Source organism: Phodopus roborovskii, unplaced genomic scaffold (assembly GCF_943737965.1).
Source record: "Phodopus roborovskii unplaced genomic scaffold, PHOROB, whole genome shotgun sequence".
Taxonomy (NCBI): Eukaryota; Metazoa; Chordata; class Mammalia; order Rodentia; family Cricetidae; genus Phodopus; species Phodopus roborovskii.
Window position 1 is genome coordinate 17,962,254 of NW_026126407.1, and position 60,948 is coordinate 18,023,201.

The 60,948-nt window shown below is 44.2% G+C and overlaps 1 protein-coding gene across 1 annotated transcript; it reads right to left on the bottom strand.

The window, feature by feature from the left end:
- Positions 1-22,556: 22,556 nt before the first annotated feature.
- Positions 22,557-59,172, bottom strand: Cdrt4 (CMT1A duplicated region transcript 4). Its single transcript, XM_051180397.1, has 2 exons — positions 58,966-59,172; positions 22,557-23,141 (listed from the first exon to the last, which is right to left on the bottom strand). Exons 1-2 carry the CDS (start codon positions 58,988-58,990, stop codon positions 22,690-22,692), a joined length of 477 nt encoding a protein of 158 aa, XP_051036354.1. The 5' UTR covers positions 58,991-59,172; the 3' UTR covers positions 22,557-22,689.
- Between the last annotated feature and the right edge of the window lie 1,776 nt (positions 59,173-60,948).

Below are 60,948 nucleotides of genomic sequence, written 5' to 3' on the forward strand. Positions count from 1 at the left end.
AGCAACCTAATATTTGGCAAGGGTGTCAAAAATACACTGGGAGGAAAGCCATTTCATCAATAAATGGAGCTGGGAAAACAATATCTACAGAAAGAAAGATGAAACTGGATCCATAGCCCTCATTTCACACAAAATCAATTCAAAATAAACTGCATATCTTAATGTAAGCTCTGAAACTTTGAAGTTGCATGCAGAAAACACAGAGAAAGCACATCAAGACAGAGGCATGGACAAGAAATTACTGACAAGAACTCCAAAGCACAAGATGTAATTCTGATGATTGACAACACTTGTGCACAGCAAAACAATCACCAAAATGACACAGCAGCTTCCAGAATGCAAGAGAATGTTTTCCAAATATACCACAGAGGATTTAGTGTTTAGAATATATAAAGATCTATAGAAATTATATACCCAAACTAAATTATCCAGTCAGTAAATGGACTCATGAACCCAACAAACAGTCCCCAAAAGAAGAAACACAAATGGCCAGTAAATATTTTAATAGGTGTACAACATCCCTAGTCATTAGAGAAATGCAAATCAAAAGAATTTTGAGATTCTCATCACAATCAGAATGGATGACATCAAGATAAGATATCAAATGACAGACAACAGATGCTGGCAAGGATGAGGAAAATGAAACTTGTACCCTGCTGATACAAATGTAAACTCTCTGCTCATCCAGAGGACTCAAGTTTGATTCTCAGCACCAACACCAGGCAGCTCACAGCCACCTTAAACTCCAGCTTCCGGGGACCTCTAACTCCTCTGGCCTCAGTGGGCACACACCTTCATGTCCACATAACACCACACACAGTTTAAAATGTTTTAATGAAATCAAGCTAAAAATAAACCTAATGTATGATCTAGCTATACTACTACAGGGTATATACCAGGGCTCTGGGTCAACATACCAAGAAGGTATCTATAGATCTATGTTAAGTGAGGTGCTATTCACAACAGCTAAGAAATGGAATGTCTGTCAACAGATGCTTGAACAAAAAAAAATGTGATGTAAGTACCCAATGGGCTTTTATTCTCTTGTAAAGAAAAATGAAATTATGAGATTTTTTTTTCAGGAGAGTGGATAAACCTGGAAATCATTATAGTAAGTGAAATAAGCTAGGCTCAGAAAACAAACCTCACACGTGGCCCCTAGATTTATATGTTTATAATTATGTATATATAATCCTGTATCATGGAACTTCAAAGGGGAGCATGGGTGTGGCCAAGAAGAGAACTTACAGAAGTGAGGAAGGAGGGAAAGAACAAAACAGAAAGTGATGGAATGAACACATGTGACATGAAAGGAGGAAAAGGACCAAGAGGGGAACACAGGGGACCAGCAAGAGGTAGCAGGAGACAGGGGGCAATGGAGAAGGGGAACAAAGAACAAAATGTAACTCTGATGGCTGTGGTGCACGCCTTTAATCCCAGCACCTAGGAGGCAGAAGAAGGTGGATCTCAGAATTTGAGGCTAGGCTGGTCTACAGAGTGAGTTCCAGGAGAGCTAGGACTATGCAGAGAAACCCTGTCTAGGAAAAAATAAATAAATAAACAAACAAACAAACAAACCAGAAAGTATTTCTGAAATGCCATTATGAGACCTATTATTTGGCACTTTAACTTAATAATATTTTAATGATACATGTATTCTATCACAGATTTTAAAGTATTTTGAAATGTAAAGCTAACCAAGCTGAAAATTAGACAGCTTGCTTGTACAGTTCACTCTGTCCAAGGGAAATGAACCACCAATTTACTGAACATGCTTACTGCAGCTAAACAGACCTCCAGCTCCTGGGTCAGCCATCTGAAGGGGCTGAGGCTGGATATACCACAGGTGCATGATCCTGGGTGCTGGGTAGGTGTGGTCATGTTGATCTACAGTGCCCAGACTTCACCTTGAGAAAGTCAAGTACCCAGATGGCTTTTTCTCTTGTACTGTTCAAAGACAGAAGTGTACCTTCTATCACAGAGTTAGCGTGCATCAAAAACATTAAAGTAAGAGTCAGAAAACCAAAAGTCTGGGTGAAGGTGCCCAGGCCTAGAGTGACTGGGGTAGGCAAAAAATGTCGTACTGTAACACACAGACTGGAGCACCATTGACCATCATTCTCAACACTATTGAGAAAAGGGCTTTACTGCACAGATGAGCTCCCCAACTCAACAATGAAGTAACCCTAACTTTTCTAATTGGTAGGAATCTTGTAAAAGAAGCCCTTAAGTAGGATGGGAAAGTTATCTGCACCTCAAGAGGTTGCTTACCCAAAGAAGGTGAATTCAGCATGCTCTACTAAGTGACTCCAAGAGCAAGGAGACAAGAGCAACATCAACATACAATGCAGGGGTCCATTTGGGTAAGGACATTATTTCTGTTCCCTTAAAGTCACATAACCTGGCCAGCAGCCTCCAGACTACATGAAATGTGTGTTTGAAAGACCAGCTACCTCAGAAAAAAATTTCTGGCCATCAGGGCATTTATACAGACAGGTCATGGTTCTACACTTTTCACATTTGCTCTACACCCTCTAACATGGATCTACACCCTTCATCATGGATGTACAGCCTCCATCATGGATCTACACCCTCCCTTTAAACACTGCAGCCATCACCTACCAGCAGCTTGAGGCTGTCCCTCTGGCCCTCACACAAAACATGCAGACCTTTCTGTAGGATTCTGCTCACTGGGTAATGTTCCCGCCACCACTGTCTCCAGAGCCAAGGGATTCAACTGTTTATGAAAAACAGTGTTGTTTCCCTCTTGGCTGCATAATGCCATTGGAAATTTTTGTGTGGTGATGTATAAATCCCATAAAGTTTGGCTTTTGTTTTTTGTTGTTTTCTCTCTCTCTCTCTCTCTCTCTCTCTCTCTCTCTCTCTCTCTCTCTCTCTCTCTCTCTCTCTCTTTTTCCAAGAGTTCCCTAAATTGTGGGTGGTTCCTCAATTTTGTTAGTATTTGCTAAATAGTCCTTGTCCATAAAATCAAACTAAATTCTCCACTGAAGTATCCCCCCTCCCAGAGATACCCTGGGGATGCATGGATGCTTTCATTAGTCAGTGAAGGTGGTTGAATCTCCTCTGTGAAAGATTTTAGGATTAGGCATTAGCACTGACTACAAGCCCAAGATGACAAAGTCGATGAGACAGTGTTCTGCTGAGCTGAAACCCCTGCATGAAATAAATCACTTGTCCTTGAGAAACCTTTCTTCAGTGTTTCACTCTGTCCACCAAGAATCATTTCATGAACACCTCACTTATGGATGTGGTGATGCACAGATTTTAACGCCTTGAAAACACACAATGTATGTTTAAATCTGCTCTGGTAAACGTGTTTTTAGTTGTGTGTGTATCGCACTAAAGCAAAACTTGTAAGTGTGCATGCCGAGATGTTAACGGTGATTTCCAAGTAATAAATTAGTTTCCTTTTCTTTTAGCTACTCTATGCATGCTTTTTGGAAGTAAATATGCATTGAATCTGAAACTGAAAGATAAAAATGTCTTAAGGAAAAGCCATGTAAGTGGGAGGAGCTCGTGGCAGATTTGGAGCTCCTGGAAAAGGTCCACATGTGTCTATAGTTTGGAGAAAGCAGAGTTCTGGTTCAAATTATGGGCTGATCTGCATGAACATCTCAGGCCTATGCAGGGAAAAGATCACCAGAGAAGGACAGGCTTTACATTATCCTGTATGACTGGAATAAAATACATGTATGTGTACAAGTCTCTATTTGTATCAATTTTAATCTGTATTTTTTTAATTTTTATTTTTGTATGTTAGTATTTTGTCTGCATATGTGTCTGTGAACCACATGGGTGTCAAGTGCCTGGTAGGTGAGAAGGACATATAAGCTCCTCTGGGGCAGAGGTTATAGATGTGGGAACCAAACCCTGTTTCTCTGCAAGAGCAGCAAGTGTTCTTAACTGTTGAGCCATCTTTAGCCCCTTAATATATAAAGTTTTAGATCTTATTTTTTTTCACCAACATGTAATAATTGCATGTTTTTTTGTGTGGAAGAAATTGTGCTATTTCAAAACATGCATACAATGCGTACTGATGAAATCAGGGTGGTTAACATGTCCATCTCTCCATTACTTTGTATGGACCTTAAAGGTTCATTCTCTCTTCTCCTTCATATATATATATATGTGTGTGTGTGTGTGTGTGTGTGTGTGTGTGTGTGTGTGTGTGGTTATTATGGCCTGTAGAACCCACCATGCAGTAGAACACTAGCACTTTAAAGAGAAGCGCAACAGATGGATGGTATGTAATAAAAATAGATAACCAGATGCCATTGCAAGCTCTGAAAATGAGCAAGGAGTCCTCTGTCTGGTCATTGACTCCAGACCCTCCCTGCCTTTATTGTTCCTACCAAGATAAACAGCCCAGAGAAAGGAAAATGCTAAGGCAAGCTAAATCCATGTACACATGAAAGAACGTGATGGTAATGAAAGGAGGAAATCAGACACTAGGAAGGAAGTGGTAGAGGTGGGGAAAGCCAGTGCAGCTGGTTTTTTTTTTTTTTTTTTTTTTTTTTTGGCAAAAGGAGGAAGAATATAGAGTAAAACTGCTTAAACAGCTGCTGTATCCCTGGACAGGCAGTCACGGAAAAGTGGGGAGAAGAGCGGACCATGTTAATCAGGAACTTGAACATCCCACAGGCTTGACTCCTGGAAAATGTTAAGTAAAAAAGTTCCATTCCTCTCCAAGGCTTAGAACACAGGCTTGCACCTCATTGGGATGGATTAGCTGAGAAATGAGACCTACCTCTGAAGTTAGAAGGCCCCAATTTAGCCAGCCCAGGAATTATGCTATTGGGCTAGATTGGAAATCCAGTTGGCTTAGAAGATAAAGTGGTACCCTTGGGCAGTACTTGGCAGCACCGAGCAGCACCAGGCAACAATCTCCTCTTGGCTGAGCACTGTGCGGCAGCCAGTAACAGGTTTTTTTCCCAGTGGCCCCAAGGGCCCCACCATCTTCCCTGAGAAGGTCTGGATCAGAGCTTCAAGTTGGCTGCTGCCCTGATTGCAGGCTTCCCTACAGCTGTGTACAAAGTTCCACAAAGAATGAGATGCTCTCAAGCAGGAGTTTGCTGTATCCTTCCATGGTTCTGGAGGTTGGAAGTCTAGATCAAGATGCAGGACTGTTGTTCTAGGGACTTTGAAGAGTGTTTTCTTTGGTACTGTCCTTTACATGCACACAGCTTTCTCCACATCCACATGGTGCTTTCCCTGAACACCTGCCTCAGCACCCAAGCTCCCCCTTTTTATGTTAGTCACACTGGTTTAGCATCCACCCTAATGGTCACATTCGATGTGGTTATCTCTGTAAAGACCCTATCTCCAAATAAGTTCGCACTCTGACAAACCAGGGGGTAGGGCATTGGCATATAAATTTGAGGAAGCAACAGACAGACCCTCCTGTAGCCTATCTTCAACTTCATTTCTGCAGCTGCCACATTGGAGGTCGCTTCTGGGGACTCTGCCCACTTTCTCTTCACACATAACTGGCTTCTAGCAGTCACTTGTAGCTATCGCCAAGGAAAGGGAAGAAGGAAATGGGACAGAGGCAAGTGGCCCCTTGGCACACACCAGCATGCCATTCCCATCCTCAGACCCAAGCATAGGTGCCCATCTTTCACCTATTCACTGTGACACATGTCCACATTTTGCTTAATTTGGACAGAAAGTTTCCATAATTACAAATGGTAAACACATATACATGTATACACATGCAAGTATACATAGTATTTGCATTACCTAATGAGCTCCCCATGCATATGAAGCCATTCAACATACAATATTCTCTTGGTATCCACTTGGAGTTAGTTCAGGGATATACCAAGGACACTAAAATCTATGTCTTGTTATGCAAGACGGCGTGACATTTGCATATAATTTGTATACATTATCTGTGCACATTTGCCATTTCTAGGTAACCCGCTTCACTTTCTGATGCTGTGATAAAGACCACAACCAAAAAGCAACTTGAAGAAAAGGTTTCTTTCATTTTAAACAATGCATTGTGGAAGGCAGAACTGAAGCAGAATCCATGGACAAACTGCATGTTCCCCATGGCTTACTCAGCCTACTTTCTTATAAAACCCAGGACAACCTGCCCAGGGGTGCCACTGGTTCCAACTGTCTGGGCACTGACCTGATGCTATTAAAGCCCCTCTGAGACTCTCTCACTGAATGGCTTCTTTGATTGACCTCGAGACAGGACACTATTACCCCACAGGACAACAACGAGGTTCCCATGAGAGGTGTCTGCAGTTCTGAACCTGCTGCCATTTCTGAGGAGTGTGATGACCGAGGGGTGATATTCTATGTGTCCAGCTTGTTCAGCATGCCTAAGGCCCCAAGCATGGGCATTCCAAGGCCTCAGGTTGCATAGCAGTAGTGTACCCAAGCAGCCAACTGCTAGCAGTCACTCTGAACACACTCTTGGGGGACAGCATGTACCTTCTGTGGCAGAGAGCCCACAGATCAGACAGAATAAAGCATGTGGTATCCTTAGTACTCCACTTCTCTCTTCCACCAATGGGCCTGTGATCATCTAATCTTAGACAGGGGCTCTGGGCTGCCTTGTTCCTGTCAGCTCAGCCTGGAGAGAATCCCATAAGTCTCGAACGATTCTAAGTCCAGTTGCATTTGTTTTTATTTCTCCCATGATCCAGGAGCATCCCCTCTCACTAACTGTGCATTGAAAGTTACAGTTCATAAGGATCGGGAGCTGTGTGTCTACTGATCTCCCTGTAAAGTCACTGCCTCCTTCAGCCCCAACTCTTATTCCCTACAGACCACTCCTTTTATCAACTTCTTCGGCATTTGGTCTGCTTCTTATCAGTATTTCAAACATAACACCCTAACCTGCCTTTGGCTCCTCTCTGGTGCATTCTCCTGGCAGGCCCCAGCAGTGAGAAATTTGGTTTTATCATGCAGTTTTCCTTTGAAGAGAATTGTAGTTTTCAGTGCATGCTTGGCGAGTAAGGAAACTAATGCAATTTGAACCTTGTCCTAAAATGTCTTATTCACTACAAGAGACTGGAAGGCTACAACCTGTAGAGGGTGAGTAGTGATGCCAGTTGTACTTGCTGTCAGGAATGCTTCCAATTTTAGATCTCTTAGAAGTTTGGAATAGTTTCATGTAGGATAAAATATCTAAAAGATGGGACCCAGTATATTTGAATGAGAACAGCAACCATAGGCTCCTGTATTTGAATGCTTAGGCCCCAGATGGTAGGACTGTTTGGAAAGGATTAGGAGGTGTGGCTTTGCTGAAGGAGGTATGTCACTGGGAGAGGGTTTTGAGATTTCAAAAGCCCATGCTTCATGCTTGTGGATCAAGATCTTGGCTACTGCTCAAAAGCCATGTCTGCATGCCTGCTGTTATACCTTCCTTCATGATGGCCATATAGTCTCACCTTCTGGAATTGTAAGCATACAATAAACTCTTCTATAAGCTGCCTTGGTAATGGTATCTTATAACAGCAATAGAAAAGTAACTAAGACAGACCCAAATGTAAATATGAAATTCATACATATATGTTTCTTTCTTTTTCTTTCCTGTCTTTTTCTGCACTGCCCAATAATTTTTAGAGCACTTATATTTTGATGATAGCCTATCATGTAAGGTCAGGTATGGAACTGTCTGCTTGTGGAGTCATGCTAGCATGCAAAATATTTCCCATTGGGTGTATTTGGGATTTGGGATTTGGTAATTTTAGATTAAAGATAACCAACTTGGAACTGTAACCAAGCCTGGGAAATATGGGCAAGATACAACAGGGGCACATAAGTGGTCCAGGCTTATTGTTCATCTAAGAGAATTTTGCTATTATGTGTGAGTTCTGAGATCAGTACCACAGGATAACTAGTAGATAATAAATGGATAGGGTTTTATTGCTGTGAAGTGACCCCATGGTCATAGCAACTCTTATAAAGTAAAGCATTCAATTGAAGTGGCTTACAGTTTCAGAGATTCAGTCCATTATCACCATGACAGGGAGCATAGTAGTGTGCAGACAGGTATGGAGCTGGAGCTCAGATTGCTACAACTTGCAAGCAACATGAAGTCAACTGAAAGTCACACTGAGGGAAGCTTGAGCAAAAGAGACTTCAAAGCCCACTCCCATAGTGACCCACTTCCTCCAACAAGGCCACACCTCCTACTAGTGCCACACCTTTCAGGGGCCATTTTCTTTCAAACCACCATAGATAGGTAAATGGATGAATGATAAACAGATGTGTAATTGGTAGAAAGAGTACATATAAGCAGATACATAGATGAATGGATGAATAGATAGATGGATGGATGAATAGATAGATAGATGATAGATAGATATTCACCATAAACATTTAGTTGCTTGACAAACAACATGCAGGGAACACCTTTTCTTTCTCTGTTTTTGATCTATTTCATCCAAACAGCAAGTCAGCAAGTCTACTTTCAGTTCATATAGTACACATCTTGGTTCTAAGCTGTGATAAGGGAAAACATTGTTGTGAAAGTCATGGCAAGTGCACTGGTGAAGCATATGACAGTCTAAGAGCATCCTCTGCACAGTGCTCTCGTGTGGGCCAGTGATCTCCTAAGTGGGATTCTTTGTACACTACACCACCTTTTCTCACCAACAATAACAGAGCTTCCTGGTGCCTACCCTGAGTTCCTGCAGGGAAGTCCACACAGGCTGGAACCAGACGCTCCTCTCAGCTCACGCTAAGGCCCTTCATTCCAGCAATTCTCCTGCCTCAGCAGGTCCTGGAGTTGCAATGAACTTCTCCTTTCATAGCTCCATTCAAGTGATCTAATTATCGGGCAGCAGTGTTGTATCTGAGGACTTGGAAAAGTGCCTACTTCCAAGTGATGTGAAGCCAGACTGGCTTGTCGAGCAGTGCCCCAGTGTCATCCAGACCACTAATTCATCATCTTAATTCCCACCTTCCTGCCAAGGTTCATGCAGGCAAAACCCACTGGTGTCAAACTCTTTTCTGGTTGGATTTTATGATCCACATTGTGACAGAAAGCTACAGCGCTACATCCTCTATAAAAGATTTGGGGAGGGCCTCTTTTAGGATACTGATTTTAATAGAGGCCAAATTTTAGGTTATTTCTATAAAAATGGGTGGGGGTGGCAAGACACATACAAATGCATGCACACCTGAATTGCCATGATAGCCTGTTATGAGCAGTTTCCCGCCAGCCTGGTCCCAGAGCTGCATCAGCCCCAAATAACATGCAGAGACACTGTATTAATTATGAAATTATTGGCTACTTACTAGCGTTTCTTATTGGCTAGCTCTGTCTTAAATATTAATCCATTTCTATCAATCTAAGTGTTTCCACATGGTCTTTATCTTACCAGAGAAAGGGTCCAGACAACTTAAAATTCATGTCCTACATCTTGACTCCTCTCTACTACATCTCCCAGAATCCTCCTTGCCTCCTAGCCCTGCCTATCTTGCTTTCCTATAAGCCAACAGGGCTTTATTCATTAACCAATAAAAGAAACATAATTACATAATAGCATCTCCCATCAATGGCCAGTTTCTGGAGTGTGACTACTCCAATGGTGGGCAATTTTAAGCTACTAACATAATGTCTCTGATTGACATGTACAATTGCCACCACTTTTAATGAGATTTTATAATGAATTAGAGACCATTTTAGACTCACTGAATCCTTGAATGTCACTGTAATCAAAACGGAGATAATATGAACAGCTGTCTCACAGTGTTTGTGGGGCTTCAATTAAGTAAGCCACATGTCATGGTCTACAGCAGTGTCTGCCACTCAATAAATAAACACAGCCATAATTATCATTTCCCCTGGCCTGTGGAACAAGTCTCCTCTTCACAGACAACAGGAGCCCTGCCCTAGTAGGCAGGACTGTGGATGGAGCCTCCAGCTGCCCTACCAAAGAGGGCAATGCTACCCTTTATCTTTTCATCCTAGCCTGATTTCCAAGCCTTCCCTGGGCCTGATGCAGTGGTGAACTCTAGTATGACAGAAATGCTCCTAAAGAGAGAGGGCCTTCTGTAATGGGAAGAGCATGAAACTAAAAAGAAGAGTACAGAGTCAGTAAGCACAGGGCACCCCTGATTGCCATAACTCTAGTCCTGGATCACTTCTATAGCACCAACATCCCTGATGACAATCCATAGGTCAGGAGGCTCACCCCTGGTTCAGACCCGGCAGGACACTTGGGAGATGTGATTGACACTGAATTCCCAGGGAAGATGCTCTGGGCTAAAGGCAGGTGACTTTCTTCTCCCCTGACCAAGTCTCATAGCTCATTTTCAAATCAAAGTGCTACCAACCTCATGACTACCCCTCTCTGCATGTCAGCCTGGTCTTTGAAAACAAGAGGCAAGGGCCTCCGTGTCTGTACATTGCCTCTGGTATGTGTGTGTGAAGTTAACTGAGCTCATACTGGACAAGAAACAAAGTGTAAGCACCCATGGTGCCAAGAATTCAACCACAATAGACGCTTGGAAGAGGGGAACAGGCATCCAACAAATGGTTCCCAGGTAAGGGTCCCGGTGAGTCAGACCCTCTTGTAGCTGCTTCTCCACAGAGTGGAATTTCACTTCCCAGACCTCTCAAAGAGGCTGCAGAAGGCCCGGGATTGGATGCACAATGGGAGCCTGTTTCCGTGGAGGCTTTAAGACTCTATAAGAAGGGAGCAGAGAAGGAAAAATGTCTAAAGATCTGCTATTTTTTCTACACTCACCCACTCCAAACATTAACTTCATACCAACCTCCCACTGCATCTGAGGACCTTAGGAAGCCCTGGACGATGCAGAAGAGCTAACCAAAGTGTATCTCCACTAGCTTGGACCACACGGTGGCCCCACAGCCTATCCAGTATATCCTGTGCAACGATCAAACACCAAGGGCATCAAGGGTGGGATTTCTTTTTTCTGATTTGCATTTCCTACCTTCCTTTTTTCCTTCCTTCCTTGCTTGCTTTTGTTTAAATAACAGTCTTGAGGATGGCTACATAATTTGGAAAGTTCAAATCCTGGCCCTTCCTATCATACCTGCTGGCATTAACTAAATAAACCTCAGCACCTCTTCAACACTGACGCTTAGCACAGCAGGGCTGCAACCTCAGAGAATTTAAAGCAGGCAGGAAGATGGTTACTTTCTGTATGCTTCTTCCTCACTGTGACAAAACACCCCACAGAAGCAATCATAGAGGAAAGGGTTAATCGGGCTCACATTCTAAAAGGCAGGTCCATGATGACACAGAACGGCTGGTGAATACAGTGACTTTGTCCACGGTGGTGGAATCTTGCAGCATGATTTGTTCCTGTCTTATCAGGCAGATCAGGGGCTGGAACCAGAAGTAGATATCACTTTCAAGGCCTGTTAGCTAGGCCATGGTCTCAAAGGTCCCACAGTCTCCCAAAACAGCTCCTCCTACTGGGGACCAAGGAAGGGCTCAAAGACATGGGTCATGTTCAAACCTTAGCACCTTCCCACCCACAGTCATGAAGTTTCAGCAGGAAGACAGAGCTGGCCAGTGCAGAGCCTCAGGGACCTGTGCTGCCCTCAGCATTCTCATCGCGGTCGTCAAAGAGAAAAGATGGCGATTTTGCCACTTAAACTTGTCTACATTCCTGCCAAATGACTCAGGGTGGGGAGAGGCTGAGAAAAACAAAACAAAAAAACCTTCAGAAAGTCCCTCTGGCTTACTCCTTCCACATAGTAAAAGATGATAATGCAAGCTGGGTAGTAGTGGTGCACTACTTTCGTCCCAGCACTCGGGAGGCAGAGGCAGGTGGATCTCTAAGTTTGAGGCCAGCCTGGTCTACAGAGTGAGTTCCAGGACAGCCAGGGCTACATAGAGAAATCTTGTCTCTAAATTAAAAAAAAAAGATTGTAATGCTTGGTTAGTGGCACAGTTTAATTCTGGGACTTGGGGACTTGGGACTTAGAGTTGAAACAGTCTGAGTGCGAGAGAGAGCTCAGCATCGGATATGAGCAACATGCACGTCACATCGGGAAAGACACCTCAAAAAACCTTGCTGGTAAAGCTGGCTAAGCATGGGATGGGGAGTCAAGCAAATCTCTGCTATGCCTCTATATACAGGATTACAAGTGAAAGTAGATATTCAAATGAAATAAAAAATAGACAAGAGTATGAGAAGAAATGTGAAATAATCTTTGCATATCATCTTGAGCAAGGCCTTTATAATGGAGACAGAATTAAGAAGTCACAAATAGAAGTACTAACTAGGTTGACAGTAAAGTATTTTAAATCTATACAATAATACAAAATGTCAAAATACATGTGAAATGTGTAAGACAGAGAGTATGAACAAGGACCTGGCATATAAAGGGCTTAATACACAGACCGGACTTGCAGTCCATAAGTCAAGGTCAAAACTACAATTATGCTAATGAGCAAAACAATGATGGGGGATATAAAAATAAAAACCAAAGTGGCCTGGTGAGGTACTTGCTTCCCCTGTACAGGCAGAAGCAGGGGCCAGGTGGGCTATAGGGCCCTCTGCAACACTAGTCACAATAGCTGGGGGATTGAAATCTATTCAATAACGAATAGTTAGCCATCCTCAGTGTTATACCCTTAGCAGACATTTAGAAGAATGTGCGATGACTCTCTGTGTTCAGAGACAAGAGTGTCTGAGATCTCAAAGAGCTTGGGAAAGCAAGAGTAGAACACTGTGGATTACAGAATGTGTTTGCACGTGATTACAGATGATGGGCCGGCCATGTGTACGTTCCCTGGTCTATGCTTTACTAAGCAACTACTGTGTGCCAGGCACTGTCCCGCACATGATGAACACAGCAGTGAACAAAATGAACAAACCCTCTGCTCTCGTAGAGCATCATTCCGTGAAGGAGACCAACAGTAAACGATAAGTAGCAGCTACACTGTGCTGCACGGCGCAGAGATGTGGAGAAAATGAATGTGGGAGTGGAGAAGCAAGGCAACTTAGACTCAAGGAGAGTATGGAAGCAGCTGGAGGAAGGTTCTAGAAGGCTCCGGAGGGCAGGTAGGAAGGACTGAGGAGCTTGCTGGTGTAGATAAGGCTCAGCAAGGCCACAGGAGCTGGGGCAGAGGTACTGAAGGGGAGCTGAGAGGGGTACGGAGAGGCTGTTTGCTAGACACTCACCTCAAAAGTGTGTGAAGTGCTCTACTTTAAGTTCTGAAAATAGGCTAAGGAAAGATGCACGTCAACCCACTAATGACGATTGCCTTTTAGGAGGCTGAACACGGCTGAGGGGAGGCAGGTTGGGAACTCCCCTGTGTTTATTAGATGTGTGTGTGTGTGTGTGTGTGTGTGTGTGTGTGTGTGGGTGTGGGTGTGGGTGTGTTCATGTGGGTGTATGTGCACATGTATGTCACCATCTATAGGGGCCGGAAGTGGTATATCTCATTCTCCACCTCATCTTTCAATAATATTTTTATTTTTATTATTTTATTTTTGCATACATTTATACTGTATTTTGATAATGTTCACACAGCAGCACCTCCAACTTCCCCCCAATACCCCTCTAATCCCATCACCCTCCTACTTGCATGCCTTCTTTTTATTATTATTATTATTTTTAATCTCTTGAGTCTAATTACTGCTACCCATATGCACAGGGTGTGGGGCCATCCAATGGGGAAGGGGCTACCTAAATGCTTATCTTGGTTTTTGAGACATTTCTCATTGGACCCTGAGCCCACTACAGGGTTAGGCTGGCCAGCCAATGAGCTTAAAGGATCCACCTGTTTCCACAGCCACACCCTAACCGCAGCCCTGGAGTTTCAGATGCACATTACTGGGGATCCATGCTCACACAGCAGGCGGTTTACCAAATGAGCCATTAGCCAGAGTGTTTATCAAACATAAACACATGTCTCTCATGTCTGTGCCTTGATTAAGCTGCCCTTACCTCCTACCTGCATTTGTTAGCCTCTGTACAGAACAAATTCTGTACAGAAGTTAAGCTACTTGAGACAAGCACTTATCTGTTACTGATGACAGCAGCTTCACTGAGTTGCTCTGATATAGATCAAAGTTGAAATGTGCCCAAAGACCCTCATGTTGAAGGCTATGTCCCCCAGTGCCTAGTGATGCTGAGATTCTGAGAGCACTGGCTCATCAATGGGTTAAACTATTGATAAGTTCACAGCTCATTGGCCTGGTTGAGAGGAGCAGGCCATTGGTCGTGCCCATGATCAAGGCATTTTTTCATAGAGATCTTGAGATTAATATCTCTCTGTCTCTCTCTCTGTGTCTCTCTCTCTCTTCCTCTCCCCCACTTCTCTTCCCCTTTCCCCTCCTCCCTTCTCTCTCTATGCCTCTTGGCCACCATGAAGTACTGGTGAGATTCCTCAGTCTCAGAGGCAACAGAACAAGCCTACCATGTACTGAGACAAACTGTGGGCAGGAATAAACCCATTCTCATATCAGCTTGTAAAGCTATTTTTTTCATGGCTACAGAGATGACTAATGCATCTAGCTGAGGGCTCCCCATAACTGCAGTCATTCACTGGGGTTGCCACCATAAACCACCATGTGGATGCTGGGATATCAACCTGCATCCCCAAAGAGCACTCAGTGCTCTTAACTGCTGAGCCACCCCTCCAGCACCACCATGCTGTTTTTCTAAGTGCAATGCCTCCATGTTCACATACCTGTGCACAAACAGCAGACAGACTCCTTACCCTTCCACACAGAGGGAAAGTGTCTTCCCTCCAGAGTTCCCATATAGCTGCAGACCTGTTGATTATACAGTCCCAGAGGGTATCATCTATCCTGTGTCACTATGAATTTGTATGTTTATTGAGACAATTTTTAGTCCATGACCAAAAAGCCTTGATCAAGGTACAGTCTGATTCAGAACTCTCATTTGCAACAGTGATATGTGAGAGCAGATATGTCACCTCAGGAGCTCACAACCCACCTTACACACCCCACTGCCAAGCTTCAAGCAGAGGGTCTCCTTGGGCATCCCCCACATGAGCCTTCAGCCCAAATCTGAGAGTTCATTGTGCTTCAGGTTGCATGGAGCTTCCCGGCAGCTGGCAATGCTGATACATTTGAGTTCTGCTTCTAATCAGGTCAAAATTCCATGGCAGCTTACCGGGCACATGTCCTGGGTGGTGGCTGCACCGTGCCCTCTTTGGAGGGGCTGTGATCTGCCAACTCGAGGAGGATCCAGAGTGAGGATTGTGGAGCAGGGAAGGTGAGACTACATGTTTACCAAGAAAGGCCGAAGCCCAGAAGGATGGTTCATATCTCTATTTATGGGAACTTGCAGTCTGTTTACCTAGGTCTCTGAATCTCAGCTACTGGGTCTCACCTAGTAGATGTTCCTCAGTACTGGCATCAAGAAAACTGAACATTTGTGTCCTTCCATATAGATCAAGCCCTTCATATTCATAGATACTGAATCTGGATTCAACAAACTTGATAGGCAATACTCTTAAGAACTTTTTTTAAAAGTATTGAACATACAGAAACATTTGTTGCCATTACACTATCCAGACAGAATAGTAACATATACATAATCTTCACATTATCATGTTTATAATCTATGGGTAACAGAAAGTTCTCTGCTCTGCTAAGCCAGTGTGAATCCCCAGTCATTCTATTATGCAAGATGGGACAAGGTAGACAATAGGAAACGCCCTATTGAGTGTTGTCATTGTCTTTTCCAGGCCACAGAACTAGACACATCTTAGGAATAAAGCATCAGAATTACTGATGGCATTGTGTCTGTGATGGACAAACTAAGGAAGTGATCAGTAAGAGAAAGAGAGGTGCAGGTGGCTACAACACTTCTGAGATTAACAGAGGAATTGCAGAGAACAGAAATAAAATTTAGGTTATGGTACGGCCTCCTGAAAAAAGTTGCTTTCATCTAGTAGCAACTAGCATTCTGCTGCTCTTCTTTACCGACCTTCAAAGTTTGGCCTTTATACCCTGTCAGGGCTGTGCTTTGGGAAACTACAAGGTCCTCAATGGCTATGTTGAGGTAAAGAAAGATAATTTTTTACTGGGATGGGATAGGTGGCGATGGTGACAAATGGCCATTGTGGTAGTTTTGTAGAACATGCAAGCATTTCTCAGAGCTTCACTGGAAGATCTTGGGAACGTCCTGTTGTCCTCAGGACCAAGGCTCCTACTCCTGTTAACTGGACATGAAAAGAACATGCTCTCCTAAAGTTTGTAGAGGTCAGAATACTCTTTGACAGACTGTAAGAAAACCAAGCAGCATGGTTTTATCTTGCAATTACAAAAAAGATAATGGCTATCAAAAGGTAATGAAGGAAGAGAAGGGAGAGCAGGAAGTAGACAAGGAGAAAGGGAAAGCAGGATGTAGACAAGAAGTAAGGGAAAGCAGGAAGTAGATGAGAAAGAAGGGAAAGCAGGAAGAAAGGAAGAGGAGGAAGGGACGGGAAAAAAGGAAAGAGCTGCTATGATAGAGTAATGTCCAGATTGAAGGGCAACCCATGCTCCAGCTACAGAGACCTGGAACAGCAAGCAGGCTGCAGAGTTCCCATCAAAGAGACGGTACAAAGGACAGAACTAGCCCTTTTGTGTGAGAGAACTAGGGAAATGGAAGCTGGATTGGCAGGACGCTGCAGGCTAGGGCCTGGCACTTTCCCAGGTCACTCCAAGAGTCCTCAAGGTCTCCCTTGGTGCTGCCCAGCCCTCCAGGACAGAAAATCAGGCCAGGAGTAAGCCCTGGGACAAACTGCAAATGCTTGGCACTTCCTCCGAGCTGTCACCAGGAGCAGAAAGTGAGATGCTCTCCCTGAAAGCCAGCCTGAACTAGGATCAGCTCCATGGTGCTGCAGAAACAAACATGGAAACCAGGGCTGAATATAAACTGAAGACAGCTTTGCAAAGTTTGAAAAACTCACCCAGCCACGAAAATCCAATTTGGCTGCAGCTTGGACATGACCTCACTCTCTTTTATGAGCAGCTGTCCTGACACTAACCCTGCCTCCTCCCATAATCCCCTCCGCATGAGGAAGGGAGGTCATGAGCCCTCAGCAAATACACTCTTTGCAGCACCCTGTGTGCCTGCATAGCATGCCTTAAAGCGTGCCAGGATGGTATGCTTGTCCAGTGTCTCTACCACAAAAATAGAATCCCATGTCTGCCGTGTCCACCCAGGGACCTGGCACGCTGCCCGGCACAAGCAAGCACTTGGTGTACATTTGCAGAATGCCTGTCAGCATGCTGCCTTGGGGTTGTGAAATTATGTCCCTTCTGATAAAGGCTAGAGGGGGGGGGAGAATAAACTTGGAATTTCGTCACACTGGAACAGAATAACCGGATGTTTTATGATTTTGTGTCCCCTGTTCCTTCTATTTTTCTAGAATCCTAAAAGAAAAGCACGTAAAGAGTGTCCATTGTATTCTTTACTGGAATAATAATATTAAGACTAGGAGTAAGCTCCACAAGAAGGCTGCCTTTTCCTGCCTACAAAAAAATGTGTTGTTTACCAGCCTCTTGTCACTCATAGAACTCTCTTCTCCGTACTTTAGTTTTGAGTCTTAGGGCTTACTCTTATAAACTCCTTACTCAAGTAAGACTTGAGTACCAGTTCCAGGCCAGACTGAACACCAGGGCATATATAGGAGAAGATGGCCAGGTTTGTACAATACCTGTGGGGCCACAGACACAGAGCAAGCTGACCACATGAAGAAGGGTCTGGGATAAAACTGCTTTACAATATATCCTGACTTCAGCAATCACAGACCAAACCCTAGCGCTGATAATATCTAAGGCAATCTGAGAGCAGGGCAAGTACTAAATACAGAAGTAATGTTGAATGGCTTAGGGCCCAGTCAAAGCCTCTCCTTGCTTCAGTCATTATCCACTTACCTAGGTAAGCATGCCCCGGGGATGCTGAACGGTAAAATGGATACAGACGTGCTCCAATGTGCAAAAGTGTGAACAGAGAGTCAGCCACACTTGGGCCAACTTCCCTCCAGCTGCAGTTGGCTCTCAAACCAACTGTTCTGCATGAAAAAAAAAAAAAAAAAAAAAGCACTCCCACTTGGCATGTGTGCAGAAACAGTGCCATGAGTCAAGTTCCCAACTTGTCTGAAATTCTGTGTCTTCGCAGGTCCCTACAGCTCCTAAAAATAGGGTGTTGTTCTGGGTCACTGAAAAACTGAATAGAGACAGGAAGTGAATGCATGCCATAAGCTGTGCTGGGCTCTCAGAAAAATACCTGCTAAGAAACGCCAGAGGCAGGGTAGAAATTTTTATTGCCTGTGGAATATAAAGTTAAGGTCACGCCACCTACTCTTGGCTTGTGTGCCCACTGGAGGTAGCTGCATGACCGCATATCTTACCCTGTGGCATGGAGAGATCAGTCATGGTAAAAGTGAGGCCCGGAATGTGGGGTGGCTTAGAATGTGGGGTGATGAAATTCCAGGTGCCCTTTCCTTCTGCAGCCTTTACCAGAAGGAACAGAATTTGACACTTAACGTGTTCTCTTGCTTCATGTTGGCAGTGCATAGCCAAGCATCCTACAAATGTGTGCCAAGTGTCAGGACACGGTAATACAGGTGTTCTATATTGCTCCCAAGAACCCAGCCATACCCCTACAGATTTAGTAATGTCACCCTGTGATTTCCAAGAAGTTGATTGAGTCCCTGGGTCCCAGGTAAGGGATATGGCCCAGGGAGGGGGTAGGCAGTAGAAAGAGAGTTTTCAACAAACAGAAACTCAGCTTTGAGCTCCAATCAGGTTTCTGTTTACTTCCCTTTCCCAACACCCCCCTCTGTGGCTTTCTCAGCCTATGCACTATCTGCCACAGATATCTTGAGGGCTCTAAAAATGTGCCCTTTGGTCTGTATATACAGGGAGAAATCATGACTTAAAGCCAAAAAGAAGCACGTGGTGTAGGTGGCCCTGTTTGCCTGGACACAGCTTATAAAACATTTTGTAATCTTTTTACTACAGCTGCTGATCCACAGAGAGAATGCCTGGACTGCTAGGGAATTTAAGCCTTGTTCTTTATCACCACAGATGCATGGTTAGTAGCTGATTGGGATTTCAGTGCAGGAGGCTGCTCTCTGTCCTGTGCTGGGTCCTCTACTTCGCGTGACTGCTTAGCTACCTTGAAGGAGCCCTGGAAAAGCCCAGAAATCACCTGCTTCAGGTGCCTGTTACATTCTTCCTATCCTAAAGGAGGGAGTAGCTACTCCCTCCTGCATAAGGAAGACACTGAACCACAAAAAGAAAAGACACATTGAGCATGCTCCATCGGCTGGTAAAGTATCTATCTTATCTGCTTAAGTCCCATCTCTACCTCCCATCCCAGTTAGAGAGGTATCAGGTGACCCCCCCCCAAATGTCTGCTTTGCCACACCCACCCATATCAGAACCTCTGTTTGGAATTGCTCCTGAAAATTCCTGCAGCCTCTTATCAGTCAAGCAGGCCTAATCTCCATCAAGACTTGCCCCAGGCCACAGCAGAGGAAGCTCCAGAATGCAGAATTGCTTGATGTCCAAAGTGGAACTGGACAGCGGCTTGGATATGCCATTGGGGTTGAACATCAACTGTCTGACACCCCTTTGGAATTCACAAATGGTAAATGTCATATTGTGCACAGGAAGCCAGGGAATCCATGTAAAAGGGCTGAATGAAATGTGTCAGAATGTGACCTTAGTTATTAGCAACAAAATGCACATTCTGACGCTAAACAGACTACAAAAGCAGGCAAACCCATTGCAACAGCCACTCTGCTAAGCAATAAAATACAATGCTGAGTACAGAGAAGATAAATGAGAGGAAGCTATAGGCTGTGCAACATCAAAGAAAGCCAGTTCCTTCTTCAAGATTGCCATTAGCTTTGCTCAGAGTAAGCTGAGATACCCCAGGATTCCCTGGCTTGAATAAGCAGATGAGGTTACATGGAAATAATCCACATTCCACTTCATGCATGCCCTGCCTGCTCCGGATGAATGTCAGGGTCCTGGAAAGGATCCATGTTTATTTCTAGAAACATTAGGGATGAGTAAAACTGGTCCCAACAAGTGTATTCTGGGCTTTCCCAGACCTCCAGCTTTCAAAGTCACACCTAGAGCAGTGGGACCTCTGTTCCCATGGGCTGTGAACCCAACCAAAGGCATCTCTTCCCCTTTGTCTTGGAACTCTTAGTCAAACCGTCCTTGGGGAGCTGACTCCACTGGTCCTCATCCCCATAGCCCTCAGGAAGAGCTGAACCAGGGACACACAAAGCACTGCACACTGTATGTCATTGAGTGTAAGGATCATCTTGCACCCAGTGACCAAAGCTTTCTTACACATCCAGCTAGTGTCCAGTAGTTTCTTCCCCAACAGCATCCCTAGTTATCTTGTAAAGATAGCAAGTGGCCAGATCCATGTATCCCAACCTAGACTTAAGCTGAGTTCTCCATTTCAAAAAGAATTGGATATTTTTTTTTCTGTCTTAAAATTGCCCCATGAGGTATGACATGCACAAAGCCCCAGGCCCTTTCCATCAGGGCAGAAGACATGAATGATATTCCTGGTGCATGCCTATGTTGTTACACTAGGCTGAGAATTAAATTATTCTAAATCATGCTAGCTAAAAAAAACCAATTACTATAGAATTCATTTTAAAAGAATCTATTAACTACAAAGAAAACAATACTGATATGCCTATAAGGTTGTCCCCATGCTCTTGCAGAAATGCCCATGAAGGGATAGAAGAGGTTTGGGGGTTTTTTGTTTCTGTTTTTAACTTGTTTGTTTGGAGACAGTGTCTATGTAGCCCATAATTCTTCTGCCTCAGCCTCCTGGGTATTTAAATTACAGGTATATAGCACTACATCACAGTCTTAAGATAAAAATTCTCCTTAGAAGAATCATTTTGTGTCTAGGACACAAACTATACTTACTGAGATTCACTGGGGAAAAATCTATGCTTCTGCAGGACTCATACTGGCCAAGGGTAAAGACCCCAGGATTGGATTGGGGACCTGTAGTTGACAGTGCTGTTCAGACAGGACTGCACAGGAGCCTAAGACTAAAATACAACAGCCCTGAGTGATGCCAAACGTTTGCAATCAATAGGGAAAATGCATTGCAAGAAGAGCTGGGCTTTTTCAAATGGCAGCTGCAGCTATTGGTACATCACACCCTGTCCACCTGGACTTGGAGGAGATGGGCACTAACTTCCTTGAAAACACACAGAATTGTGGGTAGGGACATTCGTGGTAACAGATAAACCCCAAACGGGGTGCTGACTGTGCCTGAAGACAAAGCTTGTTAGCTTGCTGACTGAGGAGAATTCACTTGCTCTGAAGCCAATTTTGGAGCATGGATGGGCCCATCTTTAGCTGTCATATAACATCTAGTGTCCAGCCAGGAACTCACCCCTGAATCCTAACCCTTCCCCCATGTTCTCATCAGGTCTGCTCCCCAAGCTAAAACAAAGAAGTACAAGAGAGTGTCAGTAAGATAGTTTTGTGGGTAAAAGTGTTTGCTGCTAAGTTTGGCAGCCTGAGGTCAGTCTCCAGGATCCACATGAGGGGAAGAGAGAAGCAACTCCCTCAAAGTTGTCTATGGCACACTCACTGTGACACATTTATACATGTACACACAGTAAATAAAAAAGAAAAAGGCACAGGCACTACACACATACACAGACACACACACAAAACAAACATACTCTCTCTCTCTCTCTCTCTCTCTCTCTCTCTCACACACACACACACACACACACACACACACACACACACACAATTTTGTAAACCCTCCAAGGAAAAAGCACTCCAATACCAGGCTTAGGTGCCACAGGGAGCATCAGAACCACACTTGTAGTCAGCGGTCTGATTTCCTTTTGGCTTCAGAGAAATCATGGTCTTGTCCTGGGAGATGGTATGGCTGAGAATCAGCTGATGGGTGGCATTCTTCCTTATGCCCTACCAAGCCCTGCCCACAGAGGGCGCTAGCAGGAGACTGCATGATTAGAGGGGATGGGGGGGGGGCTCACTATCAGCTTTCTGATGGGTCCTACTGTCCCTTTCCACCTCTGGCAGCTTCCCCACAGATCCCTTTCTGTCAGCCAGGCAATGGCAATGCCTTCTAGCGTTTTAATCTAATTTTTGAGTTTTTAACATTCACTGACCCAGACTCACAGATGTCTTTCATTGACAGCAGGGGAACAGAGACCCCTTCTCAGAGGTGGAGATAGGACCCTGCAAGGGGTTCTCCTCAGCACTGAGTCGGCAGTACAAGCTGGACAAAACCCACTCCCCCACGTCGGAAACGCTGAGCTTCACAGCACATCTCCCTTCTGCAGGCGTCTAACTCCCAATAACTCCAGGGAGAGGGCGGGTCCCCACAGGGGCTACCTCTGTTGAAAACTGGATTCTAATACCTTTCTGCCCTCTTTAGCCACTAGGTTAAATGAAGTCACTGCTGTGGTTTCTGTCTGCTGCCTGGATGTGAACAAACACTTATGCAGTCGGGCCTTCAGCAGCTACAGCTGCCTCACCTAAACAAACTCCAGTGTTGAGGCTGGCATCTACCCACCCACCCACAGCCCACTTTCTGACAAGGTCTCTGTCTGCCAGCCTATGTATAAACAGGAACAAGTACAAGTTTCAAGGACACGGATGTAATTTGTAGCAAATGGTGTGTAACTGCTGTACATTCTCAGGGGGTGGCTGCAGGGCTCTTTGCTAAACTTTGGCATTCGTCTCCTTGCTGGGCTGTAGTAAACCATATGGGAGCTTCCACATTGCAGGCCTCCTGGAGAAAATAATCTTGTTATAGTTTGATGTGGGACCCTCTCTGATTTCCATTTGTGATTGTGTAGGTTCTAGGATAACTGTGGGAATATTTGTTGCAGAGCAAAGTTCCCAAGGGGATAGCCTGGCTTCTGATAGGGCATCCTTCAGCATGAGTTCTGAGGACTTGGAGGACTTCTTCCTTTTCAGTTGCATGAAACTAGGTTTGCTCAACCTCGTTGGTTTGCGGTTTTCCTCAGCAGCATGCATGCACTCCAGCTCTCGGACTAGGCTTTTGTCAATGAGTCGACTCACTGCTGGGGCGGTATATGTGACATAGGCTGGCCAAGGGTTGTGACTTTCAAGCAGTGTCAGAGGGAGTCCGATGTTTTCTGTGAGTTCCACTAGAAAAGAAACAGTGGTTTAGGAGTGTTGGCATGCTCAGTGATTTGTTTCATCAAAGAATTCCAGAGGTCTGGGACCACAAGACTTCCCCCCTCCCCGCCTTTATCTAGTGGGAGTAAAACCCAATCTAAATGGTATTCTATAGACTACATCAATTAAAGTACAGCAGAATACTACTAAAGAGAGAGACATGGGTTGAGCAAACTTGCTTTCGAATGCTTTTATCCAGTTGTTGGTTTAAGCCCTAAATGCCATTGTCCTCAACTAAATGCTTAGAGATCTGTTGAAGTAATGTAATATAGTGACCTCTGAGTGTTCACAGAGCTTCATACCAGGCCCCCCCCCACAATGACCAAACTCCATATGTGTTTAAGCTTCTTATTTAGAAAATGCTATCTACTGAACATGGAGGTACATACTTGCGAAATTAATACTCAGGAGGCTGAGACAGGTGAATGACATTTTTGAGGACAGACTGAGCCACATAGACAAACTATCTTTGACTTTTTTTCCAGTAGGAACAACAAGATGTAGTATTTTCACAGAACATAAGTAGTCTAAGCAGAACGTTAAGGATATGTTACAGCTTGGAAAAATGTAGCTTAGAGGACTAGAGTTTCCTGATAGAATGTTAGAATGTTCACCTCAAATGCATGAGGTCAATGTTTGAGACCCAGCACTGCTTTAAAAAAAATGTTAGCTTGGTGTGGCAGCTTAGGCCTTTAACTCCTGAACTTAGTGGAGACAAGAAGATCAGGAGTTTGAGGCCAGACTGAGTTTCATGAGGCACTGTCAAAACAAGACAAAGAAGAGAGAGGGGGGGAGGGAGGGGGAGGGAGGACTAGAGGGGGGAGGGAGGGAGGGAGGGAGGGAGGGAGGAAGGAAGGAAGGAAGGAAGGAAGGAAGGAAGGAAGGAAGGAAGGAAGGAAGGAAGGAAGGAAGACAACAGAAACAACAGCAAATTGGTTTAGATCTTGGAGCTCTTGGAGCATTACCTGCTCTACCTGAAAAAGGATGAACCCTAAACTAGTGACTCACCCTTTCTGAACTATGTTGCCTCATTAGAGGCTTTGCCTGGTTAGAATGAGACCACTTCCCAAAGGCTTCCTTGCAGATTAGCAGTAACTCTGCCAAACCCTTAGAAGTCCATGACAGGCAGTAATCATTAAAGGGCAGCTATTACCTTCCAGCTGTGTGTCTGGATGAGTACTGTGTCTTATCCTTAGTGTATCTTATATTGGAGACACTCTCCCTATTTAACAGAGGATGGCACTGAGGCTGTTTGTACACCTTACTAATGGTAGGTCTGACCTCAAGGGTAACACTCTCCTCCCTGTGGCTGCTGCCCAGAAGTTCTGGTGTTTTTGACTGTGCTGGGAGCTTTGTTGAGAATTCTACCCACCGGTTTGCTTGCTAGTTCTTTAGCAGGTACCAAGTCATGGGCAGGGCAGATCTTCCTTCTCACATCTTGGCTGCACTCTGTGTACCAGAAAAGACAAGCACCTCCCCTGCATCTGCCTCTGCCCCATTTCCCCTGGTGGTGCATCCCTTTCCCTGGTTTTTTAGGTTATTTCAGTGGGTGCTTGGGAGGCAGAAGAATTAAATTTATCTTGCCATCTCTAACCTGAGTTCAGAAAACAAACAACATGGTAATTGATAGGAGAAATAGCTCCCAGCCCTTGTGTTACTCTCCGTAATTTCCAGTTATCTGAAAATATTAAGCAGAAAAGTCCAGGAATAAAGAATTCATTCATTTTTACAATAAAGCATTATACTTTCCTATTTTTACTAGTTATTATTGCTAGTTTCAGTGAGCCTAATTTGTAGATCTCATCATGGGTACTCGTACATAGAAGAAAACATAGTAGATAAGAAGTTTAGTGCTTTAGACTATTTTAGACACTCATAGGTATCATGGAACACATCCCCTGAGGAACTACTATACACAGCTAGTCCCTTGCTGCCTTGGGAACATTGAGAAGCTGGAGTTTGTCTGGGAACAGATCTATCAGTAAAGAATGTGCTGCAAAAGGTTCCAAATCCCTGCCATGACCATGTATTCCACCGCCTGAGGAACACACCTTCCATCACTAAGAAAGACTTATGGAGGCTCCAAGTACAGACATGGATGTGGCCTCCTTTCCAGCCCTTCCTTGTATGCTCAAAGTGCAAAGATCTTGCAGGTTGGACATCCACATAACCATGTCAGAAGCAGAGCAAGCAGCAGCCATGGCAAACATGTTGTGTTTTCTACCAGCTCAGAAGTAGATGCCCAGCCCACCCCACCCGCCCCGCCCATCCCCTAGCTCCTCCTGTATTCTTCTGCCCCAGTTCTCTCTCATTGTTAAAGTCTTCCTCCTATCACAGGTCCAAACAGCTTTGGGGAAATGTGAAAGCCAGGGCCTCCTCAAGCTGACCTGACAAGTGATCAGTAGCTATCCTGAGGATCCTATGTCCTGTGATTGGGCCCTTCAGAGAGAGCTGGGTGAGTTCGAGTGTCTGCTAGTGTGGCCCTGCCCCAGCTCTTTAGGTTGCCATGACCAGTTCTTCAGGAGTCCTGCTTTCAGATCCCCTGGCTTTACAGTGTGAGCACTGACCAGTCTTGGAGAGTCCAGATCTTGTTCCTACAAGTATGACAGTGCCCCGCCCTCTGTCTTATTCTTCCCAGCCTGCAGCTGGGTCAGAAGTGGCCGAGGTGGTCAGGCAGCTGCCAGGAGACTCCTAGAGGGGCCCCAAGAAGGGGCAGAAATCAGAAAGCCTTAATGTTCTGTGTGCTCATGAAGACGGAAGATTTGGTAGGCACGATGGCCATTGTTCTCAACCTAACAGGTCCATCTACCTTATAGAGGTTTTCCAAGCAAGCAGATGCTAGAGATCAAATTCAGGTCCTCACACTACACATGGCTAGCACTCTATTGACTGAGCCATCCCTCCTCTGCCACAAGAATTCATTATTTATTACTCAGTTTTTCCATCTCTATGGCCTTTAAGTATTTGAAAGGGTCATGGAGCCTCTCAGCCCTCACCTGCCAAAGTCCTGAAAACAAGCTGCAGATGACTGTTAATGAGTTCCCAGGAGATGCTGATGTTTTGGGCACCACAGCCTGAGAACTCTTGGTTCAGGGGCAGTGCTTCCCAAATCTAAAAATTCCTTCAATTGCCTGCAGAGCCTGTGGCTGTGCCTTACTCCCAGATGCTTCAATTCAGTGGATCTGTGTGGAGGATCTGAGAATTTGCTTCCCCAGATTCCATGCTCTTGATGCATGGACCACACTGAGTAGCAGTAGCACCCTATCCCCAGCATGCCAACTTGTTCACGTGTGGGCCTCCCACCTCTAATGTAGGAAATGTCCACGTTTCCACACCTTTTGTTCTCCCCATCAAGAACTATTGTGGGAGTTGAATATGTCATTAACAGAAACTTTAAGCTCTGATGTTTTTATAAAGTAAATTATTCATAAATTTCATCATTGTATTCAAAACACCTACAAATGATGGCATCTTGGAGATTTGGTCACACTAAAAAGAAAAAAAAAAGTCAAAGGAGGGAAGAGAAAAGCCAGTTTTTGTCAAAGCTTTTAGATCCAGGTCTTACAGGATTCTCCACTGAGTTTCAGAGGCAATATTCCACAGCAAGACATTTTAAAATTCAGTATCAATATAGCTTTTTGAGGCTACAGAACAAATAATGCACAAATTGTCCTCTAACCTAAAAAAGAGATACTTGGGATAATTTTAAACTAAAATTTAAGGCATCTTAGTTTTCCTTCTAAGAGCAGCCACAGGCTCTCAAACTTTAAGGTCATCCATTCCAAGTTCCCTCAAACAGAGTATCCAAGTGGCCACCGAGATCTTGCCTGTCCACCATCAGTGAAAGGGGACTCAGCATACCACACACGTTTGTAGAGCTATTAGAAATCTTGTCCCCTCTCCCCAACATGGTGTCAGATGGTGGAAAGGCACTTGTAGATGATAATATTTAGGGGACTGGGGATAATTCCTTTCACCATTGCTTTTAAATTTCTGATTAACAAATCTGAAGCAACCATGGAGCCGGGTTCCTAGTGGACCCTGTTCTAGCACCACTGTGCCATGTGCAACCCAATGCCTCGAATGCTATCCCACTGGGCTTCTAAACCACCATCCAGAATGAGTGGCTTGTGGATAACACTGTCGAACGGTAGGTTTTTCTCATACCTGTTGCAACAGGGACTGTGGAAACTTGAGAAAACAGATGATTGAGACAGTCTCAAAAATGCATGGAGAGGGCTTGTTTGTTGAAAATAACAAGAGACAAATAGTTGACATAAGTCTGAAGACAAACTGTGGCCTTTCACGGTTTCCTTCGAGTCCAGCACAAAGGCTCTATTTTGTCTCCCTGTAAATGGAATGCAAAGCCACGGTCTCCAGACAGAAACGGCATTGATGCAGGGATGGTAAGCCACGCTAAAGTAGCTTTCTTGTTTCTCCCACAAGCACCAAGGTCCATGCTGAAGCAACTGGGTGTCCAGGGCAAGCTCTCCCCAGGCCCCACCCAGTTTCTCATCACAACATCTTTAGAGTCTAGTCTGAGATACTAAGTTTAGACGCAAAGGAGTGACACTGCCCTGGAATGTGGCGTAACCATGGCAAGGATGTGTTCCTTAGATTGTTAGGGCCTCTGTTGTTACTTATCGAAGGAAAACAGAAGTGAATTCCTGCCCTGCTCCTCTTAGGGAGTGTCTCCATTAGGGCTTCTATTGCTGTGATGAAACACCATGACCAAATAGCAAGTTAGGGAGGAAGGGCTTATTTGGTTTACACTTCCATATCACTGTTCATCACTGAAGGAAGTCAGGACAGGAACCCAAGCAGGGCAGAAACCTGGAGGCAGGAGCTGATGCAGAGGCCATGAAGGAGTGCTGCTTACTGGCTTGCTCCCCATGGTTTTCTCAGCCTTCTTTCTTATAGAACCTAGGGGTGGCCCCATTCACAATAGCCTGGGCCCTCTCCCATCAGTCACTAATTAAGAAAATGTCCTACAGCTGAGTCTTGTGGAGGCATCTTCTCAATTGAGCTCCTAGAATGATCTGAAAGGATTCCAGCATGTGTTGAGTTGACCTAAGACTAGTCAGCACAGGGAGACCTAGTTGTCTTAAGGAGATGTCTGGATAGTAAAGAGCTTCTAAACCAGAACAATTCAGATTTTGCTGCTCATCAGGAGTGCTGCAGATTTTTAAAACTATGGTGCTGACTCTCAAACCTTGTGCTTTGCCTGGAATGAGAGGCAGAGCAGGAATTAAAGCTTCCCAGAAGGGCAAACGGACTTGAGGAGGCTGGATGCGATCAATGCACTGTTGGATACTTGTATTGAAATATGCCATCGAACCCCATTATTATGCACAAATAATGAACATGTTGTGTGTATTACAAGTTAACCAGAACATTTTAAGAGCGTTAGCTTTAACTGTAAACTTGACACAGCCTGGAGTCATCTGAGGGGATAGCCTAGATCCAGGATGGGGATGGGTGTTGTCTTAACTGTAAACTGGTATAGGAGGGGAGCCAGCCCACTGAGAGCAGTGTCGTCACTGGGAAGGCGGTCTTGGGCTAGGAAAGAAAGCTAGCTAAGCATGATCATATGAGCCAGCCAGCAAACACTCCTCTGTGGTTCCTGCTTCCCTCCATGATGGATGTGTAAGCCAAATAAAGACTTTAGCTTTTGATCAAAGTATTTTCTCACAGCAACAGTGAACACCAGGTGACTCCAACACACAGTATGGCTTATGACTGAACACTTGAGAATCTATCCCCTAAACACTGACAATTTGTAAGGTGATATTAACTACCCAGAGACAGGACACAGGACCAGAAGGTTGTCTATGTCACTGCCAGTTTTCTCTCTGTGTTTACTTGCTGTGTGCCGTATCTCAGTGTCCTTTCAAACATTTAATGGGACCATGGTGCATTTCCACAACCACATGACAATGGTGGATGGACTTAGATCAAAGGCAGAAGCAAGCCAGTGGCTTAATAGCACTGCAAATGAGGAACCAGCAGTGTGGATGGGATTCTCCAAAACTGATTACCTCACTCTCTGTCTGCCACAAGCTGTGCCCTTATCTCAGGAAGCCATCTTACAAAAGGATTTTGTGGTTCCAGGCAGGATTAATGGATTAGGACACTGATACAAGTCAACTCCACTCAGGCTTTTTGCCTGATGCTGTAAGACAGTGCATACTCACGAGTGAGATGCTAGCTCCACTTGATGATGCCAACATTGTGTCCCATAGGATGTAAGACTCTCTCCACATGTCAACAGGCACTGTTTAAGAAGAAAGGCACTGGGGGAGTCCAGGGCAAGGGCCACCCATACAGCCATATAGGTTATTTAGCCTGAGCATTACCATTTAGAGGGTCTATTTTAAACAAGATTGCAGGCATATTGCCAGCCAAGTTTGTTTAAATACCACAGTAAATACCTTCCCAGCAGTATTTCTCAGTGCTTGTTATATGTTGACTTGCTTTGTAGCCTTTCAAGAGGCAGAGTGAACAGGCAGAATAATCCTTGACATGTTGATCATTCATTTGTTTGGCAGGGAATCTCATGGAACTGGGAATCAGTGAAACATTCATGCCGATTTGCAAGCAACGCCCTTCCCCAGCCTTTGGGACTGCGTGCCTCAGGGAATGCTACAGTGTAAGAACACAGGAGGGTAAAGATGCTCGGGCACAGCTGGCTCTGTCCTAACTATAGCCTTCAGAAATCCTCTCTGAAACCCACGAAACTATCCAGATGTAGAGGGGCAAGCAAGCCAACATGAGGGCCTGGTGTTTCTCTCATCAGACTCATCTCTCTCTTTCCGGCTGCTGTCTGCGTGCTTATCTTGCTGGGCTCATTTGCACCCTCTCTCCCAGTGCTGTCCCTGAGAATCTTGTCCTTCTTGCAAGAAGACTTGCATTCTCTCAGAGGCCTGGTGCAAAGGCTCATTTCCCTTCTGCATTTATCTTCCTCAGCTATCCATTTCCTTTCCTGCCCCGGTCCTTTTTCTGCTGTCTGGCCACTCCCCAGTTACTTTTGGCAGAGGAGAAAGCTGCCATGGAGAGCAGAAAGAAGTGTCTTGGAAAGCCAATCTGTGACGTGCACCAGGGCGGGAATCAACTCAGTGCAGTGCATGCGTCCAGGGAATGGTCTCCAGCCAGAGTGACCTTCGGGGAGCTCACCATGCTCTCCTGTGAAGAACAAGGGCCTTGCAGAGTCTCTGCATTTCACATCTGGAGGAAATACTGACACATACCAGACCAGCTTCTGCCTTATCACTGCTCTCCCTGCTTTCTCACCTGCCCTGGTCCCATAAATACCCCCTACCAACCCTGATGGGCCCTGGAGGAGGGGCATACAGGTGAGTCGCTAGACATGCTGAGGAGTACCAGGAACCCTGGAACTATGGAGACAGAGGGGTGGGGAGGGACAAATTGGTCTTTCAGGAAAGGAAAGCATTGTCTGTTCCTCTCCCTATGTGACAGTGCATAGTCACCTTTTCTTCCTCAGCACCCTACATACACTCTCAAGAAGAGAAATAAGCCTTAACCGAGCTCTCTTAAGGGCCAACTTGCAAGTGGCCGCCCACTTAGACAATGCTAAGTTCTGAAATGAACCTCTTTTGGGGAAACCAAGGATCACTACTCCATCTGGGATATTGCCATGCAAGTCCAAGCAGAGCTGCCCATCTTCTAATACCAGACTGGCATTACTGGATCTGACCTACCATGTGTGGGAGGAGCTATGTTTCTGGCTAATACTGCTATACAGTACACATGTTCTCTAACGATTAATGTCATAACTTGCAGGTGCTTTGTTCCCAAGCATGGAAACAGTCTATGCATATGCAGACACAGTGCTTAATCATTTCACTGAATCAACAATGCACTTCAAATACTGTGCTGAACAGCATAGGTCCTATACTCTCTTAGAGCCCCAGAGCCATAGTGCTTTCATGCAGTCACCTCTTGCTCTGGTGTCTGCCCCTCTCCTTGTCCAGGATCTGTAAAGCAACCGTACTTCTAAGAGATCAAACAAGACTAATATATGTCATCCATGTCATCAGAAAGAAAAGTAGAGAAAAGTCTTGTACATAAGTCTAGACATATCCCATCAGGCAGTCTGCAGACAGATACAGAGCAGATACAGCACAAACTGCTCATACCACTATGAGGAAAACAGAACAGCTTGGAAGGGTGAAGTATAATAGGGAAGGAAAACTGATTCTGCAGAATCATGAAGGACAAGGCTAGTGATAGCCAGATCTTGGTCTTAATGCAGCCCTGATATTTCTCTCTTCTCTGCTCAGGATACATTCCTCCCATGGATAGACCATGGCTGTATCCAAATGATCTGTTTTCTGCACAGGAACTTTTATACTGAACAGATAGAAGCAACACTCCCCAAATTCCCCACTGCAATAAGTTCTGAGCATTGCACAGCTCTCAGGAATAACCATGAACATTAATTTTATGTTTATTCAAGAAATTATCCATCTAACAGTGTTCCATTTGAAAGATGTAAAATGAAGACCTATTAGGCATAAAGCACACATGGGCTGTGTTATCTATACATCAAGTTCCAACTTATATTTCTAGAATAAACCAAACAGGCATGAAAGGACCTTCTCCCACATGGACGTTTAGGGTAGACTTGCACTTTAACCAGCTAGTCAAATAAGAAAGACATGGAGAAACAACCCTAACAACCCATACCCAGGAAACGAAACTTGAAAAGATTTAGGCAGTCTGTGCCGAGACCCCTGTACTGCCTGACAGCTGGCTCCTGAGCAATGGAGCTGTGAAAATGCGTGGCTGCACAATGACTAATCAATCAGAAAGAGGAAGTTCTGCTCCAATTGGAACAATGGGGCATTGTGAACCTAGAGAACGCATGGGGAAACAGCCAGCATTTCCCAGGGCTGATCTCAATCAGCAGCCCAGGCAACCTCCTCTCAAATGCTTAGAGATTAGGAATGGCGGCCAGGAACTCAGACTAGGGAGAGAGTTGATTGGCACTTGAGACTCTTCTAGAAGCAAAGAATTAAGGCAATGACTCACTCCTTAAGATTCCATTATTCTTCTGTTATTGACAGATGGGTCCCAGTTCATACCAGAATGTGATAAAAGACTATATCACAACATGCACTCAACTCTCAGGTCACAGGTGACTCCAAATTATGATTGATTCAAACTCCCAATTGAACAACAATCCAAATTGTCATACTTAAAAATATAAGAGTTTGTGTGCCCTTCATGCACACCCAGCAGTAACTGTCACCCTAACACAACTTGCATAATAGAAATTAAACCGAAGGATGGTGGAGCACTTGACAAGGAAGACAAACTCAGATTGGGAACCTGAGCATTGTGTAAATTGGGAGATGGAGTGAAGTATGTGGGGCTCAAAGCTATGTATAGACTCTGCCTTGTAAGTACAGTACCATACTACTTTCCATCTGTGGCCTGCCACCATGGCCACTAGAAAACTGTGAACAGGAAGTAGAACAAATTGCCAGCCCCTTAGGAAAGCAATTTGAGACATGTGCCATGGGGAAGATGGCCATCTCTTCACATATGTTTCCCAAATTTAAGTATGTATTTTGTCAAAAGCATTTGTATGTCTTCTTGCAATAGACATTATATGTCTATGTTATGTTATTTGAATAGTTTATTTTTTAAATCTAGCAATCCCAATGCTATCATGCAACTCTGGACCCACCCATTCTTGCATGTATCCTTTTGAGCCTATCACTTTTGCTCAGCCACTATATTGCATTTGTTCATAGTGTTAAAGATTCCTCAGAATTATTTTAGAGGCTACTCGACAATCCATCCAAGGAATGAATCATCATTAATGATGCCTCTGTTTGGGGGAGTTTAAGGTGTTTCCAGTTTTAGCCACTGTGAGCAGTGTCTTTTAAAATGCAGAACTCAGACCCTTTTCTGATTTTATGAGGCTCTGCACAGCTCATGCTGCCCGCTCAAGGTTTCTCCTCTTCAGCAAAGACTTCCATGTGCCAAAGCCACTTCCCCTCCACTGTGAGGTGAGCTCTGTCCTCCTCCCCCTCCTCCTCCCTTATAATCATGGACAAAAATAATGAATAAATAAATAAATAAATAAATAAATAAATAAATAAATAGGTGAGATGTCTGCTTGGTGGACTGTAGGGCCCAGAATTAAGAGCTCCAGGTCTCCTCCTAATTTCAGTGTAGCCCATAATAAGAATAAGAATAGGAGACAAGGTGGATTCTGTGACCGCCACCAAAGCAAGGCAGAGGCCTCCAGGGAAGATCTTCATGCTGGAGTACTGTATGACAAAAGTCCCCAGTTGTCATTCCTGCCACAGAAGGTCAAAGGAGCTGGAAAGAATTGGTTTACCTGGTAACTCCATTTGAAAGCTACAAGTAGAAACATTTATACATACATTCATTCCTTCAACAAGTATGTACTGATGGCTCATCAAGTGCCAAGCACTAAATAGGTAAGAGCTGTAAGCAGGGAAAGAGAATGAGCAAGATCTGATTGTATCACTCTCCTATTTAAAACTCATTATGCAGCTGGCAGTGGTGGCACATGCCTTTAATCCCAGCACTTAGGAGGCAGAGGCAGGAGGATTTCTGTGAGTTCAAGACCAGCCTGGTTTACGTTTACAAGAGCTAGTTCCAGGACATCCTCCAAAGCTGCACAAAGAAACCCTGTCTCAAAACCTCCACCACCACCACCACCACCACCCCAAAAAAACTCTTATTACTGTACTGCCTAAAATATAAAAGGCAAGACTTCTAACTTTGGGATACTGTATCACAGGAAAGTATCCCCATGTTGGTTACTTTTATGTCAACTTGACACAAAGCTAATCACTTGGGAAGAGGAAACCTCAGCTGAAACAACACCTTTACAAGACTGGTCTATAGGCAACTTTGCCTGTGGGGCATTTTCTTGATCAATGATTGATGTGGGAGGGAATTGTCTACTGTGGACAGTGCCAACAACCCCAAGCAGATGGTCCTAGATTATATAAGAAACCAGGATGAGCAAGCAAGCCATGGGGGAGAAAACCAATAAGCAGCATCCTTCCGTGGTCATGCTTCACTTCTTGCCTCCAGGTTTCTGACTTCCCTTGATAATGGACTACAGTCTACAAGATGAAATAAACCCTTTCCTCCCCAAGTTGCTTTTGGTCATAGTGTTTTAGCTCAACAATAGAATCCTTAACTAAGACAATCCCCATCTACAGCCTGTTGTCTGTAGATGGGGATTTGTCTGTACATGCACACATGCATCTGAATATGGGTTAATATATGTAGTTGAATATATGCATGTGCACAAATAGGTACAGTCTTGTGTCCATCTATATAAACACCCATACACAGGGGGCCATTTATATACAAATGTACATGTATGTGCACAAAGACATGTGCTTACACATACACATATATCACACTCTAAATACCCATCACTGTAGGCAAGTGAAATGACCCCAATATGTATAGCACTTAACCACACAATAGTGAGTAATCATCAGGGGTTCAAGGGCTTGGGATTTGCCTGAAGCCATGAATAAACTAATCAAATTGCATCCAAGATCTGGAAAAGTGAGGCTGAGGTTGAGGCTGGGGCCAAAATTGGGGGACACTCCCCATCACCACCATACACACACACACACACACACACACACACACACACACACACACACACGCGCGCGCGCCTGCACACACACACGTATGTGCACACAAGCGAGCACACACACACACCAATTTACAGAAGTTCTGCCTGAAATGTTCTATTGGAAAAAAAAAAAAAAGCAAAGAATGTACCCAGTCTCCTAGCCCCATAACAGAGAGTCTCCTGAGACCATGAAAGGAAGCCCAGGATGCCTCCCACCCCAGCTGCCACCCTAGTCCACAGGTTTCTACCCAAAAGCAGGTTCTTGATCTCTTCTCCTGGGATTCTCAAGTCATTTTCCTTCCTTGATTCTCCTCTGAAGGTCAGGCTGCCAGACTACACAAGCCTTTTCCCCACCAGGTGTTGGTGACTTCTGAGACCTGGCCCCTGGCCTCAGTCACATAACAGTGTTAGCTCCTGGCCCACTGCTATTATTATTAGTAGGGCTTTATGTCAGAGTTCCATGCAAACTTCCAGTCTCATCATTCCTGGAACTACAGACAATCAATGTCTGACTACCTAGCATTCCATCTCCATAGTGTCCTCACTTCCTGCTGTATCCTGTCTAAATGCTATGCTTCCAAATTACTATTCTAGGCAGCCCACCTGTGAGGGCTAATCTGCATTGTCAACCTCGTCAGATTTAGAGTTCGTAAGAAATCACACCTCTGGGTCTATCTAAGGGTGTTTCCAGAAAGGTTTAACTGAGGGAAAACCCATTCTGAACACGGTTAGCACCATGCTGTGAGCTGGAACCCTATGCTAAGTGAAAAGGAGAAAGCAGGCTGATGACAAAATCCATCTCTCTCTGCTTTCTGGCTGTAGATGCAATGTGACAGGCTGTCTTATCCTCCTGCAGCTATGCCTTCTCTGCCGTAGTGGATGGCATCTCTTCTCAGGTCATGAGCTGAAGCAAAACCTTGTCATGTTGCCTTTGTCTGGATAAGAAAGGAACTAATACACCACCTTGCCCCCGTATTTTCATGACAAAGCCCCAGCACCAATTAAGCAAAAGCTGGTCCTTCCTCAAGTGTCCCCCGCATCTCAGCCACTAGACCTGCTGGAAGATGAAGCTGTCTGTCTCCCATGAAATGTGAAAACTGTGAACAGCTGACATTTCTGTGCCGTACTGTGTACCAAGCATACTCTAAACATCTTATGCTAACTAATTAACTCTGACAAAATTCAGTTTTATTCCCATTTCATGGGCAAAGAAATTAGAACCTATGGAGTAACCTGTTCAAGGTCATACAGCTACTAAATGACAGGAACTGGGGTTTACACTCAGGCTATCTGGCTGCCAAAGCCTTCATTATCGCCTCAGTCTCAGAAGCATGTCCCCATGTCCTGTTGCTAGCCCACCCCAGGGCCTCCCTTAACTACTCCTTTCACTTCCTCATTTCCCAAGAAATGGGTTCAAACTCCTGTCATCTGCTTCCCCTCCTCACTCTAAACTAATTCTAGAAAGATCCAAGAATCCACAAGATCCCAGAATGCTCTCATCCCCCTCTAAACTTCCTGCCAACTTCCCACCATGTGTCCCAACCATTCTGCCTTTCTTCCACTAGATGGATGAATCAAAGAATGGCTGTCCTCGTATGCCCCAGGCCTCTACCTTCTTATCTCCCAACACATACTGGCCTTTGGTAGAGCTGAGCACCCTTATACTTTAGAGACTTTCCCCCACTTAGCTTTCATGACAGCAAGCAAGCCACATCTCTTCCCTCATCACTCCGTACCCTCCCCCTCAGTCTCCATTGGTTACTTCTACAGTCTTTCTCCATTTCAACTCCACACATCTCCAACATGACACCAACAGTTATTTGGCTCTATACCTCACCAAATGTCATATAAATCTAAATGCTGAATGTACGTCTGTGTTTGTAGGGCAATCGCATCCAAACCTTTCATTGCCCTGACTCCCCTCCCCCCCTCCAGATCTTGCAAATCCCTGCAAGTACAGAATGAGAAACACAAAGTGGAAAAGAGATGATGTAACTAAGGTGGAAAGATAGTCCTGGAAGAACAGGAAACCCTGACCTCCAATTAAAAGAGCAGTGTCTCCTTCCCTAAAGACCAGGAACTAAGTTGTTTCCAGTTGAGAGCAATCTTCAATTACCAGATTTACAGGAATCTTTCTAGGCACGAATATATACAAGTAGCACACAGCAGAACAGAACTGCTAGCCACATAGAAAATATGTGTGGGTACTATGCCAGGAAATCTGGGAGTCCCGACAAGAGAATTTTTTGTTGGGTCAGAAATCCAACTAAACAACAAAGGTTTTAATGTGTTTCTTTGGCGTGGTTGAGGGATATATCAAATACTTCTAGGATCCAGGAACAAGCCCTTTGCAGTGACATGTGGGTGTCCTCTCCCAGGCAAAGGCTTGACCTTTGAGAGACAGCTCTCTCCCTGATGTTCCAGGGAGCGACTGACCGAATTCACCAGTGGTTCCATTGTGTTAATACCACACATTAAGCAGTCCATTTTCAATAAAGTATAGCACAAAATTAACAGTGTGAGTTCAAAAAAAAAAAAAAAAAAAAGCCGGGAACGTAGCTATCTGGTCAAGAGCAAGATACTTGAAATTCCTAAGCCTTGGGCTCCTTGCCTTTCACACAGAGGCAGTAAGAATACTTGTGGATTGCTGTGGAGATGAATAAGCTAATTCACATTGAGTACTAAACACAGATTTACCCACAGACTAAGGGCCTCTTAGGCTGTTGTCATCATGGTTAATATTCAGGATAGGGCATCTCCTATAGTGCCAATACAACATGATGCAATGCCCAGGCTTGAGAAATTAACAACAAAATTCATCTCACCAAAAAAGAGTCACTGAATAAAATAATAATAATAATAATAATAATAATAATAATAAGAGCCTTCAAGTAGGTATACAAGATGTGCTTAGGAGACCCCTTGACACAACTGATCCACCCATCTTGGCCCACCCAATTTATTTTCAAGGGCCAAGAGCACTGTTTACACCATCTGTCTACCAAACTAACAGTCTCTGGAGCTGATTCCTGAGCTCAGGCAAGTCTGTGTTCACCTGCAGACACATAGAAACACATATGCCCTTAAACACACATAGTTCTGAGCATAGAGTTATGAGTCATGCACATATGCATTCCTGAATATATACACACATGCATATGACTACATACATACACACCTGTGCAAGTCACCAGTCACATCTGTAATACCTGCAATACACCCCACTCATACCTTTGACATTCCTTATCCCATCTGAGACCTGTTTCTCTTCTTGGGTGTCTGTGGCCATAGCCTTTAATTATTTCATAAGGAAAACTGGGGCAAGAAACATCATATTCCTACTGGAAATAATCTTGGACTTAGGCAGAAAAACAATGCAAATAAGGTGGAAAAAAAATGGAAGTCAGGAAAGTGTCCATCTTCCCCTTTTGTCCTAGTAAACTTCAGGTATTGACTTGACCCAGGCTAGGATCACCCGAGGGAGTCTCAACTGAGGAATTACCTGAATGAGATTGGCCTATAGCCATGTCTATGGGGTGTAGTCTTCATTGTTGACTGACATAGGAGGGTTCAGGCCACTATGAGCAGTGCCATCCATGGGCAGGTGTTTCTTCTGGGCTGTATAAGAAACTTAGCTGAGTATGAGCCTGTTAGCAAGCCAGACAACAAGACAGCAAGCCACATTCTCCCATGGTTCCTCCCTCGGGGTCCTTACCTTGAGTTCCTGCCCTGATTTCTCTCAATGATGGGTTGTGACCTAAAAATATAGACCCATTTCCTCCCAAAGTTGCTTTTGACTGGAGTATTTTATAACAGCAACAGAAATGCAAACTAGAATATCTCAAACAACTTTTCTGAGTACTTTTGACCATTTCCTCACTCAAGACAGATAGCATCCTAACTGATGGAATGTGATACTGAGCCACAAAGAGCTAGATTCCTGGCTTTCATGAAGACCAAACCCCTGAGCTACTGGCATGAACTGTATTCTGTAATTTATAACTTCAGTCTGGTTTCATAATAAACAAGAAAGCTACCAACAGTGCTGTCTAGGATGAGGACAAGATGAACTCCAGAGCACACAGAGTAGTGTGTTTTTTCAGAGAGGACAAAGACCACAGGCTGGTGTTGGTGGAGTCTAGGGCTCACTCTGTTTCCCTGGGGTGGAAGCTGAGTGTAATTAGATTGGAAACTCAAAAATATTTACCCATTTAATAAGCTATACCAATGAAGGAAGTCACCTCGCGGGAAGAAAAATGGCAAACAGAGAGTTCATCCCTGTGCTTCTCATAGCCTGTAGCTTAGGAGACATGCTAGACAGCAGAACACACACACAAATACATAGAGAGCACATACACACCTACACACCACACATATACCTACGTACGTACGTACACACATACGTACACACACACTGAGTAAAACTTCAACCTCAAAGGGAAGTTCAGTGCACGGGGATAAATAGAGACTCAACAGCAACTGGGCCATAGACCTGTGCTAGACAGTCTACAAGATGGTACCTCAATGATCTCACTTCCTGCTATTCCCACTATCCCTTCTATTTGTTCATTGTTTGTGGTTGATGTTTGAGATCAGGTCTCACTATGTATGCTTGGCTGGCCTAAAACTTGCTATGTAGACAAGATTCCCAGAGATCTGCCTATCTCTGCCACCACAGTGCCAGATTTAAAGGCACGCACCACCATTCCCAGTCTACAGTTCATACCTTTATACATTATCCTTAAGCATGGCCGTGTCTGGGGACATTTACTTCTAACAAACAGAATATAGTCAAAGAGAAAGGTCGTCACATCTGAGAGTAAGTTAGAAAATCAACTTCAATCTTTTTAATTTTTTCAAGTGTATGTGAGTGACATGTTTGGGGAGGCCTGAGGTTGATGGCATGAACCATCCCTAGTTATCTGTCCATCTTATTCTCTGAGGAAGAGCCTGTCTCAATCAAGCCTAATACTCACTGGCATGGCTAGCCTCACCTGCCAGCTTGATCTGAGGATCCCTTGTCTGATTTCCTGGAATGAGTTACAGGTAGGCCTTTTCACCCATTAGTCATTTACATGGGTCCTTGGGCTTGCTAGATAAGTGCTTTAACCACTGAGCTATCAGCCTGGTTTCCAGCTTCATCGGTTTCTTGCACATGATGCCTGTTGCTTATGCTGATATAGAAGCTGCCATATTGAGTTGCCCCATGTGGTGAAGTTGCCCTGGGAGATTTCAGCCCACAGTCAAGCAAAGAACTGATGCTGTTAGTTTGAGAGCTGATAAAGAACTTAAGCTTACCAATAAGAATAACCAGGTGAACCATTTGGAGGTGGGTTCTCATGAAACAATAACCCCAGCCAAAGCTGTAACTTGTTTCCTAGAGAGACCAGGAGACAGAGGTAGACAGTGAAGACACATTCTGATTCCCCACCCCCACACACTGTGAGCTCAGAGAACTAAGAAACTAAATTTAGGGTAACTTGTTACATAGTGAGAATAAGGCTCTTTGCCAGGTGGTCTAAGAAAAGCAGTCTGTGAGTGAGATTGAGACAGAGCACTGGGAGAGAGTTGATTGGATAGTTCCTCCTTCCTTCACTCCCATCTCCAGGAGACAAAAGAATTTCCTACCAAAGGAAGTGAACTTATATTATAAGTGTGATGATTTTAGTCTTCACTATCAACTTGACTGGGCTTAAAATCATCTAGGAGACACACCTCTGAACACATGTGTAAGGCCATTTCCAGAGAGATTTAACTGAGGGACAAAGAATCACCCTGAATATGGGTGACACCATCCTGTGAGCTGGGTCACCACTGAACAAAAGAGAGTGAAAGGAGAAATCAAGACACCAACATTCACACAATGAAACCAGCTGCCTGACTCACACCCCGGTGTCTCCCTGCTGTGATGGATTGTGCCCTCAAACCATGGGCCAGAATAAACCCTTCTCTTTTGCTGCTTTTCTGGGGTTAATTTGTGACAGCAATAAGAAGAATAACTAATACAGTGTGTAAGGATTTGAAGCCTATTGACTGCTCCAGAAATGAAGGTATGCTTCTAACAAAGCTCATTTTGACAAGGCCATGTGGGCACAGTAAATGCACCGATGCTACCCCAAGGGACCAGGGTTGGAGCAGGGACAGAGCCAAGTATAAGAGGAATGCTCTGGATGGTTAAGGTGTTTGCCTCACACATGCCTTGATGCATATAAAACATCGAAATTTTATGATTTTTCTTTCTGAAGATCAAGTAAATGTACATAATATCCAAAAGATGTTGTGAAACTGTCAAAATCAAAACGCTAGGTCTTATCACAGGACTATTTTCCCAATACTGCTGCATAAACACTATCTGGGTTCTATCTAGGCATTCAAGACCAGAGTCCATCTTCCTTTGCTACTATATGAGTACACACACACACACACACACACACACACACACACACACACACAGGATTGCGATGGGGACTTGGGGTAGGTTTCCCATCATCTGAGAGCACATATTCTAGGGTAGGGTGGGCTTAAAAGATTTGCCTGCCACTTGCCCTGCTTGGACTTCAACTGTCTGGGATGGCAGGTACGCACCTCCCTGGAGTATGGAGCTCTGCGATGGATTCCATAAAGTCCCAATTGGGGCTCCCATGAGAAATTTCCATGAGTTGCTCATCATCCCAGACACAAGAATAAAGTACGGCCGCTGTGACTCCCGCACCCCCTCCCCAATGGTCTTATCAGATATAGTGGAGGACCCACCCTTCAAGTCCAGTTTTCTACCCCTTTGTCAGGTTCCCTCTCTCTGCCACCTGGATACCAGCAATAAGAACTATCCTGTGCCTGGTTGTCTTCCATCGCTAACCCCTGTGTCCCTGTCCTTCCTCTCATAACAGCAGGCCCAAGAACTGGAATATATTGTAGGTCATTAGCATCCCACCAAACGCATTCCTTCTGGATTTACCCAACCCAAGAAAACATTGCCAGCCCGGACCTTCAAAAACTCTTATTCTCATTCCCGCATGCCACTCAAAGGAGAAAAGCTAAATTTTGCCCTCTAGGGTGGGAAATGTGAAAGGCACTAGCCTAACCAAGCTTGCTGCTATATCCAGACCACAGGCCCCTCCTAGGCGCTGTGCCCAGAGGGGCACTGATCGGCTTTTCCATCCACGGAGTGGAAATTCTAGACGCAGACTCAAGAAGGTGTCCAGACCAACCCTGCATTCGCGCCTCTGCCAACAGCTGTAAACCTGTTTCTGTCCTGCTGGAGCTGCAGTGTAGAGCCAGAAATCTGGAAGAATTTAACACGTAGTGGGTTCGGTTCAGACACAGGAAAACATTGCTCAAAGTAAACACTGGAGTCCCTCCCTCATCACGCAGGAATGTGGAGCCAGCAGGGTCTGAGCTCAGCTGCCTCTCAGAAAAACCCCTGCTAAGCCCGGTCTTTGCCCTGAACCAGTGAACCAGGCTGCACACACGGAGGGGGACCCTCTGCATAGCCTGAGTGAAAAAAAAAAAAAAAAAAAAAAAAAAAAGCTCTGACCTTGAGAATCTGTGAGAGTGAGCCCTCATGAGTGGAGAGGGGCTCTTGATGCTGTGGGACTTTCCATTTCCTTTGCCTCCAAGGGCTGTGAAAGAGTCACTTTTCCTGGAGAAGAAAGGAGGCTCTGTGGCAGCGGCGAAGGAGCTGTCTCCTGCCCATGTGTGTGTGCTCCCTGGACAGGACAGGACTGGGCCACCGACATGAGCTTCCCTTTCCCTGTGCCTTAACTAATTCCATCTCACCAAAGCCCTGTGCCAAGATCCTTGCCCCACTTCCGCTGACTCTGGAAAGTGGAAAGAAAGAATTGCTTTATCCAAGGGCTGTAAAATGGATTCCAGAAAGTCAGTTCATGTTTAATCATTTGTGTCACTCTGTCCCTCGGCCTAAAGTGCTGCCTACAATTTCCCTCACACGGATGCACAGGGCCGAAACAAACAGTTGCAAGATTTTTTCATAGCCCCAGGAGGAGAAAACCTGCGTGAGGAAGGGTTTGAGGGGTGCAAGTCCACTCGTGGCCCTTACTGGGTTTTGAAAGTCCTCAAAAAATTCAGGTCGAAATGCAAGCCCTGTGGGAAGGCTGATGACACACTTGGGAGATTAAGACAAGATGGCAGTCCGTTAGAGGCCACTCTGGACAACATAGGAAGTTCTGGAAGTGAGGCCCTTTCTCATCAGAAAGAATAAGGGAGGAGGCAGGGAAGAGAAAAGAAAGGAGGGGAGGAGAAAAAGGAGAGGGAAAACAAGGAAGGAAGGGAGAAGGAAAAAAAGAAGGGAAATTTTAATTCTCAATATGAGGCTATAATGGTCAATATTGTTAACTTGACAAGATCTTCAATCACCTAGGAGACATGCCTCTGGCACACTTGGGAGAGATTGCCTAGATTTGGCTAGCCTCAGAGCATGCCTGTTAAGGGCCCTCTTGATTAGATTCATTCGGGGGGGTTGACACCCCCCACACAGGGACTGGGCTCTCTGAATGAAAAGGAAGAAGCAAAGTAGACTCAGACGCTCATCTGCCTCTGTTTGGCTGTGGATTCAATGTGTCCAGCTGCCTCAAGCTCCTGTCGGCCATGACTTCTCTGCCACAATGGACAGTTCACTGGAGCTACTACACACAGAGAAAGACAGACAGACCATTGGACTAGAATAGAGAGCCAGAAATACACCCCCACAGCTACAGCCACCTGGTTTTTAACTGCCAAAACATGCTGAGGAAAAGAGTAGCATCATCAACAAATGGTGCTGGAGAAACCAACTGTCCACACTAGAACAATGAAAGTACATCTGTGTATGAAAATGCGTTCAAGATGGATCAAAGGCCTTAATGAAGACTTTAGATTACCAGATGAGAACATAAGATACCTCATAACATAGACAAGGCTTTCTGGAAAGACTCCAATGGCACAGGAAATAATCCTGAGAATTGATAAGTGGTATTACATGAAATGTAAAAGCTGCAGCACTACAAAGGAAACCATCAGAAGAGTGAAGAGACAGATAAGGATGGAAGAACATCTTTGCCAGCTACACATCAATCCAGAGGTCCATAGAACATATAAAGAACTGCAAAAATAAGATGCAAAAAAAATATATCCTTCCAATCAGTACATGGACTAATGAAGTAACACAGACAGTTCTCAAAAGAACACAGTAAGTGTTCCAAGTCCTCAGCATTAGAGAAATGAAATTTAAAACCAGTCAGAATAGCTAACATCAAGGAAATAAATGCCAGGCAGAGCTGGCAAGGGCATGGGGAAAGAACACCTTATACATTGCTGATGGGAATATAACATAGTACATCCACTATACAAGTCAGCATGGGAGTTCCAAAAAGCTAAAATTGTATATATTGTATAGTCCAGCTATATAAACTCCAATGTATATACCAAGAATCCAAGTTAACATACCTGTACCCTTTTGGTTAGTTTGGATAAAGGTTTGTCTGATTCATTTTTGAAGAACCGATTATTTGTCTCATTGAATCTTTGTTTTGTTTTCTTTGTTTCTATTTTATTAAGTCCTCAATTTGGTTATTTCCAGCCATCTACTTGTCTTGGGAGAGTTTGCTCCTTTCTGTTCTAGAGCTTTCAGTTGTTTTGTTAATTTGCTAGTGTAGGATCTCTCCAGCTTCTTCATGTAGGCATTTAGTGCTATGAACTTTCCTCTTAGCACTGCTTTCATTGTGTTCCACACGTTTGAATATGTTATGCGGTCATTTTCATTGAATTTTAGGAAGTCTTTTATTTCTTTGTTTATTTCTTCCTTGACCCAGTGGTGATTCCATTGAGCATTGTTTAATTTCCATGAGTTTGTTGGATTTCTGTAATTAGTGTTGTTGCTGAATTCTAACTTTAAGTCATGGTGATCTCATTAAGATAAGGAAGTTACTCTTTTTTTTTTTTTTTTTTTTTTTTTTTTTTTTTGTATCACAACAGACATCAAGGAAATCCAGAGAATTATCAGGTCATACTTTAAAAACCTGTACTCCACAAAATTGGAAAGTTAAATGCAAATGAACAATTTTTAGGATAAGTACCACATACCAAGTTAAATAAAGACCAGATAAACAAATTAAATAGACCTATAACCCCTAAGGAGATAGAAACAGTCATCAAAAGTCTCCCAAACAAAAAAAGCCTGGTGTCAGGTGGTTTCACAGCAGAATTCTACCAGAATTTCAAAGAAGAGCTAATACCAATATTCCTCAAAGGGTTTTACACAATAGAACCAGAGGGAACATTGACAAACTTTTTATGAGGCTACAGTTAACCTGATACCCAGACCACATAAAGACTCAACTAAGAGAGAATTGCAGACCAATTCCCCTCATGAACATTGATGCAAAAATGTTCAATAAAATACTAGCAAACCAAATCCAAGAACACATCAGAAAATTCATGATGACCAAGTAGGCTTCATCCCAGGGATGCAGGGATGGTTCAACATATGAAAATCTGCCAATATAATCCACCCTATAAACAAACTGAAAGAAAAAAAAACTCACATGATCATCTATTATATGCTGAAAAGCCTTCGACAAAATCCAACACCCTTTCATGATAAAGATCTTGGAGAGACCAGGGATACAAGGAACATACCTAAACATAATAAAGGCAATATATAGCAAGCAAAAAACTAACATAAAACCAAATGGAGAGAAACTCAAAGCAATTCTACTAAAATCAGGAACAAGACAAGGTTGTCCACTCTCTCCATATCTATTCAATATAGTACTTGAAGTTCTAGCCAGAGCAATAAGACATCAAAGGGATACAAATTAGAAAGGAAGAAGTAAAACTTTCACTATTTGCTGATGATATGATAGTATATACAAGTGACCCCAGAAATTCTACCAGGCTACTCCTATAGCTGATAAACACCTTCAATAATGTGGCAGGATACAAGATTAACTCAAAAAATCAGTAGCCCTCCTATTTACAGATGATAAGTGGGCTGAGAAAGAAATAAGAAAAACATCACTCCTCATAATAGCCACAAACATATCTTGGGGTAACTATAACCAAAGTTCTGTATGACAAGAACTTTAAATATTTGAAGAACAATACTGAAGAGGATATCAGAAAATGGAATGATCTCCCATGCTCTTGGATAGGTAGAATTAACATGCTAAAAATGGCAATCATACCAAAAACAATCTACAAATTCAATGCAATCCCCAGCAAAATCCCAGCACAATTCTTCAGACCTTGAAAGAACAATACCTAACTTCACATGCAGAAACAAAAGCCCAGAACAGCTCAAACAATCCTGTACAATAAAGGAACTTCTGAAGACATCACCATCCCAGACTTCAAGTTCTATTATAGAGCTACAGTAATGAAAACAGCTTGACATTGTCATAAAAACAGACAGGTAAACCAATGGAATTGAATCAAAGATCCTGACACTAACTCACACATCTATGAAAACTTGATATTTGACAAAGAAGCCAAAATGGTACAAAGGAAAAAAGAAAGCATCTTCAGCAAATGGTGCTGTCATAACTGGAGGTTAACATGTAGAAGAATGCAAATAGATCCATAACTATTGTCATGCCCAAAACTCAAGTCCAAATGGATCAAAGACTTCAACATAAATCCAATCATACTGAACCTCATAGAAGAGAAAGTGGTAAGTAGCCTTGAATGCATGTGTTACGAACACTTTCCTGCCAGTCTCGTCCCACAACAGCGGCAGCCCCAAATAACACACAGAGACACAGTATTAATTATGAAACCATAATTAATGTTGGCTGGTTACTAGCATTTCTTATTGGCTAGCTCTATCTAAAGTATTAACCCATAATTACTAATATATGTATTTCTACATGGTCTTATCTTACCAAAAACACTAGACTCACACACCCTCTCTTCCCGAGATCACATCGCAACTCTGTCCTATGTTTCTCAGAATCCTCCATCTCTCCTAGTCCCACCTATCTTGTTTCCCTATTGGCCAATGGTGCTTTATTCATTAACCAATAAGAGAAACATATTTACAGAATGATATCTCCCATCTTGCATGGGCACAGGAGACCACCTAAATATAACACCAATAGCACAGGCACTGAAAGAAATAATAAATGGGACCTCCTGTAACTGAGACGCTTCTGTAAGGCAAAGGACATGGCCAACAAAACAAAATGGCAGCCTATAAAATGGGAAAAGATATTCACCAACCCCACATCTGACAGAGGGCTGATCTCCAAAATATACAAAAAATTCAAGAAACTAGACATCAAAATACCAAATAATCCAATTAAAAACTGGGGTACAGAGAATTCTAAACAGAAGAGGCTCAAATGGCTGAAAGACATTTAAGGAATTGCTCAACATCTTTAGCCATCAGGGAAATGCAAATCAAAACAGCTCTGAGATACCATCTCAAACCTTTCCGACTGGCTAAGATAAAAAAAAAAAAAAAAACTGATGATAATTTATGCTGGAGAGGATATGAAGAAAGGGGAACACTCCTTCATTGGTGGTGGGAGTGCAAACTTGTACAGCAGTTTTGGAAATCAGTATGATAGTTTCTCAGAAAAATGGAGAATAAATTTACCTCATGACCCAGCAATACCATATATACCCAAAGTATGCACACTCATACCACAAGAACATTTGCTCAGCTATATTCACAGCAGCATTATTCATAATGGCTAGAACCTGGAAATAGCCTAGATACCCTTCAACTGAAGAATGGATAAGAAAATGTGATACATTCACACAATGGAGTAATACTCAGTGTTTAAAAAAAAAATAGCATCTTTAAATTTGCAGGCAAATGGACAAAACTAGGAAAAAAACATCCTGAGTGAGGTAACCCAGACCCAGAAAGACAAATATGGTATGTACTCACTCCTAAGTGGATATTAGGAATAAAGCAAAGGACAACCAGCCTACATTCCACAACCCCAGAGAAGGTAGGTAACAAAGAGAACCCTACGAGAGACACTCACAAGTCCACATAGGAAGGGGAAATAAACAAGATCTCCTGAATGAATCAGGAGGGTGAGAGGGAAGGTGAAGGTGGAAATTAAGTGGGGGGGGGTGAACATGAGGGAACAGGATAATCAAGTTTGGGTAAGGACAGAGAAGGAGAGCAAAGAAAAGAGTATCTTCATAGAGGGAGCCATTGTGGGATTATAGAGAAACCTGGAACTAGGGAAATTGCCAGGAATACACAAGGATGATACTCTAAGCAATAGTAGAGAGGGTGCCTGAACTGGCCTTCCCCTGTAACCAAATTGAGGACTATTGTAATTGTCACAGAACCTTCATCCAGTAACTGATAGAAGCAGTTGCAGAGATCCACAACTAACCACTGGGTCGAGCACCCAGAGTCCAGTGAGAGAGAGAAAAACCATAATATGAGCAAAGGGGCCAAGACCATGATGGGGAAACCGACAGAAATAGAGAGCTAGTGGGAGCTCAAGGACTCTGGACTGACAGCTGGGGGAACCTGCATAGGACTGAACTAGGCCTCCTGAATACAAGTGACAGTGGGTGGCTTGGGCAGTTTGTGAGGCCACTGGCAGTGGGACCAAAATCTATCCCTGAGGAACGAACTGGCTTTTTGGAGCCCATTTCCTATGAAGAGATACCTTGCTCAGCCTAGACATGGTGATGGGAAGCTTGGTCCTACCTCATGAGGTGATAGGACAGACTTTGTTGACTCCCCATAGGAGACTTTACCCTCTATGAGGAGCAAAAGGTAGGGTGGGGTGAGGGAAAGGAGAGGGAAGCAGGAGGAGAGGAGAGAGGGAGAACTGGGATTAGTATGTCAATTAATTAATTAATTAAGCTTTACTACCAAAAAAGGGAAAAAAATCACATGATCATCTTAGTAGATACAGAAAACTCCTTTGACAAATTCCAACATGTTTTCGTGTTAAAAGTCCTGGAGAGAATAGGGCTTGTGGGAACGCACCTCAACATAACAAAAGCTATATATGGCAAGCCCACAGCCAACATTATTTTTTTTATATGGAGGAAAACTCAAAGCAATTCCATTACAATGGGAATGAGATGGAGCCATCCACTATCCTCACTCCTTTCAATGTACTAACATGCGAAGTACTAACATGAACAATAAAGCGAGAGAAGGAAATTAAAGGGATACAAATAGGAAAAGAGGTCAAATCATCTCTATTTGCAGATGGCATGATATGTAAGAGACTGCAAAAAAATCTAACAGAAAACTTCTAGAAACAATTATTAATTTCAGCAGAGTGACAGACTAAGATCAACTTACAAAGTCAGTAGCTGTCAAGGAGAGGTGGTACATGCCTTTAATCCCAGCAGTCAGGAGGCATGGAAGGAGATCTTCTACATAGTGAGTTCCAGGACACCCAGAGATACCTAGAGTAACCCTAAGAAAAGTATCTGATGGGAGATGTCATTCTGTAAATATGTTTCTCTTATTGGTTAATGAATAAAGCACAGCTGGACAATAGGGAAGCAAGATAGGCAGGGCTAGGAGACAAGGAGATTTCAGAGAGAGGGAAGAGAGATTCAACATGTAGGACTTGAGAGAACAGAGGTCTGGATCCTCTCTCTGGTAAAATAAGACCACATGGAAATACTTAGATTAATAGAAATGGGTTAATATTTAAGACAGAGCTAGCCAATAAGTAATGCTAGTAACAGGCCAACAGCTTTATATCTAATACAGTGTCTCTGTGTGTTATTTGGGACTGGTGTGGCCCTGGGACCAGACCAGTGGGAAAACATACTCGTAACAAGTATCAGCAAAAAAAAAAAAAAAAAAACAGTAGCCTTTCTATACACCAACAATATACAAGCTAAGTGAGGAGATCATGGGTGCACTTCGATTTACAGACTCAAAGACAATTTGTCAAAGACAAATATATTGGAATAAACTAACCAAGGCAGTGAAAGACCTCTACATGAAAACTTCAAAATCCTGAAAGAGATTGAAGAAGACATTAGAACATAGAAAGACCTACCACCCTTATGGATTGGTAGACTTAACATTGTAAAAATAACCATCCTACCAAAAGCAATTTACAAATTCAATGTAACCTCAATCAAAATTTTCATGACATTCTTCACAGAATAGAAAAAAAGTCCTTAAATTATACAAAACTAGAAAATACCCTGGGTAGTCAAAACAATCCTGAACAAAAAGAATAATATTGAAGGAGTTACCATTTTAAATTTTAAGGTATATTACAAATCTACAGTAATAAAATAGCAAGGTACTGACACAAAAACAAACATGAATACCAATGGAATAAAGCTAAAACAAAAATCCAAATATTAAGTACACAGAACTGAAGATATCTGATATTTGGCAAAGATGCCAAAGCACACACAAGTAAAGACAGCATCTTTGTCAAATGGTACTAGAAAAAACAATGTCTACTTTCAGAAGAATGGAATTAGACCTGTATCTATCTCACTGTACAAAAATCAACTCCAACTAGACCAAAGACTTCAATTTAAAACCTGAGATTCTAAAACTAATAGAATAAAACATAAGCAGTCACATATATCATATAGGAGTAGGAAAGGACTCTGAAAAGGACGTGATTTGCCCAAGAATTAAGGCCAACAGTTGAAAAGGGACTTCATAAAACTAAACACCCTAATTGTTATCCAGTATCAAGTAGTCAGTTCTGAAATCATATAGACACAAGCAACACTAAGGGACCCAGCAGACTGTATTTGTGTATTTATACATATATATGACAATAGTTACAAAAAGAGAGGCCATCAGTTTGGGAGGGAATGAGGGGAGACTTGGGAGGAGTTAAAGGAATAGGGCATGGGAGGTGCTAGAGAGAAGCAACATGGGAGGGGTTGGAGAGAGGAAAAGGAAGGAGAGAAGTGATATAATTATGCTTTAATTAAAAATTTTAAATATCACAATGAAACTCATCACTTATTATAGTAACAAGTTCTTTGTCAATGAAAATGCACATGGTCTGTATGGGGAGGTCACAGGAGTGAGCGTCCAGATGTTCCGGGATCCAGAACAGCTGTAACGAACTATGTTATCACTGGAAACTCTTCACTCGGCTTTAGATATTTTCCACGGCAGTTCAGTCAGCCTTTAGTGGTGATTTATCGAATTTCATTTTTAAAAGGAGGCAGGAGGCTTTTCTTCACTGAGTAGTAAAGCAGGTGGGGTTTATTTTGGCTTACAGCAAGCTTCCCTTAGATGTTCTGATATCCTGTTCCAAGGCAGCTCTGGGAAAGCTGTTTGTCCTGCTGTCCTCAGGGATATCCCCTCTCCTCATATTAATTCTTGACGTCAAGAAGTATATAGAAGCAGACCTTTCTAACTGAGTGGTTTTTTAAGCACCAGCTGATAATGTAAAATTCCAGTCACTCTCTACAAATACCATCTGTGTTGCTGAGATCAACCTTCTGCTTCACATACCCTGATCATCATGGAGACCATGTGGGCACCTTCTGGGTGTCACCTCCCAGGCTGGTCATCTTGGGATCCAAACTGGCTTCTTCTCCCAGCCCACCTTTAGAGAAAGGGACCTAACAGTCCACCCTGAGCTTTGTCCTTTGTCCACTCTTCCAGAGGTGTGTCTCTAGGCCTCTAGGCTAGGTCTTCCTTGAACTTCAAAACCCATCCATTTATCTGCCATCCAGACACCTCAGATGTGTTTTATGTACCTCAGACCTTGGTAACCCCCAACCCATCACAGCACAAAACCTGCCTGTGGCTTGTTCTTATTAAACACCACTAATTAATCAGTGGGTAAAAACATGGAAGTCTTTTCTCCTTCCCATTCCCCCTCAAGACTCATTTATCAGCAAATGTCAATTCAGCTCATATACCCATTGTTTTATGAATAATGACAACTGTTGCTGTTGCTGTTAACTGATGCCTGCATTAGCTTACTGAGTCCTCCCTACAAAGAGTAGAGTGCCAATATTATCCCCTCTTACAGATGAGAACGTTGAGGCAGAGAAGCTTCAGTAACTTGCTTGAAGCCCATTAGGATGGAACCAAGACTCAAATTTGAGTAGCTGGCACCAGCAACGTGTTGCCTCGGTGTTCACCCAGGTGTTTCACAGCCCCCAAACTGTCTTCCTTCTTTCTACTCTTGCCCTCACGGAGCATATTTTATACACTCAGCAGCCAGAGTAACCTTTCACAAATAGGCACCAGTGTGAGTGTCATTCCTCAACCTACGTATCCCTCCCCAGCAACCTCCCAGCACACTCAGGAGTGAAGCTTGAAACTCCATCCATGACTGCCTCTATCTACGGGTCTCACACTCGCCCTCCCCAAGCTCACTGAACTCTGCATATTTCAGCTTGGCTGGTTAGGGTTATTAGGCTCACTGTCCACCATCCTATCACCTCATGTTATTGTCTTACAGTGTATGTCACTGTTTGGATTTCTTTCTGCTTTATTTTTGTTCATGAGTCTGTGTGAGTATGTGCCACATATATGCAGGTCCCCGCAGAGGCCAGAAGGGGGCATTATATTCCCTGGAATTGGAATTAGAAGCTGTAGTGAGATGTTCACTTTGTCTGCATCTGTGGCACTGACCACACCCATTGGGGTGGGGACAGGGGTGGACCTTACCTGGGGGAATTAGGTCTGGGGAAGGGGTCCTGGAGCACTCTTGCTTGCTGGACAGGGACAGAGAGCATCGGGAGGCATCCTTGGGACCAGGAACCTGCTGGTGTTCATCTGTCTCTGTTGTTATTTCTCCCTGAATAAACATCTATTTAGCCTGCCTGTTTTTCCTGATCCTTATTAATCCACGATAAGAAGCAAGTGAGAGCCACCAGACACGGGTGGCGAAAGGAGACATACGGTTTCATGAGGACGTAGAGGACTGGCCAAGGAAGTTAAAAAGACTCCTGGGGCAGATGGCTTATGGTCACTTTATTTTAACATGTTCTGACACAGACCTGACCAGTCTGAGAGACAAATGTGACCAGTGGTGTGGTTCCTTAGTATTTTGAACCACCTAGAACACCTATGAGGATGCAGGCTTCTACTGGGTCCCCGGAATCTGATTCAATAGATCTGGGGTAAAGGCCAAGAATCTGCATCTCCAACAAATTCCCAGGTGAAAACCAGTGTCACTGCTTAAGCCCTTGAGGACCCCCCAAAACACACCATTCCCTCACTCCAGAACACCATAAGACAGCTGAGCGCACACACACACACACACACACACACACACACACACACACCGTCTCAGGTGCCATTTGTTCTGATTTTGTGAGGGGACAGCACTGAGAAGAGGCACAGAAGAGATCCCTTGAAGGAACGGGCACCCGCTTTACTTCTGAATGGTGAACAGGCTTGACTGAGAAAAGGGGAGAAGAAGAAAAGAACAATGAGGAAAAAGCTGAAGAAAAGGGCACTTCAAAAGTGACAGCCAACACATGGGCGCACGCGCTGTGGGAGAGGGCTGTGCTGAGTGGGTTTTAACAAGTGAAAAGTGCGAAGGGTCTTACGTTGGTGAACTTTTGTGCTGTGTGTTTCCTCTGCTTAGATCAGCAGTTCTCAACCTTCCTAATGTCACAATCCTGTAACACAAGCCCTCATGGTGTGGGGACCCCCCAACCATAAAATCATTCCCAATGCTGCTTCACAACCATAATGTTGTTATGGTTATGAATCGAAATAAATACCGATATGCAGGGCATCTAACACATGACCGCTGTGAAAGGATCGCTTGACCCTCCAAAGGGGGGTCATGACCCATAGGTCGAGAACCAACAGCCTAGAGTGTTCATACTCAAGAATTCTGTGTCTTGCAGGTATTGTGGAGACTGCGGAATGACTTCAAGTAAGGACTTGCACTATCAGCCGTCTTTAGAAAACATTTGTAGCAGAGACCTATAGCTAGCTAGCTACCCATCAAAGTGGAGCATCTGGGACCCCACAAGGGGGCAGATGCTAAAGGTCACAGATCTGCCAAGAAATCCACTCAAACTGATGATGGGTCGTTGGTGGAGAACGCTGCTAGAAAATGAGAGGGTGTTCCATAAATGACCCAAAGCCAGAGCTGAAGGCAGTGGAGTGAAGGGAAGTTGAGGGCACCAAGATGGTGAATGGGGAAATGCAAACACGGATAAGGCCCTGTGCCCTCATCCCATTCAGACTTCACTATAAGTCACATTTTTTTTAAGACATACCCTTCAAGTGGTATGTTTAGTAAACAAGATTAAAACTCAAACCCAGGACACCCTGATTCTAAACTGGGGTTTTTAACTTTTGCGCTATAATTGTTTGTGCAGAAATGCAAAATAATCTATAAATGGAATTACTGAGTTCAGCAAGGCTAGCAGACATAAGGTCCACATACCTAAAAATGCTTGATTTTTTTCTATTTCCACCAACAAAAAAGAAAATGAAATTTCTAAAAAGAAATTCAATGATAGTGTGGCACTCAAAAACTGTAGTAAAATTAAATTTAAAACAAGAACAAAAAATAAGATCTCAATAGAGAGATGGGTCATGTTCATTGTAAGAACACAACAGCAATTATAAAACAATGTCATTTCTTCTACACGTGGCCCATAGATTCAATGCAACCCCATACAAAATCACACTGGGGTATGAAAAAGTGATAAACTTATTTAGACTTTTTATGACCATGGCAAAAGCAAAGACTAGAGAAGGTGATGGGGGTGAACTTGCACATGGCTTTCACACTCTGCTCCAAGGCTGTGATAATTAGTGACATATCAGAGCAGGAAAATAGACAGAGGTCACTGAACAGAGAACCCAGAAGACACACCAGCTCTAAAGGCACCACAGAGCTGTGGGCAAAGACTCGTGCTATCAAGAAATGCTTTTACATCACTTGACTATCAGTATGAAGGCAATATGTTAAACACCTGTCTTAGCTTCTTGTCCTGCTTCATTCTCCTAGACCTTAAGACACAGATTAGCCCCAACTCAGTAACAGTAAATGAGCCTATGAGAAAGTCAAAGAACACAGGAGTCACTTTGATCCCAGCCATCAAATACAAGTCAAGTGACTTTGCAACAAGTGCGTTAGCCTTCCAAGCCTTCTTGCTGGTCCACATATTTAATTTAAAATGTCTTCCTTTTACAAATACCAGGATGGCAGAGCAGGTGGAAAGAGTGGGGGTGGACAGGATGAAACAAACTCGCTAAGAGGAGAGAGATGAAAGACTATAGAAAAGCTACTGTTATACAGGACGCTTGGACAGTTGCAGAGTGACAGGACAGGGTTACAGGGTTGGGAATGGGAGTCGGTGTGGTTGGCTAGCCTCATTAGCATCTGTCTGAGGTCCTGGGATAGAGGGGAGGGGACCAGGTATGGCCACAGATGAGGAGGACCCAGGTTGAGGACCCAGGTCTTTGGGGGTGTGACTAGAAAGACTTCAGATGGGCCATAGATGCCTGCACGCTCAAGGGTGCAGACCATGACATGCAAGGTATATTTCTATACCTCGAACAAAGTCATTCTTTTCCATGTTCCTAAAAACTTTACAATTACAAAGCAAATATTTATTTTAGAAATAAACAATAAAAACTGAATCTAAGTAGGCAAATATTTTGCAAGCATGGGCCTGGCCAGCTTTGCATTCCTGCTGTCTGGCTTCAACCAGGCACTTGCTAGAACTTGGCCCTGCTTTTCTGCATGCTCTGCTCAGTGACCTCCCAGTACATTCCACACAGTCCCACCTCTAAGTTCTCCAGTTGTCTCCCACACAGTGAGGTCCCCTGCCACCAGTGACTACAGCCCGTCAGAAGCCACGCTGCCCACTCCACCTTGAAACACCTCCTTCCGAACCTTTGTATCCATGTCCTGCTCCCGCTTCCTAAACTGTTCTGTTTAGGAGACATATGAGTGGCCTGAGGAAAACTAGGACTGGCGTCCAGCTAGGAGTGGTAGCCAGAGAAAAGTCTAGGCTGAGTCGCAAGGTTGGCTGGCTTGTACAAGTGAGAGAGTCAGAAGAGGACAGGCCAAGACATATTTCAAGGTTAAAGATGCCAAGGTCAGAGGTCAGAACGCAGGCTATCAAGATATGGCATAGAAACTCCCTGCTGGGATACTGGTGTCAGATGGTGCTGGATTCAAGTCCCGATTCTAGTATTTACCAGCTATGTGACCTTAGGCAAGGAAGATACTGTCCTCTCTGGCCTCATTCTTTTCTAGTGACATGCCTATGAGCTTCCGGAGAGGGATAAAACAGAGATGAAATGGGGGGGGGGGTGCGGGATGCAGTGAAGGTCCCACGCCAGACAAGTCTACAGGTTTTAAAGTATTGATCCTCTGTGTCCCAAATAGCTCTTGAGCCTTTCAAAGGTGAAGGCCACCTCCTGGCCTAAGCTTGGTTATTGGTACCCAGAAGGAAGTGAACATTCACACACATGTGCTTTGGGCTATCAGCCCTCTGAAGCACTGGCTGCTTTGCTAAACGGTTTTCTGCCCCTTCCTATACTGTTGGGATACTGGAAACTATCCTGAGTGGCAGCCCTATGGTCCTAATATGGAATCAACCAACTGTGGTTGAAGAACAGGTCCTGGGCAGAGGAGGAGCTATCAGCATCCATTTCCTGTGTCCTTTCCCTGCACGCTTGACTCAGGATCCTCACCTTCTCCCAGCACCCTTCCCTCTCTTTCTCAGCAACATTTCTGTCCCTCTCCATTGCTCACCTCCTTTCCACTCAGACATCCCCAAGTGTCACCTCTAAAACATTCTCTTAATTATAAGCTTTCCTTCCATTCCCCCCCCCCCTTGCTCTCTGTCCCAAACCCACTAATGGGTGGCTATACCATCCTATAGCTTTCCCACAGTCATCAAGGTTCCATGCTGGTGGCTGTCCATCCTCAGGGCCTAGCTGACAGCAGGCTGCTACTAAAACAGAGAGCACAACCATTGAGGGCCCTGGAAAATGCAGAAAGGCCCAGGTCTGGGATCCCAACTACTCTGGAGGCTGGGGAAGAAAGATTGCAAATTCAAGGCCTGAGGGAACTACAGTGTGAGTTTAAAGATACCTACCTAACTTAGTGGGACTGTAAAAAACAGAAGATAAAGATGAACTGAGGATTCAGCTAGGCAGGAGAACACTTTCCTAGCATGCAACCTCCAGAACTATTTTGAAAAAGCACAGATGGGCACACACAGGCATACCAGCATACACAACAACAGCCTGATACACATGACCATGGATACACACCTAGAAATATGCAACAAATACACAGAGATACAGAACAGAAATACATACAGGCAGACCCCAACACATACCACACTCATGCTCACATACAGACAGCAGAGAACTCCCATATTCACACACATACTGAAATACACACAGTAACACACACACACACACACACACACACACACACACACACACACACCTAGCCCATTTGCTAAGAGAAGAGGCAAGAACCCCAAGACCATCCACTAAGGTCACAACCCCAGATGCTGGCAGCACAGAAGACCTCAGAATCGCTGCACTTGGGGAGGGGTAGGTCTCAGAAGAGCCACAGATTGTTCTGTGTTTAAGAAGATAGGCCTCTTCCTGCCCAGCACTGGTCCCAGAACAGGAGGCTTAGCACTCCCCAATGGTTTAAGCATGTACGTGGTACTCTGGAACTACATCTCCAGGCAGGAAGAAAGATGGAAGGCTGCAGGGAAGATGCCCCAGGCTAGTTAGGGGCATCTCCCAGGCAAGCTGCAGCATCTGAATTTGAACTCAGAGCTCTGACTTCCTGGGCTTTTGGTTAGCTCCACTTCCCACTCTTCTCACCATGCTAACTCAGCACAGCTCAAGTGTGCACAAACAGAAGCTGTCAACCTGGAGAGCTGGCTTGGGGGGGGGGGACCAGAGGCTCTGAACCTCTCACACACTGCCCTGAAATAGGGTGCAAGCAAGGCTCTGTCTTCACCTAGCCCAAGTCCAGTCTCCTCATCTACCTGGATGGGAGTCTTTTCTCCCTCATCTTTTCCTATCCTGATCTACAAATTAAGGAGCCTCGTTACTCATAAGGTTTCTCAGTAATTTTTCCCGTTTGATTTACTGTTGCTTTTTAATCCTTGCTCTGATTTATTTCTAAATAAGCAACTTGAATATTAATTACTCCTTTGAAGCAAGTCTCTTGGATGTGTGGCCGGCTCTTAATTTTTCTTATAGATTCTTTATCTTGAGGGGGGTAGGGGATTAGATGGTATTCCCTACTATGTAGCTCAGACTGGCCTCAAACTCTGTGTAACTCTGACTGGCCTTGAACTCACCATGTTGCCAAGACTGGCCTCAAATTCATGGCAGTCCTCCTGCCTCGGCCTCCAGAGTGTTGGGATTACCAATGTGCAGCCCCATGTCTAGCCTTACAGATACTTAGTAATAGGACATGAACCAGGCTCGGTTGAACATTTTTTTTTTGGTTCGCATTTTGTCATGCACCTGTGAGAACATGACAGTATATTCCTCTCCAAGTAACAATAACGTGTAATGAGATATCCATGTAATTGTACAGATGTAGAGGTAGATGTGTGTGTATGAGAGTGTCATTATAAACCCATCTCTTTGTATTCTAGCCAAAAACTTTAAAATGAATAGAAAAACAGTATTTTTCCATGGGCCATGCACACACACATTTTTTTTGTGTGTGTATTTTGGGTTGTTTTGTACTTATGTTTACATGCAGTTGTTGACCCTGACTGTACAAGACATTTTGTTTTGCAGACAAGGTCTGGTATGAAGCCCTGAGTGGCCTAGAACTCCTTATGCAGATCAGATGGCTTGGAACTGAGAGATCCGCTGCCTGTGCTGCTGGGATTAAAGGTGTGCGCCACCACATCTGGCTCTCTTTCATGAACTTCCAGCCTCAAGCCTCTGCAACAGCTAAAGTCCTGAGAACAGGGGCCGACCTTAAACATCAGCATGTGTTGGGTAGAGTCCCAGTGGTGACAGGCTGACGTGGACCTGTGAACTGGAGAAGGTAAGGAATGCTGAGAACTTGAACCCCTTTAATCAAGTGGAAGAATTGTCCTTCTGAAAAGGGCATGACCCCTAGAATTCGGGTATGTGCTTTGACTTTGCACTTAGACTTCCCGCTTCGTCAACACAGGTATCTGACTTGGGAGGAGGGCCCAGCCTACGGTACCTGAGAGGTTTCTGGAGTTCCACATCCTTGTCTGGATCTCTTGGCTGCTTCCTAGCCCAGGGATTATTTTTTAATAGCCTGCAGTCCCCTGACCTCTGGATCCCAGGTCCCCTGTTGTCCTTTGATTGTTGCAGCCAGCCATGGTCTTACTGCTTCCCTGAGATGGCCCAGTAACCAGGCATCCACAGTGGGCGAGGCATTGTGACATCAGCAGTTGTCATGCTTCCTCGGGTTCCATTGGCTTCAGGCAGTCATTAAAGGTGACTGTTAGGGTAACCATCCCTGCCCTAGACAGAAAGCCCGAGGCCACGAACGCTTCGTAAATGATCTCATTTAGGATGTCCATACTCAGAGAATGAGGAAGACACTGGCTTTTATCTCACTTCCAACAAGCAGACACTCTGAACCAGTTCTGAAGGCAGGTGAGTTCAGGAGTCCACTTCTTTTGTGCCAGGACCACCTAGGAAGCCAAGGACACGTGCGGCTGACTCACAGACCTGGGGTGGGAGCAAAGAGGTGGCCCCATCAGCAAGGCACTATGGGGGAAACGGTAGAATTTCTATATTCAGAGACTTCAGACAGCACATAGGCCAGACTGCTCTGCAGTTACTCCTCTAACCCGTCATAATTCTGCTAAAGGCTTCTCATCCCTTCCCATGGCTCTCAGGCCTATCCTCAGAAGGAATATGAAGCTGCTTTGTCATCAAAGCAAGTGCAGGACCTCCCTCAGAATCGTCAGCATTTCCCTGTGCCGGCGTCTGCATCCAAAAGCCCATGCGGACCTATCATTGTTCTTCCATGTCTGGACTCTCACCCTCCTCGGCCCCTTCTCATTTGGCAGCTCCTGGGTCAGCTACACCATGGACTCACTGAGCTCTCTTTATTGTGGGTCACCATGGCCCAGTCCCATGAGTCTTCACTGTTTCTTTCTTCCTTTTTTTGTTTGTTTGTTTGTTTGTTTGTTTTTTGATATAAACTTTCACTGTGTAAGAGCTCTGGCTGGAACTCCCTCTGTAGACCAGACTGGCCTCAAGCTCACAGAGATCCACCTGCCTCTGCCTCCTGAGTGCTGGGGTTAAAGGCATGTGCCACCACTGCCTGGTTTGTTTGTTTGTTTGTTTTCGTTCACTCGGTGTTTCTAACAAGCTCCTTTTCACAGCGTGGGAGGGGGACTTATGTTCCGACTAGGGAAGGGTCGTGTGAAAAGGTGGGGGTGCAGAGAGGCTCAAATGTTAGGATATGGAAAACATTTATGTCAAGACAAAGATATGAGATTTGTGTCAAGCCATCAAGGCTGAGGAAGTCAGAGGGCATGCTTGTGTTCAAAGGTGTGACAGAGATCAGTTTAGAAGTGCAAAGAAGGGCAGGTAACTACCCTAGCGGTTCTACAAACTTCAGAAGTCACAATCCATAAGCTTCCTATAGAGTGATGGGGACACTCAGCTGCTTGTATCTGGGTCCAGATATGTATACAGATATAGACCATGTAAATGGCCCAGGGCCTAGAGGCAGACAGACCACTGGATAGGCTAGAGCCACTCAGATAGACACCAGCCTGGGCACATAGGGCCTTAGGGGACCATGATGCTCATCTACTCTGTGTTACCCCTGGTAAGACTCCAAACCAAGAAAAGAACTTTATAGCCTGAGTTGTTTGCCTCCCACAGGCTTGCCTGGCCTTTGACTGCTGGCCCCAGAGAGGCATATTGTTCCTTCTTCTGTGGGCAGCAAATTCCTCACAAGTCAGATGCTGTGTATGTGGCCTCACCATATGCTTCTACTGGCTTCGAGAAGGGTCAAACCCAGTAGGTGGGCACTGTGAACTGGCCTCATTCCTGGCATCTCCAAATGCCAGGTACTGAAAGTGGCCTTTTCCCTTCAGACAGAGGTTCTAGAGCTTCCTCTAGACTATTCCACAAAATACTGAAGCTGGGGCACACAAGATAAGTTGTATAGAGTCTTAGTTCATTTTTTGTTGCTATA

Excerpts from the sequence above, each read along its gene's own strand:
- Cdrt4 (XM_051180397.1), bottom strand. The coding sequence starts at position 58,990 with ATGTGGAACTCCAGAAACCTCTCAG. Across the intron at positions 23,142-58,965 it reads GAACTCCAGAAACCTCTCAG|TGGAACTCACAGAAAACATC; the intron begins GTACCGTAGGCT and ends TTTCTTTTCTAG.